Genomic DNA, 56,441 nt, shown 5'->3' on the forward strand with positions numbered 1-56,441 from the left:
AAAAAAGGAACAATTCAAACTGCTCCTGATATTACACAAGTGAGAACAATCCTAAATGTGGCATTAGAATGATTTGGGTTCAAACCTTTACTTTGTTCTTACCAGCTGGGTGACCTTGAGAAGGTTACTCAACTTCTCGGATCCTCTGTTTTCCGGGCTCCTTATACACTAGAATGCGTATGATAGGTCCCACTTTGAATCGTAAGTGTTATCCCCTGAAATGGCCATCATTTTTAAGAAGAGGCAGAGCCAGTGGCCACCAAGGTTAGCGACAAGGCAATCCAAGGGTAATAGCAGTTTAATTCATGGAACATCGAATATACTAGGCGCTGTACTGGTTGTTTACGTGATCTCAGATAATCCCCTTAAGAACCCCTGAAAGGATGTTGGAATTCTCATCTTGCAGGTAAAGAAATTGGGGCTTAGATATGTGAAGTAAATTTCCCAAATAAGTGGCATCACTGAAACTTGAACCCACACCCCAGGGGCCTCTTAGCTCCCCGCCCACTCAGCAGCTCTAGGACTGCCATATGCCCCTCCTCGTCAAGGAAGAAGCTGGGTACCAGTGATTCCACAGGGTCACGTGCAACGCAGAACAGAAGGAGGGTGGTGGGAAGTGCACACATCTTACTGCAAGTCTCCACCCGCCGAAATCCAAGACCACAGGTCAGCAGTGGTTTAGAGGCTGCTTGCCTCTTGCTAGAGCAGCCCTGCTCCCCTCTGTACGTAGCAGCCAAACCTACAAGTATAAGGCTTGAGAAGATCAAAGGATTGTCTCCCAAAACGTTCTTAATAGCTGTACAATTCTCCTTTAATCTGAAGTGTAAATTCTACAAACAGAGCTGTGATCTCCCAAGTGTACCACGGATTCTGAACAGCTGGGCGAAAGCAGCGTTGGTGCGAATCGACTCACCTGAGACATGTCTGTCTTAGCCCAGCCTGAATTGGAAGAATTTTCCTGTGATATTCCTTTGGTTTGTTAATGAACGATTACAGGCAGTTGAGAGTGACCTAGACCCTACAATTAGCGTCATGAAGACAGGAGGGGGAAATGTGCCTACGCACACATCGCATGCCAAATTCTGCACTCGGAAAATTCTCCTGCCTGAAGTCCAGAGCCCTGCGTGTGACCAAGACCAGGTATTAACCAACCAAGGGTTGTCTGCCCAGGAAAAAGGATCTATGCAGCCTCATTTTCTTTCTCTTATCTCTTATTCCTTCCCTCTCTTCCTCCTTCCCTCCCTCCCTCCTTTGCTCGTTGGTTAGATTTTAGTTTTATCAAACTTATACATGTGCATAAGTTAAAGAGTCAATTGATCATACAAATTTCCTTATGAAAACAGTAACCCCCAGCTCACTCCCCTGTCCTCCTTCCCGGAGGCAACCACTTACGACTACTTCAGCTGATTATTTTGGCGTTCACCTCCGTATCTCCAAAAATACACTTGCATTCCTTCTTGATTTCAGTTTAGGCATTGCATACTTAAATCCTAACTTTGGTGAGATCGACAGTTGTTTGCATGTTGCAAGTTTGTAACACCGTTCTCTGAGAAGCCATAGAGTTGGCTAAGACTGCTTGTCTTTCCTGCACGTTTGTTTTCTCTGGAGTTAATACATTTCTCTCTTTAAATTTGCCTGACTTTACATGTACTTATCATAAATCCAACTGCAAAAGCTCAATTAGTGGTATAATCTCCTCTCAAGACATTCAGACACATCAGAGTTTTTGTCAGTTGAAACTTCCTGCGGGAGCCTGTTTCAGACGCTGACCTGCTCTCGCCTGGTTGCCCCTCATGCTCCAGGTACAGCTGCCCCTGGAATCCACCTTCACCGTCCTTCGCAGGCTTCCCTCCGCCTAACTCTTGTCTTCATCGCCTGCTATCTTGTCCCAGCTTTGCTGTCTTCCTTCATACTCTGTTCCTGTGAAGAACGTCCGTCTGCAGCGTCCCGAGAAAGACCGCGCAACAAGTAGATCTCTGGGACGGTGCCTGTCTGAAAATATCTCTGTTCTGCTCCCACAATTTGTTGATAGATCGGCTAGGTCAGGAATTCCCCATGGGAAGCCATTTCCTTCCGAGTTATAAAGATCGTCTCCCTTGGCTTTTGGCGGCTCCTCAGTGTTATGAGAAGACGAAAGCCTCTCGATTCTGGATCCTTTGCCTGCAACCTTTTTTTTTTTTTTTCCTATAAGCTTACAGGACCTTCTTTTTTGTCTTGAATGTTCTAAAATTTCATGGCATGTAAATAGACTTAGTGAGGTCTATTTTCAACCATCATGCTCTATGTTTGGCGAACCATTTTAAACTAGAAACGTATGTCATTTCATGACTGGACATTTTCTTGCATTATTTCATCGATTATTTCTTTCTATCTGTTCTCTCTTTTTAGAGCTACTATTATTTAGATATTGAAACTCTGGGACTGGTTCTTTAATTATTTTCTCCTATTTTACATTTTTTCATGTTTTTGTTCTGCTTTCTGGGAGGCTTTCTTGACTTATATTTCAAACTTTCTGCTCTACTGCACTGTTTTTAATGCTTAATAATGTTTTTGTTGTTGTTGTTCCTCAAATGTTCCTTTCTACAGCATCCAGTCTTACTTTTGTGGTTTCATTCTATTGTCTTATCTCTGTAAGGATATTGCTGATAGTTTTGTTGTTGTTTTTGTTTGATTTGATTTTCAATGTTGTACATCGTTCTATTTCCGCCAAGTTTATTTTTATGGGTAGGTGTTGGTGTCTATCTTCCATGCTAGAGCCTTTCCTCATGGAGTTGGTTGTCTGCTCCTTTTAGGTAGAAGGCACTGAAGAGCCGACACACATGAAGCCCTAAACGTGTGGGTGCAGGTGTCTTCTGTGCAGCTCACTTCCGGGTGGGCTGGCTGACCACTAAGTTGGGGAACCTCCAATGCTATCATCTTTGGGTATTTCCTTTGAGGAGGCAAATAACCGAGGGAAGACTCTCCCAGTCTCCTGCTGGAGGGTGAAATTCCAGCTTTGCGGGACCTGAGTGAGAGCAGAGGGCTGAACAAGGTTCTCAGCATCCATGATGCCCACGTTCACCTGGCCCCCAAGTTCTCTACAGAGTACCTCTGCCTTCAACTGTGCCTGGTTTCCCCAGTCCAGAAACCCTCTTTTTTATCACTGACAGAGAATAAACTTCCAATCTTCTATCACGCAAGGGGGCCAGGGGAGAGGTGGTCAGTAGGAATAGGAGAGGAAATCTGGGGTCTGATTGTTTCTTAAAACAACTTCTAAAAATCCTCCTCTTTTAGTCACCCCACTGCAACCCTACTTCTGGAGGTGTCTAGTGCCACTAAAAAGTACCAGGCCTTTCGAGGACTGTATAGTATAAATCATCTTAATTCTACATTTTTCCCATCATCAGTTTAAGATTAAGCTGGGGTCAGACGTAGGATCTGACAGGTCATTTGTCCCATCTCCATCTTCTTTGTCACCTCCAAAATTTTGTTCCTGTTGCTTCCTCTCTCATTCTCCTTGTCCTTGTGGGTGTATGCCTGTCTTAAACATCCTTTTGCTATGATTTTAGTGGAGATTCCGGAGGCTATAAACATAGACATGTATGTCCCATCTTCCACACTTACTGAAAGGTCAAACAACATTTCCCTGGTAAAGGTTGTCAGAAATCACTGTCTTATGTCAGCCTCTAATATCACATATTTATGTTTAAAGTCATTTTCTCTTGTCCCGTTTTCCGTGAAGATGAAAGGCAGCTAATCAATGTTTTCCTTATGCACATTCGTAAGTACTCGATCAAGCCACCATTAAACATGAATGGGAAGACTCCACTTTTTCATTAAGGATCATCTTAACTTTTAATTTGTGCTTAAGTGCAATTTATGATTCATTGTGATTCCTTAGATATAGTTTAGCTCTACTTATTTCTAGTTAGTCATTTCTTAAAAATAAAGCAAGGTATAAATAAGTAAATAATTTATTCATTTAATCAGTAAGTATTTATTATCTTCCAGTCACCATGTTCAGTACAGAGAGAGCAACAGGGAATTAGAAAAATATGCTTGGTTCACAGAGCATATGTCCTATTCTGCTGGAGCTTAAATTCCAGGGGCCATTTTCTAAACTGATTATTAAAATTTGGCATGACCTGTGTTCTTCTGACTGGCTACTTCTTAAATGGATTTACAGTCACTTTTAATTCTCTTCTTAAGTTTGCTGCTGCAGTGTAATGAGCCCATGACTATTTCAAAAAATTCTCACACAAAGAATAATAATTATTTTGGATGCCATATTTTGGGGGGGATTAGATTTCAATTTCCATCAACTTGCTATGAGAACATTACTGGTATCCTTGGTATATTAGTTATATTTTATATGTAATATGAAAATTCCACTTCACAAATCTTATCTTCTTTACCAAGTTCTAATGGTTACGTAATGGAAGAAAGAAGCATCTTCTTATATTTTCCTTATATTCTTTTATAATATTTAATTAAAGTTTTCAAACTTAAAACATTTTATGTAATGTATTTAGATTTGCCTACCATTAAAAACTATGTTGAAATGTTTATGTACTTATAGAAACCATGTTTGAGACATGGCCATTGTAAGAACACATAATAAGTATCGAGAATATAGTGTATGAAACAGATCAACTGCAACTGCTATGTTTTGCATCAGGCTGGAAACTAGCAAGAAATATGCAAACCATATTGAAATTTAGAAATAAGTGTGTGCCTATGAGGGCTCTGTGGATATATTTAGCTATAAAATTGCCCAAGGATTTCCTAATCACCCCGTGGAAGTGACTACCCGGGCCAATGTGCCCACAGTTGTGCATGACCTAGAATCCTGAGACAAGTGACACTGGGTGCTTCCTCTTTTCCCTGAAAACATGCTTTTTCTAATGAAATAGAAAAGCCTGCGGGAGGGCCATGAAAGGAAGCTGACACAGGGGGCATTGTGACAGTGACACTGCCATCTCCTATCACTCAGGTTACCTGTCCTATTCCAAAAAGCTGAGGGAAGGTGGTTAGACATCAAGAATGAGCAATCCTGAACACGAAGTCCAGTCTACATGACATCAAAGCAACTGGTTGACTTAAGTTTTTTCTTACTAATTTTTCCTGATGTTTGGATGTTTTGTAGATGCTCTGGAAGACTCAGAGAAAGACCGTCTTTGACAGAAAGACCAATGGAGATTCCACCTTCTAGTGGACTCCCATGGGATTGTCTTCTCTGAATGGCTCCCTTCTGACAGTGACCTGCCACATCACCATTTCATGGTTGCCATTCACAAAGAAGGTTCATATATGCATCCTTGTGGTTCATATATGAGGTTCAACATGCCATGCTCCATGTTCACACAGAGGGCCTCAGCTGATTGATCCAGGGGAGGGTGCCTGCCTGGAGCCAGCCAACCAGAATCCTTTTATCAGAGTCTCCCAGACCAAAAGGACTCAGAGAGTACGTTTCCTTCTCTCTGAGCAGCTGAAACTTTCAGGTGAGCTCAAGAAATCCCCGTATCCAACTATGCAAGGGAAGTTCTTCCGCAGCGTGGGAGTAGAGAAGCCAACACAGAGAGACTGGAGGACGGCTCTCCAGCCAGAGAGCCCAGCTGGGGCTGAGCCCGGGTTCCACCAGCTCCTGAGGCCCAGCCACACTGCTTATCCACGTCACATACACACTTTTTATTCCTGAAGCTTGTTTGGGTGTGGCTCTTGTCAGCCGCCACCAAAGGAGTCTTAACCGATCCTCTGGCCCTACCCCGACAAATGCCCTTTGGTTTTCTTCAGAATCAGATGTTGCTGAGTTATAGCAGCTCTTCATTCAGCACATTAAGCCAAAAGCATCTCAAAAATTGTTCTTTTTCCAGAGCTCAAGTCAGGCATTGTTTCAAATTAAAGAAGGGAAGACAAAAGAAAAAGAGAGAGTCTTCTGGAATCAAAGCTGCTTTGAAATACACAGGAAATGTCTCTCTGAGCGGGCAATGATGGGAGTCCAACTGGCATGAGTGGTCAAGCTGCTTCTTCTGCATACAAGAAACTTCCTTTTTGGAGCACGGAGCCAGTTGAGGGCGATTCGTCATGTTTCTTTCTGCGCTGGTTCACTTGCTTACTCAGCTCATGCACTATTTCCACATGCCTCCTACTCAGTGGCAGCTGCTTAGGGACAGGGGATGCATCTCCTTCTCCTCTTCCTCCATCTCGTCCTCCTTGTTCCTTGAATCCGATGACACATAGTGGAAGAGGTGCACGACAGATCCTTGTACACTGATAGATCATCGAGTGTCTTCCTTCACCAAGGGCCGGATTGCCATGCAATAAGCCGGATGTTTCTCTCGTTGCCCACTAATGTGAAAAATGTGCTATATGTTCGTGCCTATATCCCAGGGAACCAGAATTATTATGTCTTGATGGTTTGTATTAGTGGTTTCTCCTGCATCAAATCCCAAATCCTATTAAATTACAACTAAAACAAAACCAACACACAGCTTCAGAGGGCCGGGGTGGCAATTTCACAAGGAATGGAATTGTGGATTTGTACTCACAAACAAGTGCTGTGGGTGTCAACAGGGTTTGGGGTTAATAATAGTGCAATATATGCTTAGTTTTCTACGTGTCAATATTTTCTGCAAACTCGAGTGCCATCCTAAAATTAAATGTGGAAAGAGAAACCTGTGCACATAAGTTAAGCAAAGAAAATTTAGCTGAAAGTAAATAGACATCCCACACAGCCACTCTACTGTAAGAATTCTAGAACCTTTATGATTTTTAAAAATATGTAGTCTAAATCTAAAGCTTTTCTTCTTCCCAGCAACTGAATACCTTATTATCAAGAAGAGGGAAAGGGAAATTGATTTTTAAAATCTATTTAAAAAATTTTTAGTGTACTTTGTTCCAACATCTATGTCAGACCATTTCACAGGGTAGAAAGACTTTCTTTTCTTTCATTAAGCCAAATTCTATTTAGCAGCACTTATTAGTACTATTTTCTCAGTGAACATACACAGATGGAGGGGTCTCCCACTGGCAAGCAAGTAATTTTCCAAGCCAGAGCTATTTAAAATACACACACACACATGCACACACACACACACACACACACACACACACACACACATATAAAATCATTCCTAGGGGGTATTGTCAGCAAGACCGCAACAAATGGAACCATCATATTTAGACCTGAAAGTAGCTTCAAGTAAAATGTCCCCCTTTAATGTCGAGGGTCCCAGTGAGGAGTCCTAGATTTCCTCTTGGGTTACACGGCACTGGAGTCCTGTGAGAGGCAGAATGAGAGAAAAACAGAGTAATCCACGGCCAGCAGGCAAGGCCAAATTCAGGCTACTTTTACAGCTGTAAAATGGAAAACAGCCACGTGACCCTCTGACCCTCTAGTTTGTTAGCGGAGGGTTAGTAGAGCTACTGAGTTCCATAAGGCATGATGTTAGCATAAATGCAATGATGTCTCTTGTCATATTTTCTCCTGACCCCAGGCCCGATGCTGGAGGCGTGAAGTGCCAAGCACACCTCCACGCCATGGGCAGACAGGCCAGGTCAAGGACCACTGGAGCCCAGATGCTCCATGGTGGCAGACCACAGGACCATAGATAACTAGAGCTCCCACAGCAGAGACCTAACTTAGTTCTGATGACTGTGATGATCATGATGACAATGAGGATGGTGATGATGTCGATGCTGGTGGTGGTGGGGGGTGCTATGCTAAGGATGATGCTGAAAGTAGCAACTTTTGTTGAGTACTTGCTGAGTACCAGGCCCCTGTACTGAGTATTTTATGTGTTTTGCCTCATTTAATCTTTATAAAACCCTGTAAAATAGTTATCGTTATTAAGGACATTTTACAGAGTAAGGAACTAAACGCTAGAGAAGGAAATAACTCGCCCAAGGCAGCTAGCTAGTAAGTGGTGAGCTGGGATTACCCTTGGGGCTATAATGCCAGAGCCCGTGGTCCTGACAAGGCTTGGATGGGATCCAGCATGTTCCCTTCCCTCCTGGTTTTGCTCATTGATCTGAGGCCAGGAGCACAGAGAGAGCCACCTACCCACACTCAATTTGCAACAGTGTGGCTGTGCCTATTTCATAATTAAAGTACAGTTGTACTTTAACTGGGCTCTTGCAAATGTCTGTTCCTCCTACCTGATGCAATTTGCTGCTTCTGAAATGGTAACCTTAAAAATTGGATAATGATTTAAACCTTCCAAAAGTTCTTATAAAAAATTGAATGTAGCCTTTAAAATGAACTAGTTTTAAGAGTTAGTAATGAAAGCAGGACATCGGCTGTAATGCTGGCTCTTCGCAACATTCTTACATAATTTGAAACTCCTGGGACTTGGACAAGAGAGTTTATATTCTCAGGGCAAGATCATGCATAATCCTTCTGAAATATAACATGATAATTTCATCTGTAAATCAGAAAACAGAGACAGTGCTTATCCTGGGAACCCACAGAGAACAGATTAATAACAAGGTGTCTATCCCTGGCTTATTTCTATGGAGCTCGGTTTCATCAACTGTAACATTGAAATTACAATATCTCTTCTACCTATGCCACAGAATTATAAGGATCAATTCAGATATGGACGTGAAAGCTCTTTGAGATATGAAAAGAAAAAAGCCTTATCCAAATGGAAGCGATTATATTTTACGGTTATAGCCACAAATAAAACAAAAGAATTTTTCAAACCTCATCCAACTCCTTCTTCTCCTGTCCCCCATTATATCACCTTTTTTCATGCTTATTGGCAGGAGTTTATGACTGAAGATGCCTCTGCCTTTATTACCTCTCACCGCTCACAGTTTATACGAGGCAGCTGGTCAGAGCTCACGTGAGATGGAGGGACCCAGAGCCTTCTCCTACCCGCCCTCGCCCTGGGAGCATATTAGCATTCACTTTGACGCTGAGGAAAGCATGTCTCCCGCCTACGAAGAGGGCAACTTTACATTAATTCTGCCTGTTGAAAGTTTGATATAATACTTCCAGTGACACAACACCCTAAAGCAGGTCCCTTGGACAAATGAAATGCTATGGTCCAGTTATTAGAGAACATCAAAGTTGTTTAGTAGAAACCGAGAAATTGGAGGCAGGGCTGAGATCTGACTTCCAAGGAAATAAAGAACAATAAGGCTCTTGCTCAGGCATCCAAGCTGCTAAGGTGCAGTGTACTATAGAAGCTGTTATTTGCAAGCTGCAGAAAACTCAGCTCAAAGCCGTTTAAATTAAAAGAGAATTTACTGGATCACATGAAATGAAGGGCTAGGGTGGATATAGCTTCAGGCATGACAGACTCCTGTCCTCATAGCTCCAAGGCCATGGAAGCAAAGAGTTTTCATCCCAGGCAGGCTCAGCAAATTCACATGCTCATCCCTGCACTGTCCTTATAGAGGAGAACTTAGTAGGTTGACTAGTTGCACCTTGGCCACATGGTCACTCCTAGAACTGGGGCTGAGCCCCACAGGAACCCCAGGACAAGAGTAGGGAGTGGGTCTCCAGAGTGCAGTCTTCTGTTACTGTTACCAGAAGGGGGACAGATACCAGGTGATGACAAATGGTCAATGTCCACTATGCAAACCTGGAGAAGGCATGAGGACATCATGACCAAGTCACTTGATGACACCCCACCTAGATTTCTGGAAATGAAGCCCAAATACTGAACTTTGTGGTTAAATATCAGGCATCTTCTTGTCCTTCACAAAGAACCCATCTCATTGGCTCTCTCCCCATCCATATCCCCAGCAACTTCCAATCTCATGTCTTAAAAACCAAAGGAAATATCCAATTAAAAGAATTTTTAAAATTTTTAAAAATCTGCAGAGATATGCCCTCCCCCACAGGACAGAATTTTATGTTCTTAAAAGAGGACTCATTTTCCTGGCCCGAAGTGCTTGCATTTGGAGTTGCACCCACCCAAAGTTTGCAGCAGTGCTGAGGACACCATGTCACTGCCTGGCCCGGGTCAAAAGGGCTTCCTCCAGGGAGACCTTCTGAGAACAAAAAAGAGTCTACACCAAAGGCTTGTTTCTCCCTTGAGCTCTGAGAGGCAAAGTTCTTGTGGTTTTTTTCCTGTATCTAGTAATCAGCTGTTCACTGCACCCCGTTCTCCAGTCGAGAAAATGTTGAGGGTAGGGGGAAACGCCGGCTTTTTGTCTGATTTATAAACCTATTTTTTAGCAGATGAGGAGCTAAGATTGCAGCTTCATTGTTTCAATCCTGGACAAGTAGCAACCTAAACTGAAAGTCCAGGTTAGGTCTCCAAAACCAAGGCAGGGGAGGGGAGAGAGAAAACAGAGCCAAGAAGCTAGGAGCTAGCGGGAAATGCATTTAAACTCTGTGTGTCGCAGATGAGGAAATTGAGTGTAAGTAACGCAATGACTTGGTCAAGTTTTTGCTGCTATTTAGATGAATAAACAAGGTTAAAAATGCAATATGTGGCCTATTCTGAAAGGTATAGTAAACACGTATACATAGAAAGCATTCAATACGTGAAAACAGGATTTGGAGTCAAGTGCAGCTGGGTTGAAGTCTCCTCTATGTTCTAGCTGTGTGACCCTGGGTGACTTAGTGGAGCTCTCTGTGCTTCACTGAGATAATACTGCACCTATGTCATACTTTTGTCACAGGAGTAAAAAAGACGTGTTCAATGCTTAACAACATACTTGCTATAGTAAACACTCAAAAATGCATGATTATTCTGAAATTTTATTTTTAGAAAGAAAGAAAGAAGGATGGGTGGAAGGATGGAAGAAAGGGGGAAGAAGAAGGGAGGGAGGAAGGAAGGAAGATACAAAGTAGTCCTTTTTGGAAATCAAGTACATCAGAGAATTTCTTCACATATTTAGAGACAAAAAAGAAGAAAAGATGGAAAAACTGAAGAAGTTGAAAGAATGAGACTAAAATAGACCCGGCAGGCCTAATTAAAGATACTATACTAAAGAGAAAAACAATGCCATTGCAGAAATTAAAAGTGTTTTAGAAGCTGCCGCGGTCAAAATTGACACCGCGGAAACCAATTCAATAACACTCAGGACAGTGAAAAATCACAGAACACGTAGAGGCAAAAGACAGAGAAACAAAAGAATGGCAGAGAAAATGACTGCGCTGGGCCCCCGGTCCAGCCTCCAGGATTCTCTGGGTGGCACACACCTGGGCCTGCCTGCGCCCTGCCCCCTGCCCGCACAGGGCAGCCCCCACGCACCTGGTCCCAGGCCACAGCCTCAGCCCTTTCCTCCAACAGCACGGGCTGAGGTCTGTGTTTGCAGCCACCCAGCATGAAACCTCCCGCCACTTCCAGGGGAAGCCCCACAGGATGAGTGGCAGCTGCCTGGAGGGCCCCGGGCAACACAGCCCAGGATGGGGGAGTGAGTGTCCGGCTCACAGGGTGAACTTCCACGGAAAGGAGCAAGCAGACATACGTGCACAGATTTGGTAGACAGATGATTCGTTCCTCCATCTCCTCCCCAATGCGCTGTTCCGAAGCACCGTGGTTTGTGCAGCCACAGAACACCGGCCGTGTTTCCTGACCTCTGTGTGGCCACCTGAGTAACGCACGACCTGGTATTTGCTGTTGTTGCACTGCCATTTTTCCTTCGTCCTTGTTGTCCTGGGATCGCATTTCAAATAAAGGATTGGTAAGAAGTTTTGCTCATATTCTATTTTCTGGGGAATTCAGCCTTAGTGATCAAAATGTGACGGACGATGGAGATGATACTGGGCTCCGTGAATCAGAGAATAGAACAATGGAATTAAACATAATAAAAACGTGAGAGGAGAGAACTGCAAGAAATGTTCCATGAGCTGAAATATTATTAGAGAATGATAAATACTGAGATTTATCCTGCTAAGATTATTGAACTTTAAAGAAGCAAAATGGAACTTATAAATATTCAGTAAGAAGAAACAGGGGACTTATAAGCCAAAAAAAAAAGGCTAGCTAGAACTTCCCCTCTACCACATAGGACTTGAGGAGGAAATGGAGCAATCAGATGTCTACAAAATTTTGACAGAAAAAAAATGCAAACCTCAAAACTCAGCAAGCTGTTACTTACATGAGAAGTCAGCAGAAGGACATTCTAAATATGCAGAAAGGATTAATGTATGAAATGCACTTGACAACATAATCAACCCAAGTAAGAGATGCTGTCCTGGATCAAAGATTTAAATAAAACCTTAAAACCTTTTCTTGTCTTGTAGTGGGAATATATTTTCTTTCCCATGACCCAATAGCCAGAAACTGTAAAGGAGAAACATGAAAGATATTTGCAAGGCAAACACAAATAACACAAAAATATAATTACAAATATAACAAAAATGCCTAATAGCCTGTTCTGTAAGGAAGTTTTAACATCTATAAGAAAAGATATGCAACTGAAAAATGGGCCACGTACATGAAAAAGCAATTCATAGTTGAATTCCAAACATGAGTGTGTTGGTGTATAAATGTCCTTACTAGCAATGAAAAAGTGCAAATTTAAATAAGAATGTGATGTTGCTTCTTACCTACCATATCGATAAAGGCGAAAAAGGTAGACACGGCCAGTGTTCCGACAGCGATGTGACTGTCTGGAGGGCAAGCGAGCGGTAAGGGGGAGATTTTCAACGCGTGCACCTGTTGACCAGCTTCCCCACTTCCAGCATTTCATCGTTGCGAAACAATCAGACAAATGTGTAGCAGTGTACATTGTAGCAATCTTCCCTTTAACTGTATCGCGGATGACCTAAATGCCCAGTAATGGAGGATGGTTTGGCCAAGTGCGACATATCCATTCAATTGAATATACAGACGTTCAACACAATGGTGTAGTTCACCATTCTTTGACATGGAAAGATAGCTATACCTATTCTGGAACTGAAAAGGCAGATGTCAGAACAAGAATTATGTGCTCACATTTATATAAAAGTGTGCACGTATGTGTGTGTGTGTGTGTGTGTGTGTGTGTGTACTCCCACCACATCACACAGACACCTGAACGCATCGCGAGTGGTTACTTACTGGGAGTGAGATGAGGGTTACATTGTTGCTTCTTTGTCCTTGCTTTGTGTACATTTTCTAACTGTCTGATTTTTAAATTTATGGTAAGATAAATGAATACACATGTCTTTATTTAAGGAAAAAATCACTTTAAAAAGTGTATGCCCACAGGTGTTGATTTTCAGCCAACACTGTAGCGTCCCTGTGAAGTTTGTCCTGATGCGCGCCACCTTTGCCGCATCAGTGTTGTGGAGAGGAACAAAGACCACGCAAGTGAGGGCCAGTCGGAGCCATTCACGCGGAACTTGCTATGGCAAAGGCAGTTAGACACCATCGCTTGCGTGTGCCAGAGACTCAAAGGCCAGCAGGGAAGTAAAAAAGCTTTAGAGTGAACGAAAGGGACGGTTTCAGGTGAGCTCTGCCCGGAGGGTGTCGGTGTGGGGAAGCTGCAGGTGGATTAACGTGAAGAGAGACATCTAGGTGATTGGGTGGAGAGCACATTGGGCCTTCGCTGCTGGTTCTGAGTTGGAACTGTGGGCAACATATTAGGGATGCTGGCAGTCGTTGACCACGTCCTCGCTGTTTGCGCCCATTGTGATGGCTACTGGCTTCCTGGACGGCCACTGCAGAGGTGGATCTGCACTGGCGTGTACGGTCTGCCCGTGCGTATGTTCAGTCTCTCAGTGCCCTGCAATTAATTTATGTCGTTGGCCAAACCATTCTAAAGAATATAGAATTCTTCCCTTGGGACTCAGCCATCCCAGCATCTCTATTAGTTTAGCAATACACTTGGAGTAATATCCAACCTATATTTCCATCATCAGCAAACATTATCTGCCTCCATTCTTACCGATCTAATTTATAAGTGGGAGTTATATACCCGGTTTTCTGTTCGGCATTATACTGGAATGTGAATGTTCATAACACCCGTGCTGTGGCTGGCTGTCATCTACGGAGAACTCACCTGAGATCAAGCACCGGGTTGAGTGTATAACATGCATTATTTTACGTATCTCTCACTATGGCCCTATTGTGGTGTCACTACATGTCCCATTTTGCAGATGAGGAAACTGAGATTTGGAGGGGTCCAGGATCATGTCCACAGTCACAGAACGTGTTAATCAGAATGCCTGTTGAGTTTGAGTATGTCTGACTGCAAAGCTGGTCCTTATAAACCCTAGGAAATGTGACACCCCTCTGAGACGATTTGGCCACACATATGGGCTGGGTCACCAAGGCCCAGAGGAGCCTGGGAGAGAATGGAATGCACCAATTTTGAGCTGCAGATCTTGCTTCTTAAAGACCATAAAAGAATCTTACCCCATAATTCTTTATGTACCTGGAGGGTTTCCATCATGGTGGCAGGAAGCTGGATTCTAGCTAATGTCATCCGTTGGCAGTGACCATAAGTCACTTTGATAATTACTAACCTGCTTGCCCAGGGATGCGTGAAGTCCCATCATGGACAAGAGAACAAGAGTTACAAGCCCCCTGCAGGCTGTCTTCTCCAGCAAAACTTAGCACTTTTACTGTCGTAGTTGGAAATACACCATCTCTCCAGTATTTACAGAACAGCACTTTGCAATATTATGTCAGTGCTTACTGAGTGCATAGGCAGCTCTTTTATACGTTCAGAATTTTCAATTTGAACTGGGTCCAGGCCTTTTCTAATTGCTCCTTTGTTCTCTCCCATGGGAATACATTTCACCATGGGAAACATGTCTTGGAAATTGTTAATACATCTTCGTTTCCCCTCACTGTGTCCTTTTTGCCTTTTCTATCTACTTACTCTTTCCCTGCTCCCTCTTGTACCCCAACTGCAGCCAGTTTTTAACCAGCCTGTGCCACCCAAGATTCCTGAACACTCCAGTGAGAGGAAGGCCTTGGATGCTGAGGTGGGGACACGCTCAGCCTGTGAAGCCCAGACTGCCTGACTCCCCACTCAGCTCTACTGCTCCCAGGCAATGCGGCTTTGGGCTGGTAACGTAACCTCTCTGCACCTGATGACTTGTCTCGGAAGTGGGGCTAATAAGCGTACCTGCCTTACAGGGATTTTCTTGTCTTCTTAAGGGTGTCATGGGAATTGAATGAGCTCACATGTAAGCTCTTCACCCAGTGCCTGGCACATAGTAGGACTCTAACAAATCAATTATTCCTATGTGGTTTCGCCTTAAAATCAATCTACGTCTCAACCTCAAGTTGTTGCCCAGGACACAGGGGTGCAGGGCAGCCCTGTGAGGGGAGGAGTTTGCTTGCCCTGCATAAACTTGTGACACGGCCCCTCACAGCTCTTCTCTGTGGGTGTTGCTCACACCCTGGTCACATTTGCAATGATCCCACTCCTTCTTAGGGCTCCAGTACAGAGTGGGATGGTGGTCTCCCATAGCTGAGGTGTCACCCATAACTTCAGTGGTGGACAGACTCTAACCTCGTGGTCCCAACCCCCAAGGGTCAACGCCCGGGGGGAACCCCCTCCCCTGAAGGCGGGCAAGGCCCCAGAACTGCCTTTAAAAAACAAAAAAAGCCCAACGGGAAGGGAAGGCAACTTCAAGAAGAACGGAACCAAAAACGCAAAAACCAACCTGCCGGAAAAATCCCCCCCCTGCCGGGTTTGAAGAAACCGGGGGCCAAGGTGGGGGCCCAAAAAACAAAAAAACGAAGGCAACCCCAAGAAACCAAGAAGGCCCCCCGAAAACCAACAAAAAAACGAAGCACCCAAGCCCCCAACCAAAAAAAAAGGAAGTCCGGCAAAAACCCAAGCAACCGGAAACAAAATTTCCCCCAAGTGAACCCTGAAGGTGGAACCGGGGGCAACCGGAAGGCCCAAAACAAAAAACAACCGCCTTCGAACCAAGGAAAACCGCCAACTAACAGGCATGCAACTTCAAGAAAATCACCGCATCTGTCTAAGCTTCAGTTTCTTCATCTGCACATGGGGACAACAACCTCCCCGTCCTCCTCAACAGGGCTGTGGGGTGGTAAATGAGACAATATATGGAAAGCCCTCAGCACAAACCTGGAGCCTATTAAGTGGGAGTTAGGTTATCCTTGAGGAAGAGCCTATTTGATACATATATTGACACATACTGAGTCTCACTTAGCAAAGGTCTCTTTAGGTTAGATTTTTTGGCAAGTTTTGTCCATATAGGGCATGAGCTGAATTTAGCACCTGATAGGCAGAGTTCAGCAGGTAGGTGTCAACCAAAGGCTCAGACACACTCCCAGCACCACACGGTGCAAGGCAGAGCTCATGGGTGGAAGGTTCCACAGCCAGATCATGCCTGCAGGAGCTGGTCTTGGTCTCTGTCATCCCACAGAGAGGTGTCCCTGCACGGCATGGCTGGACCTATGGATCCATCGTGGCTTGTGCTCCAGGAGGGGAATCCTGCCTGCCATCTCCCTTTGGGTAGGGCAGACATGAGGATGGCCTTGCAAGATGGGCACAAGCAGACTGAGCTGGGGTGTCGGCTGCTCAGGGAAGCTGCATACCTGGCTTGGGGGAAGATGGTGTTGGGAGAAGTTGAAATTGAGCACAGCCCTCATGAAAAGAAGGAACCATGGTCCACAGAGCTCATCTCAGGCAGCCCAGGAAGAGCTGTTGGGGTAAACCAGAAGACAATTTTTACCCCATTGAAGAGAAGAAAAGCAACAATCTTCCAACAACAGAGAGGCCTACCTCTTCCTTTACCATGTGAGTGTATCTGATATCAATGGAGAGAAATGAGTCCAAAGGGGACAGGTGGAGGAGAGGTTTCCGGGTGCTTCCTTCCTGCTCTTCTTTTCCAATGGGCCAAAAGTGAGATGAGAATATTGAGTGTAGGAATGGGACTTTGATCTCAAACTGCCATATCCTCAGTCTTACTACATGAGGGAAATGAAATCCAATTGTTTTTAGATTTCCCTTTCCTGTGACTGCTCAGAGATGAATAAGATTGAGTGTTTGGAGTAGAAATTTTATAGTAGATGTCCCTGTTTGTTTTTTGAAGTTTCAGCATTAGAAGTAAATAGCCAACATAAAAAAAAGATGAGCACCCCAAAATTCAATTGTGAGAGTTGAAATCTCAATTCTTGCGTTTCTTTGTTTGGGATGCTTCTGTGAAAATCTCAGCAGATATTTGTGAGAACAAAATGTCCCTCATTTTTATGTGAAAAAGAATCCAGTGGGATAGCATTCCACCTTTGAGGCAGTTGTAGACGGGAGGCCAGGAATCCACTCTGTCATTCCAAGTTCCTTCAGCACCTCGGAGAGCAACACCTCTCCCTTCCCGGGCTCCTTGCCCCATCTACACTGCAGGTCACAGCTTAGTCACCTCTCAGGGCAGAGCGTGAAGCAGGCAAGGACGGAAGGGAATCCCTGATGCTGGATGCCATTGTTAGGATGAATTACTGCTACTTTCATTGAAACCTACTGTGTGTGTACTGCATATGTTTATTTCTCATTCTGATGAATTCATGAAGGCTAAAAGCACATTTGATAATGTCATTTCTCTGCTCAAAACCCTCCAGTGGTTTCCTGCGCACCCAGGAAAAGCAAAAGCCCTGCAAGACTGCAGAAGCCCCTTTCCTGTCTGACCGCTTCTGTCTCCACCCTCTCCCTGCTCACTCCACTCCAGGAATTTTGAATTCTTACTAATCCCTCACAACAATGCCTTCCCTGACTGCTGCATCGGAAACGGCAGCCCCATCCCCACCCCACAACACTCCATCTGCCCCTTCCTTGCCATTTCTCCTCATCACCTTCTAAAATATTACGTACATATATAGAATTACATATATATTTTTTTTTTCTTGTTTTCTCCAACTCCACCACCCCATCCCACTCCAACAGTCTTGGTCTATTGTCTTCACTGTTGCAGTCCCAGTGGCTAGAACACTGTCCCAGGAACACAGTAGGTGCTCAACAAATATGTGTCAAGCAAATACATTAATAAATAAATAAACAAATGAGCAATCCTGTAAGGTAAGCAATATTAGTCTCATTTCATGGGTGATGAAACTTGGGCTCAAGAAGATTCTAGGAGCTTGAGCAAGGTGGCATACCTGAGTGGACAGGGGCCTGGGGGTCTTTGGTACCTGCCTCCCCAGGCCCCCATGTGCTCTCCTGCTCCACACCAGTGTTCTCTCCCCAGGTACCCATGGCCCTTGTGAGTTATTTTCCTTCCCTCCAGGAAAATCCCTCCAGATAGAACATGAAACTCTATCGCATTCAGGTAGAGTTGACCGAAATTAACCAAAGTCACTTGTCCCTCGGGATGCATGCATTCCAAGGGCTTCCAGAGTGTTGCCTGACACATTCAGCTGTGATGGTGAAATTCAGGCCTCCATCAGTACCCACCAGTGATGGGGGTGAAAGGTCACCAGAGCCTTCTCATCACCACCCCTGTCACCCCACGCAGCCTGTAGAAAGCAAAGCCCGTAATTGCATGGGGTTTGCTCTGTTGGGGCTCAGTGTGCCCCAAGGTCAGCTGGCCACCCTTGGTCACCTCTTCCATGACACTCTCTAATGGCAACATAGAAGTATTTTTTGTCTTAAACACTTTATTCCTGAAATCTTAACAAGAGCTACAATTTTTTCTCAGAAAGCAAATTTTCCTGCCTGCCAGGTTTTCATCTGTGACAATTTCTAAGGTGCAAATACTTTTTCATGGGCCTTTTCCCCCCTGAGGTTAAAATGATATTTTAGATCCAGAGGTGGAAAATGAATTTTCCCAATTATGTTTTTGGGCTTTTGCTCTTCCAACCAGTCCATATAAATGAAAATAATAGAAAATTAGGAAGATTTCCCTGAAATAACAGTCTTTTCCCTTGTGTACACAAGATATTCCACGGATACCACACTTACCATGAGCTTATTAATACAGCAAGTTGTTTCTACTCTCAAGGAGTAAATATCGCCTATCAGCCTATCTAGTCAGCTCCCACACCAGTAATGTTAGGCAAGTAAGAAATACCAATTTCCTTGACAAGGCTCTGTCAGATTTTCCACATTTTATTGAAAGCACTTTGCACGTTACCACCAAGGCTCACGGTGCCGCGGAGCCGGGGAGCAGCTGCCGAGGGGTGGTCTGTTTGCTGCACGTTCAAATGCTCTGAGACAAGTCCAGTTTTGGGGACGAGGGTTAGGACAGCAGAGCTGCCACTGGCCGGTTGCTTAGATTTTTAAAGCTGCCCCCTAGGAACAAAGGCAGAGACCACAGTGACGGAAAACAAAAGCACATAAGGCTTGTTAGTCCTTAAACAGCCTGAGGACTTCGTCACTTCCTCTGTGTCCACCCACTTAGAGTGCAGTGGGAAACTTCATCATTTTTTTGGTGAAAAAAAAGATACAACCACTTTGGAGGTTTTTGTTTATTTATTATTTCAGATATTTCTTAAACATCTCAATAATCTCAGCCAACTCTGTGGCCCCCAAGCAGGAGGGCAGCCTGCTGCCATCGACAGGCAAGGACAACGGTTCCAAGATCCACGCCAGGTCCCAGAACGCCTCTGGGCTGATGTCCCATTTCAACACCTGAACAAAGGTCTCCCACCCGCCCAGCCCCACATGCCCTGGGAACAGAGTTGGTGGCCACAGTGCTGAGGTGCTGTCCATGGGCGGGTGTGACCTCTCACGCAGCTGCAGGGGGAGGAGGTGGGGAGGAGGTGCCATGGGCACAGCGGGTGTGACTGTCACCAAGGAAGGACCACGCCTTCACAAAAGTCAAAAACAGACCGCAGAAGACCTTCAGAGGCCTCAGTTTTTTTCTGGTGGATACTTAGCAGCTTCAGCAACACACCGCACTTGAAGACTGCTTTTTGTAGAAATAGATTTGGTTGCGCAGACCTAGCTAGTCACTGCGTGACCTGCTCACTGTGGGTCCTGTTTTCTGAAGACTCTGTGACTCTATCTGAAGCCAGCAACTATGGACAGGTCATCCTGCAGCTTCCACAGCTCCCAGCCTAGGAGCTGTGTGTGGCTCACAGCGAACACCCTGAGCATGTTGTAGAATCCAACATGCACGAACACATTTATTAGTGTTACGATTTTGAAAAAACATACCAACCAATGTTGCACTATCCTTTTTTAAAAAGCAATGTCAGGAATTTTGATGGAAGATGTGATGGGTGATGGGTCTTTCTGGGGGAAAGGAGAGGACATTGATCAGCACAATTTTGGGGAACAGGTTCCCAAACAGCTCCCCACACTACACAGGGCAACAGGCAGTCTCTCTGCTGTCATCGTTGTTACTGGCGGCGATTCTGTTTTTAAAGATTGTAAAAGGCAACAAATTTCCAAGACAAAACAGCAATCCATATGTAAGTATATTTGGAATTGGGAAAGGGAGACAAGAATTACATCTCAAGGGCTCTGGTGACGTTTGTTCCTGGTACCAGTTAATCAATTGATTCATACAGCTGTACCACTAATCTTAACTTCGGTTAATTTCACAAGACTCTAGTAGAAATGGAAATAGCACACCCCCCAAAAATAGGTCCTGCTAAGTCACTTGCGAAAACCATACTAAAAGGGAAATATTCTGCAGTATTTGGTATTATGAGATTACAGGAAGGGAAAAAAATCACAGTACTGTCATGACTATAAACACGCTCACACATTCTGGCCAATTTAAGATGAAAGCAAATGTGTCCATTCCGTTTTGGGAAAGTTACTCACTGACCACATAAATAGTTTTTTCTCTCACAAGTGGAAGTTTGAGACACGTTTACATTTTTTAAAAAACTCTGTACCAGCGAGGAGGGGAAAGATATTTGAGAACTGAGAGCACACCGACACTCAATGAGAAAGATACGACTGACTTTGAGCACATCAGTCACACTCTGCATCGCCTGAGATTAATTCCCAGAGTCCTTTTCACACTTATTCATGATTTTGCTCTTCGAAAGGAAGTTTTTTTCACCCCTGTGCCAACTCCATTGCGAAAGGACCTTTTCGTAAACATCTTCTCCAAAATTGGCTTTAGGAAAGCTAGTCCCTCTCTCCTGTCCAGCCTTGTTGGGCAGCTGTTCAGCAGGATGAGGAAGAAATCAGATTTTCCAGACACCTGGCAATTCAGACGGGGGAAGAGAAAGAGAATTCAGCATTAGGGTTAAAAGTTTATTTCAATGGTGACAATTTTCAAAATGTTATGACAATAAACCTGATATAATCAATCTTCTTAAGGGAGTAAATTTTGCTAAAACACAATATATATTCTATTTAGATACACAATAATACTTGGAGTGATCTGCCCACTTGTCTAATTTTTGTACTTACGTAATTGCTGCTACTCAGTATTTATACCACGCACCATACGTGGTTATCTTATTGCTATTATTTTGTAAAGAATATTTCAAGTGGCACTAATTAGTCCTGGGAATAGTTTTTTAAATTCACTTAGAAAACAACCCATGATGATCAGACTCCAGGCTTCAGTCAGAACCGCTTGCCTTTTGGGGCCCGTCCTGGTCCATCTGCCAAGGTCCTCCGTAGGGATGTCTTGTTCCTCGAACACCACTGCCTTCATCTTTTGACTTTGTTCAGTTTCTCATCAAGGACTCAAGGTCTGGACAGCATAGGATAGTGTAGGGGGCGCTTAGTGGTAGAAGAAACAGGTCTAGAGTGTTAGAGCTCAAACTCACCTTCAAGAACCTACAGTTCAACCCCATATTTTGCAGCTGGAGAAACCAAGAGCAAAAGGGTATGCCCCAGGTAACAGGGCTGGCAAGTCCAAAAGACACCCAGGACTAGGGTAGGAATTGTCAACACTTGTCACGTTTTCTCTCCTGCATGGTTTCAGAAGAATTACAACACACTGACGAAGGGCTAATACAAATTTCACCAATAATAAAAGCAAAGATTTATCGATGATCTTTGTGCTACACGCTTTAGGTGCATCCCCTTATTTTATTCCTGAAAAAAGCTCTAGGAAGTGTGTAGTATTATTTCCTTGGTATTAAATGAGGAAATTAAATGGCTTGTCAGTAAAGCCATTCAAGCCGTAGCATCTGACTCCAAGCCCAGGCTTCTTGACTGTTCAGAACTATACAAGAGGAAGAAGGAGGTGGGCGCTTTCGTTATAAACAGACGTACTACAGAGTAAAAATTTACATTTTTCTGTCTTGGTGCAGGAGAATAAGTTTGGTCTCGGGTTACTGTACTTGGAAGTTGAAATGGGGCCAGAGTGCACAAAATCTTCCTTCTCCCCCACGACTGGGTGGTTTACAGGAGAGGCTGCAGTCGAGCTCCCCAGGCAAATTCCCCTGAACTCCGGGAAATGTAAGTGGGCTGTCTCCACCCCCCCCTTTTCATCTGGGAATAGTCAAAGAGAGTTTCAGAAATATTGGTCATGAGCAAACCAATCAAAACTTTTAGTTGAACATTTCCCTGTGTTAACAGAGGAAATCTGAACGCTACACGGAGAATGTCTTCTATTTTAAATCCCTAGAGGGAGGGGCCCGTGAGTCACTGCAGGAAGGGAAGCAATCCAGTTCTTTCCAGAAATATTCATGATGCCACCTATATACTGCAAAGAAATGCATCAGTTCTGGTTATCAGATTCCTAAAACACCCCTAAACATCCCTAAAAAGATACTGATGCCCTTTGCAGATCACTGACGGCATCCCTTGCCAGGGCAGACTCGGTATCAGAATAGTACTGTGTGTCTGCCTGGCTGATGGACTTCATGAGGTTCACGACAAATATTATAAGCGCCTGTGCGTCATTTGTCTGCATAATCATTCACCCTAAGCAATCACGTTGGCACGAATACTGTTCACACCGTTAACAACACGACCGGGTAATCACGGGAACAACGTTGCCACGTGTGAAAATAGAAATACGGAAAACATGGTGAAAGGAGAAACATTTCATTTATGGGCAAGGTGGTTTCATAAGTATTTTAGAATAAAGTACATTCTCAATTTAAAAAGAAAAAGCTGCACACAGTGTCTCTTATTCGACAGCAGTGTCATGAGTAAACCTTTGGGGAAAGAACAGAAAGTAATTAGGAAGGCTCTTGAGAACACACCAATTTGTGGATTGTGACTCATCAACTTGGCCAATGTGGTGTCTCATAGAATCAACGACTCAATTGGAGCTGAATGCTCATAGGAGTAAAAGAGGAAAGAAAGGAAGCTATGTTAAGTAAACAAGAGATAGAAAGATGACAGATGAGAAGATTAGTGAGAAGACCAATAATATAAATAACTAGATCATTATGTTTGGACATACGCTTATCATTTAGGATTTATGTGACATCTCTTTATCCTAAAAGGAGTTTCATAAATTACATTGATTTTAGTAATTACAATGTGACAGGTTAAATTTTAGTGAAAAAAAGTTGAAGTTAAAAACGTCATCAGTGACAAATATTTTAAAACTTTAAAATAGTGACATAAAAACAACTGAAATATCATATAGAAATAGCATTAGATATTCCAAAGAAAGACATTTATTTTCTGAATGTCTGAAACAGTTCAATGAACATGGAAGCTTCATCAATACTGTTGAATAAATATATGAATTAATATTTCATGTGATATTTTATTGAGACCTAACATTGTGTCTATATTCTGCATTTGAAAAAAAGTCCCTATTACTGTAAATTTAGGAAATTCAGCATTTTTGAAAAATAATCATTGTATTTTTAATATAGTTTCAATGGTTAAACGTTCATTTTGATTACAAGTGAATGCATATAGAACAAATAATTTGTCATGGGCAAAATACTTAACATTTCACACTGAAGTGAATATTTCCCTATGCAGGAGACAACCCCTAAATTATTCAGAACAAAGTTTGATATAGTCCACTATTACTTATTTTTACATAAATGCTTCCTTTTACTAATTTCTTCAATCTGCTTACACTTTTGTAGTGAAAACTCTAATAATAAAGGAAATTACTTTTCTGTCACATATTCTTTGAGATTATTTTGAGTCTACATACCCTACAATTCTGGTCATCTATTCAAGCATCAAAAGTAGAGGCCAAACACTCACCTTAGAAGACGGGATAGGATAACACCAGAGCACAGCCATGGTGGACAGCGACAGAACCAAGATAAGGTTGATTTTTAACGAGCTGCAGAATGGAAAAAATAACACAAAGATTTAGTCTCATTTAGGCAAGTATAAGTAAAAAAGCATATAAAAACTCAACATTTCTTTGCGAAAAAATTCAGCCTTTTACCTAATCATTTTGGACGTCCCCAAATCTGCACAGATAGGTGGTTTTATTGCCAAATTCCTCACACTTACTGTCAGAATCCTCCTTAGGTGGCCCTTTTATACCAGAAAAGTTCTGGAGTAAAAATGTCATCATGTCCCATCTTATGTGACTAATTGGTCTGGCTGTGGCCTTTTGTTCTTGCTAAGTATGAAAAGGACAATAGCATATAGGCATTGTCATGGAGATACCAGGTATTGACTTCATTTAAAGTTTGCCATTAAGAGTGTCCTTCAAAAGCATTGTCTTCTGGGATGCATCATTGTGACATAGACGCCAGAGGTCTCAAAAGGAAACAAAAGTTTTCTTTTAGCTTAGCGTTTAAACCCTTAAGAAAAATGACATTATTTCCTGGAATGCCCCAGACATCTTGTTTCAGAGACTAACACAAAAGAAATCCCTACCAGAATAAAAAGCATCTACTTGACAATGTATGCAGATTATTTAAATTTGCTACATAAGATTTCCTTAATTTAGGACTTCAGCAGTTAAAGCAGGGAAATAAATGTCACCACTCCCTTTCCACTAGTCATCCCAATAAAGGAAGGACACTGTGTCTACCTCCTTTCCATGTGCACTGCCAACGCCCCAGGTCCAGTGTTCTGGGTGGGCCTGCCTTGACCTCCTTTTCCCCCCAAGGGTGTGGGATTTCTCTGGGAAGGCTTTGCTGTCCTTGCACCTCAATGCACATCTGCATAATAAATTGATCCGGGAGCACTAAGTGTGAACAGATGTTGCTGAGGCTTACAGTGGAGGAAAATATCAAGGGAGGTGCTTCATGCTGGGATAACCAGTGCTTCTGAGATGGTGCCAACATGTTTTAATACAAAGCAACCTAGGATAATCCTTGCCTCCTCAAGGTCAACACCTTTTGGAGGACAGAACTGCCCTGTGTCTGGGGCATTTGCTGCCTACTTGTCAGCACTGCATTCCTTTCTTTTGGGAACTGCCATTCATATGATTTCCATGCAGTAGTCAATCATATAGTCACAGTTTTTCTATCACAAAGAAAAGCAGGTGACCCAGACCCTCAAGAGAACCCAGATCATAGGGATAGTGCCAGGTTAGGGGCTGGGGCAAGTGCTCCAAACACCTTTGGTCAGAGTTCTTTGGGGACATCATGTGGACATGAGGAGACAAAGGACCTTAAGAACACTAGGGACTGAACACACGTGTACTTTTCGTTTCTCCCCTAAATCCAGCTAAAATAAAACCAAAAAAGATGAAAAAGGAGATGACAGCAACAACATTTTGTTAAGTGATGAACAATTGACTAAGTAGACCTGAGAAAGGTACTTATTAAAAGACCCTCAACAGACTCAAGTTTTCATGAAACTAGTTAATTTTTTACTGCATGTGGTGAAGGTGACACCAAAGAGAAGGATTCAGTGGAGGTTTGTTTAAGAATCAGCTCAATCAACACCATATCCCTTTTCCAGTTCCCGTTTCCAGACGCCATCCACTCCCTGGACTTGGCAGAAGACGACAGGTTTATCCTAAGGAGAGGGTGAAACACAGGTCTCCCGATGAGAGACTCTGGCATGGAGGAGTGAGAGATGCCCTTCTAAAAGCAAACGCTGAACAAGTATTCAACTCTGTGCCAAGACCTATGATCTCTTCCTGGACACCACTCTCAGCACCCTGCCAAATGGTCTTTGCCCTCAGGACAAGGGAATGGAAGATCCTTCTCTGAGGAACCCAAGAGGAGGAAAAGCCTAGAGATACAGACACCAGGTTTTCCTAATAAAAACATTTCAGCTAACTGCAATCCACCAAAGTCCACAGTTGACAATTCCCGATAACACACAAACTCCTTCCACAGACTTTCTGGTGCCCCACTCTTAAATATAAACAGAAAATCCACAGACACAGCTGAAATGAATGAAGGACACTTAAAAAGTCATAACCCAATAAGAACAAAGAAGGTGTGAGAGAAGCCTACGGCAACAATAATTAATCAGGAAAAATAGAGACCAAAACAAACAGAATAAAAAATAACTTGAAGGAAATAAGAGAAAATGCAGCAGAGGAAAACTTAAAAAAAAAAAAACCCTAATATTCTCAAAGATAAAAGAGAAGATATTGTATCTATAAAACAAGAAAAGAAAGCTATAAAAAGGGAAACATTTGAGGATTAGAAAAAAGCTCATGAAAATTGAAACTATAAAAAAACTCAGTAGAAGGATTAAAAGATAAGGTTAAATAAATCTCCCAGACACTAGAGAAAAAAAGACAGAAGAGAAAGATTAAGATAACAAAAGAATAAGAATAGTCTTGTAGATTCAACAGAGAAACAATAGAAATTCTAGAAAAGAGAGTAGAAAAACAAAGGGGAAAAGAATCATCAATAAAGATTTAAGAACATTTTCCACAACAGAATGTTGTGACTTTCCAGATGGAAAGGACTCGCCATGTGTCCAGCTCAATGGATAAAATTCAACCCATACCAAGGTCCCCATCATGAAATTTAGCAAATTGGATCTTACCAGCTTCTAGATGCCCTGCAAAGTCTCAGAAGTCAGAAATATTTTGCACTTCTCAAAAATAACACTGGGAGCGTAGAAGACAATGGAACAATGCCTTCAAAATCCTGGAGAAAAAATTTCTTTCAATCTAGAATTTATTGCCAACAATTCAGAAATAACCAGAATTTATTCCTCCCCATTAAGATTATAATTGCCATTTTCAAATATGTGAAATGGCAAAATTGTACTGCTCACCAACGCTTTCTCAGGAAGCTACTACAGGATGTGCTCCACCAAAACAAGTATATAAACCTATAGAGTGAAAAACGTGAGATACACATAACAGGCGATGAATGTAGGAGACAAATGAAGAAAAATTTCAGGATGACAATAAAGAGAGATCTGCAATGAGATCTGTACCAGCCCTAGAGGGTGAGAAATCGGACTGATATAGGTTGAAGACTCTGACAGAGACTTCTGCAAAAGGGTAAAAGTCACAGAATGTCCAGATGTCGTGAGAAGAGAATTAGGCAATTTGAGGAACTGCGGATTGAATGACATTTCTGCAGAGAAAAGAAAGAGGGACACATATTCACTCTGATGAAAACAATGCTATATAGGAAAGAAATGTAATCACAGTAACTACTTGACTCAGCTGGGAGTGGCATTTACACAGTTATAATAACGTAATTATTGAATAATGATCTAGCCAGAAGAGTAATTGAACCACAGCGGGAGCTGGATGCAGGAAAGGGGATATTTCTGTGGTGAGCGAGTTGCCTGACTTCCATAAAGGGAATTCAAGATATAATGATGAAACATGAAAAATAAAAATGCACCATGTTATTTACAGATAAATAGAAAGACTGTCAGCTGAAAAGGTTGAAAATGATGATTCTGGGGGAGAAAATTGAAAAAGGAGCAGAGACTGCTGTTTTCACAAAAGTGTCTCTTAAAATAATTTGATTCCTTAAGTAAGGTGCACTATTAACTATGATAAAAGCAAAGCTGTAAAAAATTATACCATGTGGACTAGGTGTGCCTAGAGACGCGGGGGTGGGGGGAGCATCTACTGCGTAGAGAAAGCCGCCCACGCCAGAAATCAGAGCCTGGAGATGGAGAGTGAGAGAGAGGAAAGGAGGGAGGGAGGGAGGGTGCGCTAGATGCTTAAAACTGTAGGTGGCTGCTGGCCGTACGCCTCTGTAGAGGGCAGAAACAGGACTAGAGAGGCAGGAGCCTCCAGAAAATTCTGCCCAACACAGGCCCCCCAGGGTTTTGCCTGGAACTGGACTGGCTCTTGGTGATGTTTCTGTAGCGTGATGTCTAACGTATATTACAGTACAATTAAAACACGCAAAGACCCGTTGTCAACAACACCTACAGTGAAGGTCAGCACCTGTCTCCGTCTTGGAATTTGTCAGACATCTCCTTGAAAGCTGAGCCTGTTATTTGTCACGATGGAGCTGTCTCCGAGTCACCCAAGCCCTTTTCACATATTTCCTCCCGACGTCGCGGTGAAAGCAAGATGGAAGGAGCAAATTCTTTGTGACCTTTGCTTCTCATTGGTCAACCCTGAAGTGTTCCGAGACTTTCTGAATCACCCCTCAGAAGTTCAAGTACGTCAAGTCAGACATATTTTGGACTGAAAAGATCAAAAAAAGGCCTTTTCCAATTGCCATAGCTTCCTGTTATAACACCAAGAAACTTCCTACAAGGGCCAACTTTATCGCTACTGGGTTTAGTAACTTGCTAAAACTAGGACTTGGAAAGGTGTTAAAATGATTTTAGGGGAACAAACAACAAGCTGGAAAAGGCCAGCAGGTCAATGCAATTTAGGGTTTTAGTATCTTAAAAAAAAAATTCTGCAATTGATTTCCTTATCCCTAATTATAAGACACATTAAGCCCCGCATCTTTCTACATGTATGGAAAAATCGATTTAATTTTACTGCTTCTTAATTCACGCAACCGTTATATCCTCTGAAAGTATAATTAAAATGCAGAACGTGTCTAAGTGCATTTTCTGGTTTTATTCTAGAGAAGAAGAAATAAAGGCTTGTGCGGAGCTTAGGTTAATTTATTGAAATAAATCATCGCTCCAACTCATGGTTCCTCCCAAGATCCTTTGTGACAGTTTCCATATATGCATTCTGAATGGGCTCAGTGCTTAAGATCAACGTTCTACGAAAACGAAAGGCCAAAAAAAAAAAAAAAAATCCAGAAGGTGATGGTACTCATCGTCGGGGAACATAAACAGTGCCAGCAAGTCTCCTTGTTTGTCCCAGAGCACATGTCTCAACACCAGCACTGTTGACATTTTGGGCTGATGAGCATTGGTGGCTGGGAGCTGCCCCGTGTATTGTAGGATGTTTAGCAGCAGCCCTGGTTTCTACTCAGTAGATAGCAGTGCTACCGACACCCCAGCTGTGACGACCAAAAATGTCTCTAGACACTGCCAGATGTCCCCTCTGGGAAGGGGGTGCAAAACACCGCTAGTTGAGAACCGCTATTCCAGAGATGAGCTCTACGCGGTCTCCTGGCCGAGGTGGACAGGCGGGGCAGGCACACAATCGTAGTGTCACAGTGAATTGGCAGCATATTTTTCTTTATTGATGGTGCATAAAATAACAGTGCATCTTATAATTGATAGAGTCTCGAATCCAATGAAATATGCTTCTTATTTTGGGCACCATGAAAGGCAGCAGTACTGGGGACAAAGGTTTATATGCTACATGTTGGTTTAAACAATTAGTAATAAAATATGCTATTAGGTTTTCTTTTCACTGACATATGTTCTTAGTTACAAACTTCTACATATGGTCCTATTTTTCTTGCACTTTGGTTTTATTTTAATGATACTCTGAATTTGTTTTTAAGAAGGCAGATGTTATATTAGGCATAGTTTCATTGTATCATCAATGGCACTCTGTTTAGTAAATTCCATTAATCAGTGATGTGGTATTTATAGTTTATTGTTTAGGTGCCTGGTGTATAGCAGATGGCTCTTTCTGAACAAGCGAGTGGCCTTTCTAAAGGAATCACCGTGAAAAGGAGAAATCCTGTTATAAAGCACCTTGTCCTGCCAGAGACAGGGCGGCCTCCCGACGGAAGCGTTTTCAAGAATGCTCTTTGCAGCAGCCAACATGACAGCGGTTTCCAGGATGATTTCCGACTGCGGTGATGCAGAGAGCAGGTGAGAGGGAAGGGAGCAACCCTCACCTGGCCCCACCAGCTCACATCCCTGAGAGCTTAGCCTGGGCTCCCTCACGGACAGGCTCGGGACTGCTACATTTGCTGAGTGAAGGCTCCTCCCTGGACGCAGCCCCCCAGGACCCAGAGATGCCCATAAATCCTATCTCTTAGGATGCACCTGCTGAACATGTTCTCACTTTCCACCTCTCTCCTAATCTTTTTCCCCAAGGTTTTAGACCTCTCGTCCATGTATTCTACTATCTAGTTTTTATGAGCACCACAGTTATTTTCCAACTATGTACCCATTTAAACTTTACAGTCTTTTATTAGGGTTGTATTCATGGACAAATAAATACCAGGCACTTGAAACTTTATCTACTGGAAGCTTCTGCTTTGGCCTACAAAATCATCCTGATCTCCCGGCTAAAATAATTTCATGTCATTACCTCTGAAAGATAGAGCTTTCTGAATCTCAGACTCCTAAGCAGGGTGAGATAAATTTGTATGTAACTCAAACTCTTGTTATTTTCGGCACTTTTTAAAATCCATTTTTCAATTATTTTATTTAGAATTCTGAAGTTATCCGTAAATGTTAAGTATATTTAATTTCCCTGTAAAAATAGACGTTAAAGCCCAGTTATAAATACGAAATCTAGACTACGTGTAGTTTGGGTTTGGAGTGAACTGCTGTTGTGTGATTGCCTGGCATGCTTGACTGATGATAAATCAGTTGCCTGTAAAAATTTCAAGGGCATCCAACTAATATTTTAACCATACAATTAGTAACAGACACTACAATTCACTCCTGAACAAATGGAAGGTTGCTGAGCCCAATAAAAGCATCTCATTTGCTCTAAATATATGTGTCATTTCTTCTTATCTTGTCAGATGTTTAACAGAGAAAAATTTGAAATATGGGTCAGATGCCGGCCAGAGGGAAAATTAAATACCTGAGAAGTGTGGGCATGTGGGGGCAGAGAAGAGAGAGGAAGGCTCGGCTATGCGGTTGCTTCATCAGAAAATCTTACCAAGCTGGGAGACGAGCACTGGATCACTGCCCCAGGGAAGGGGAGGCTCAGGGGTGGGAGGGGGCTCCTGTCTTTACTCCCTGCCCCTTCCTCTGTCAACTGAGGCTTTGTCCCTGGGATCTACAGATTCTACACTGTGGTGGGAGGGATCTGCTGATCCCTGTCACCTGTTTTCTTCTCTATGCTGCAAGAAAAGCACAACGGTACACAGAGGATTTGCCGGTGGGGCTCCAATCGGAAAAACAGCGACAGGAGCGTGTGTTTGATCTTGCATTTGGATAGCACATTCGTTTTTTGTAAAAGCACTTTCAGACATCTGGTCCTTAAAATACCTTTGTATAATTGGGAATGTTTCTTTTTATTTTACAAATGGAGCAGCGGAGACACAGAGGCAGATGAGCGGGTGACTATTGCTGCTCTGTGTTCCCCATTTTCTTCCTTTTCAGGATCATATCAGGATTCTCTGGAGAGAGGGGACATCTGGAATGTTTTAAACCTGCCATTTACAGGTAATTGGTTGCCACTAAGGGTCTCCTTCTGTTTCAACAGCTGCCTTTGGGTCACCAGTGAGTTGGGTAAGGGCCCCGTCTCTGGGGTTTCTCCTGCCGCCTCTCCCAGAGGCACCTGGGTAAGGAGGAGCCGCCCTGGGCTGCTGGCAGGGATTCCTGTGTGGAGGCTGGCCCTGCCTGGAACGGGGGTGTCCCGTAGTCGTCCCAGACTGGTGTGTCCTCCTCTCCTGGCACCCCCGTCCTGACAATTCCATCTGCCCCCAGCTTGCTCAGCCTGCAGCCTCGGGAAGGGGCCCGTCCTTCCCTGCTCTGGCCACCCAACGCTAGGATGATGGCTTTCAATGCCCAAGTGCCTTCCACGTCTTCCCCTGGGAGCAACAGGAACTTCTGGGTCCCTCCCTCTCTGCCTGACGGCTGGTGGAGACCTGGGAGAGCTGTCTTAGTCCCTCTTTCTGGCTGAGAAAACACTGAGCTGCAGTTTCTATTCTGTGGCCACACGTCCCGGTCTGGCGTAAGGATGCAGTCCGTCCAGAGAGTGAGGAGAGAGGCTGAGCCCCTCTGCTCTCGCGCCCTTTCTGTGTATCTGAGAATTCCTACCGTCCCGTCCGCCGGGTTTTCACTGTGGACAGAGTCAGGGGAGGGGAGAGAGGACGATGACCTCCTCTGACCTCTTCCTTCTCTCAGGAACTGGAAAGGCTTTCTGTGGCCTTCACTTGCTGAATTGCATGGAATCCCTTAAACGGTCGCTCTGCCTTCTTGGCGCGGCACTCACGCTCCGCTCAGCGGTGGGGTGGCAAGAGGAGCGTGCCTGACGGTGACAGAGGTTGCCTTATTTAACGGTCTCAGGATACACAGCAGCTGTGCTCAGGTGCCTGGGAAACGTCTTCTAACCGGTGACCTTTCAGAGTCTCCTGTGCCCGTGGAAGGAGCGGTGAGCCCTGCAAAGAGTATCGAGATCAGATCGAACTGGCAAAGTCCTTTAAAACTCGCTTCCCCTGCTGTGACGTGTAGTTTAGGTGGAAAAAGTATCGGAGCTCTTTGTCGTTGACCATGATAAGTGCCGGATTACAGCCTTGATCGAACTGGCCGGAGAGGCCGGAAAGCTGTGAGAAGCCCCCAGGAGGAAGAGAAGGTGGGATTTAGGTTCCTGACAGTGGACCCGAGAGTCTCCCGCCGACCCCACGTCCCGCCCCACATGCTCCACGCACCTCTCCACAGCGCCGGCCGCGTTCTGTTCATCTCCCCGCGGGACTCAGGGCAGGTCCCGCTTCGGGCCTCTGTTTACTTTGAAGATTCCTGGGGAGGGGAGAATGCCCGCTCTTCCCTCCGGAGCAGACCCCCAGGCCCAGTGCCAGGCTCTGCCGCAATAGGACATTTCCTCTCCCAGCAGCTGCCACTGCAGCCTCCTGGACTCAGGGAGTGCACCGGGGCGGGGCCCCCACCGGACAGCCCTGCCACCCGCAGCCTCTCCCCAGCAGCCAGAGCTCTGCCAGCCTGCCTCAGGCTGCCGGCTCAAGAACTCGGCAACAGGAACAGCCATGGTGGGTCTGCAGCGAGAGAGGCGGGAGTCTGGCCCGGGGAGGAGTCCCACCCGGATCCCACGCACCTGCTGCCCGCTGCTGCCAGGAGGCCACGGAGGAGCCGGAGTCTGCCCCAGAAAACCCTGACCATCCCTTCCGGGACTTGCCTCGTAAATTTTAAGAAGTTTTTTCTGGTTTCTTGGCACTACTTCCTCCTTCCTTGACAGTGCATGATTCTTAGGGGATTTATCAGCCCTGAAATTTGTTTAGTGGTTGCATATTTTTTCTTCTTGTAAATACAGATTTCTGGGTGAAGCCTCAAGAATGGACAAGGTGGAGAAGGGGTGTACTATAATATGGTTTTGGGATTCTTACCATGAGGTGGAGGCAGTTCTAGAGGAAAGGGAGCAAAGAGGCAGCGGGCCTCCGGCCAGCTTCAGTGAAGCGGAATCACCCACATCTGCCCTTCTCTGTCCCCCAGGCTGTCCCCACTGGGCAGCCACAAACTGGGAGGACCCCCAGCAGCTGACTTCAACCTCGTATCTGGATAGCACCAATAACCTGGTTTTGAAAGATTTGTGAGGACTTTTGAATTTTATTCCTTTAAGAATTATTTTACTTATTTTCCACGAACGCCTGTTCAAGATTGGCCAATGCAGTCTAAAGAATCAACACATCTACAGGTCAGATTGTTTGTTTCCTTTACATTCACATATGATGCTCTGGGAGGAAGGCGGGGGCTCACAGGCAGAAAATAGGACATTCTTACGGTTTCGCACGTGGTGCAGGAGGCCTCAACTGTGCCTCCCTGACTTGGCAGCACTTAGAGAACCTGTGGGGCGGTTTGGGGCTGCCAGCGTGGCTGCCAGCTGCCAGGCTGCTCGGAGAGATTCTGCAGGAAGTTGCTACTTAAGAAAGATGTCAGCATTACAGAAAAGACACCTGTCAAAGATGAAACCTTATCTCACTTCAAAATAAAGAGCTCCTTTGGCTCCTCAGCTGAGCATATATGATAAACATGGAATTTCTCTGAGCAGCCGCAAGAATCAACTGCCAGTAGAGTGGCAGGAGCTGAAGAACAGTCTTTGACTTTGAACTCGAATGGCAATAGCACCTACTATGTGTTGGGTCCGTGCCAGGCATGCGGCAAGCAACCCAGGGTGGCAGGCATTGTCACCATGCTCTACTGGACAATTGTTAGTCAGGGACTGTCCCAGCATGAGGGTAAGACCCAACTCTCTTATCTTCACCTGGGACAACTCCAGGACGTCGCTAAGATGGTCAGCCAGAAGCAAGGCCACACCACAGCTTTCATGAGTCAAAGGCAGTTTTATCTCCATGGGCCCCTTCCTTCAGAAAAATTATAATAATCCCTTTTTTAAAAAGAATATAAAAACGTGCATCTTATGACTATGTTGGTATAAAGACAAATATAATCCAGGCTGGATTATGTTCTTCTGATTTAAAAAAATTTAAAATATTTTCATAGGTCCTAAAAACATTGTGGGCCCCAGGCACTGGCCCTCCTGGGCCTCCTGGGTGGGCTGGTCCCGGGAGGAAGCTGACTCTGGGAACTTTGCTGGAGCTCACACACTTGCTGGACTTTTCCTCCTTATGCTGCTTCCTTACGAGCTGCTGGTCTCTCCTGGGATCTCTTCCAGCCCCCCCAACCCCTGCTGGCCTAGACACCCCCATTGTGTTTGCAGAAGCAATACCCCACCCACATTTCCCCACCTTGCTTGTGTGGGTCTGTCCCCAGCCATCTAAGAACAACATGAGACCAAGGACCACACCCTGTCCAAGTACCTGTCCCAAGTGCCTAGCACTGTGTCTGATCCACAATAAAGTACCCATAGTAAACACTGAACAGATGCTTCTTAAATTCATTTATTCATTCATCCTTCAAATTAAAGTCAACATTTTTTTTAACCAAAGAAGTAAATCTTAATTCCAAGTTTGGGAAAATAAGGACCACTCTTCCTTTGAATTTCCTCATGGCTCTCAACCATTTAGCCACGGAAGGTGTCGGCCTTCAGAAAGAGGAAAAAGTCATTCAGAACCAGGGCTGTGAATTCAGTGGGGGGTCAAACCAAGCAATACAGGACCGTTAGGGTAAAAAATGAGGCATGGCTGGGAAGCCACGGGAATGATTTTCAAATAATTTAGCTCTGAACACCAGATCAAACAATGGCTAGAGTGAGCAGAGAAGCACTGGAAAACAAGTAGACTCAAAAAGTGATGATTTTGAAAGAGGACAGGCCCCTTCAAAAATGCATCAGCTGAGGGTTATATTAAAAATCACGTTCTCACCCCATTGCCACTGGATCTTGTTAGATCTCTAAGCTGCGGCACATACTGATGATCTGACAGTGCTTTAAAAATTTATTTAATAATATACTTTAAATAGTTAACTAAATCAACAAAGTTGCAGTTTATCCACACACACCTGCAATCTCTAACGAGGCCCTAGGACCCCCCCAACTCCTTATTTCCATAGCAAGGGGACATCTGATCACGTCCGCGTACATGCACGCTTCACAATGCCTTATTGTCGCAGCATCGGTAACTCGGAGGGGGAAACCCTTCTGTCGATGTGGGATATCGGCCATTTCTGGTCCAGCAGCATTAAATCTTTATTCTGATTTGGCAAATCCATACAACCAAGAATTTCCAGTCTTTCCTCTGTTGTAGCTATTTGACATTCTCAAGTCTTCTTTTCACATCAGAGTGCTAATTCGCAATTTCAGATAACGGCTGTATTATTTTCTTCTTTTAGTAACACTTCACAGCCGCCAGTCAGGGCCACACTTTCAAAGGCTCCTCACAAGGTTTCGGTGCAGTGGGGGCTCCTCCCCCACCGGGTCCCTCTCTAACCCGCTGGGCTGGCTGTGAACACCCCGCTCCGCGCCGGAGCCCCACGACAGCTTCCTCTCAGCAAACACTGACAGCTTGAAACAGAAAGCGGCTTTCCAAAATATGCCAAAAAAGATTAAAAGATACCGTCTTGTACACTTTAGTTGGCTTTCCACTGCTAATGTCAACCCCCTCGCAAGCATTTTGTCTGACGCAGGTGAACAAGGAGGAAACGTTAGGGCTGCTTCCTCATCTCAGAGGGACCCTTTGCTAGGTCGGGAAACCAGACCCTCCCGAGAGCTTCCTTCTGTTCTGCACGAGGAAAAGGTGCTCTGCTCTACCCAGAGCAAACCCTGGCCTGGCCAGCTCTGCTGCTCGCTTGGCGGGACAGCGTTTCTCACGCCGATATCCTGGCTTTGTGAATTCAGCTTCCTTTCTCTGAGGAATGGCCAGCCAGTCCTTACAGGCCTGTGCATTGTGCTGCAGAACTGGAAAGAGGTGGGTCAGGTACACAAAGAAGTTGTGGGACAGGCACGCAGGGAGGGGGATGCTGGGACCCAGAGAGAGTGAGAAAAGCAGACAGCAGAGGAGAGAGGCTTGGAAGAAATGTCACCCTGCACGACACATGCTATTCACACGAGTAGGAAACACAAGGAGGGAAATCGGGTTAGTCTGAAATTACTTTCTGTGGCTGAGCTGCGAGGTGACCTGCTGAGGTTGCACCGTATGGGCTTCAGCTGCGACCGTGTTCCATTGCAAACCTCGGTCATCCTCGCCTCTTTCACTCTTAACCCCCAAGCTGCGTCTGTCCCCAGGTCCTGCTGAATCATCGTACCTGTCTTGGCCTCTTTGTCTTCTTTGACACTGTCCCACCTCCAGTGCCCTTCCTCTTGCAGCTGGACACAAGCAGCCTCCTCCTTGTGGCCGCTGCCGCCACAGCCCACCTGCCGCCGTCACCTGCTCTGCACCCGCCAGCGGGACCTTTCAAAATACCTGACCTGCTCTGAGCACTTCGATGTTTTCAGGCTGTGCTGGCTCCTCTTTGCCTCGGAGTCATGTGAGACACCTTCACCGGGGCCGAGTCCCTCTGGCCCTAGATGTGCCCACTGCCCCGCCGCCCCTTCCCCAGCTGTGATGATGCCAGTCCTTTCCATTCTATGTGAGGAACAAGCTGTTCTCTACTGGAAACTAGAGATTTCTCTTGGTTTCCAAGACACCTTGTTGCCCAAATTTCCCTCTTTCTATTTCCCAGTCCCCTTTGCTGGCTCCGCATGCCTGCGTGTCCTCAAAGTGTAAGTTCCTCGGGGCTGAGTGGTGGCCTCTCCTCACTCCACCTGCACGTTCTCCCAAGGGAATTGTGCCCATGCCCACAGCTTGATCTGTGACGTCTATACTGATAAGCTCAAAAGTGCATCTGGGCTGGGCATGGTGGCTCACGCCTGTAATCCCAGCACTCTGGAAGCCCGAAATGGGAGGATTGCTTGAGGCCAAGAGTTCAAGACCAGTCTAGGCAAGAGCGAGACCCATCTCTACAAAAAACAGAAAAATTAGCCAGGCATGGTAGCATGTGCCTGTAATCCCAGATATTTGGGAGGCTGAGACCAGAGGATCGCTTGAGCCCAGCAGTTTGAGGTTACAGTGAGCTCTGATGACGCTACTGCAATCTACCTGGGGTGTCACCAGCTAGACTCTGTCTGCAAAACAAAAGAAAGGTGCATATAAAGCCCAAGCTTCCCTCTGAGTTCCAGACTCATATTTCAAACTATTTGGAATGTGCACGAGAACACCTCTGAGAGGTCCTCATTTAACATGCTGGAAATTGAACTTTGGCTTCTCCCCGCTCCCCTACCTCTCCCTCTCGGTGTAAATAAACCCAGTCGTTCATGCTGAAGACTTGAGAGTGGATCCCCTCAATCCAACGCTTCAACTAGTCCTGGCCGTTTAACTCCAAAACACAGCTCACATCTGTCTCGGCCGGTAGCTGGAGGCCAAGCCTTCTCGCCTCTCACCTGGGTCACTAACACGCTCCTGAATGAAATACCCGCTTGTCCACGGCTTCTCTCAACCCATCGCCCCGCACACAGCTGCCGGAGTCCTCCTTGAAATCCGATCTGGTCCTTCCCTCTCACTGGAGCTTTGATAAAATCCCAGCTCATCACCGGGCGTGCAGCCCCCGCCTTCTCTGCATCCTCCTCGCCTGCCGGCCTGAGCCTGTAAAAAGCGGTGCCCTCCGCCAAGAGCAATTCTCTCCCTCCATAGACCTGGCTCCTTGGTGCCCTCCAGAGAAGCATAAATACCACTTCCTTGGAAAAGCCTTCCCTGAAGACCCCATCTAAAGTACTTTTCAGAGCTTTTTCATTTCTTCATAGCCCTTACAGCAGTTTGTAATTAGTATTTTATACACTGTTTCATTGACCTGATTTTCATCTGACTGCCACTCCTACATAATTCTAACAGCCGTGATGACAAAAATCATATTCTCCTTTTATGCCCTGCTACCCCAGAGCCAATCAGAATAACACTCAGAAAATATATCTAGACACCATTTGCACTGACAAAAATGTGTGTATGAATCAGGGTAGGCCAGGCTGGAGTAACAAAGAGACCCAGATACATACCACGCATCCCACGGGGCAGATCCTAACTGTGCATCGTCCACAGGGCGCCCTGGTCAACGGGTGGCTGTAGTCAATGGGTGGCCATCGCATACGGTGATGAAGGGCGAAAGCCGCGTCCATCTCAGGACTACAGAGTTATCTAGGGCTTTGCCATCGTCCGTATTCAGCTGGCAGAACAGGAAAAGAACACAGAAGAAATCATTCATTTCTTGAAAGTCTTGGTCCCGAAATGGCAACCACTGAGCCATTCTCCTGGGGAAGGAGAGGGAACGGGTTTTGATGAAGAATGGGCATCTCTGCAAGCCCCCTGGGCCCAGCCACTGCCCACCCGCAGGACCCAGAGCGCCTTACCTGAGGGCCTTCGTTTGCAGTCACATGAGACGGTCCACCGAGGCAGTGTCGGTGCTCTAAGAAACTATGGCCGATGTTCACTGCACTACAGAGCCGTCCAGATGGGTCTGGGGCAATGTTTCTTTAAAGTAGGCCTTTCAAATCTGTTGTCGTGAAAGTCCTCTCTCTGGATGTCCCATCTGAAAACATTTGTGATTGAAATTGTTAACAAGGAGCATTCATTTTAAAGTTCTTCTCTGCTCCTAAATACTTAAACTTTCACTTGATATTACCTCCCCCTATTTTATACCCATATAACCATTCCCAGTTGGAATTTTAAATAAAGGTAATCAAAACCGTCTCTTGCAGCTGAGCAGTAAGCGGAGAACTTGTCCATCTGTTGGCAAAGAAGGTAGGTACTGTTTACCTCTCCATTGTATCTGCCTCCTGTAATTTGGGTTGCAGACAGCACCATCTGTTTCTAAAACCCACTTATCTGCAGTTGAGCAAGAGGGTAATAACCTTCCTGGCCCAAACTCAAGCCGCCCCTCATTCTGACCAGCCACAATCCTCGCCAGCCAGAAAGGTTGAGGACAGAAGGCTCAGCTCCACCAGGATAGCCCTGGCCTCCTCCCAGCAAAGGGGATGCAACCTGTGCCCAACAAAACCCATAAATCCAGGGAGAAAAGAGGCTGAGAAAGGACCCTGAACCTGATGAATATGAAGACATTTCTGTTGCCTGGGAAACGACTCCCTTTGCATCCCGGGATCAGCACAGACATATTCTACAAATTTTCCTCTCGATGATACTCTCATCTTGCTGATGTGCAGCATATTGAAAAAATCCTGACATTTGATAAAACTTGGATGGTGATCCAATAAATCACATTAACCCTTTTTAGCATGAACTGTCACTTCCTGACATCCAAAGCAATGCTAAAAGCTCTAAGCATGGGGACAACTCATGTCAACAGTTAATACAATATCTTGGTTACAGGCCTTCCTGCTTCACTGTCTAATCTGAATGGGGGTGCTGGCGGGGAATAGGGTTTAAACCATCTGGTGTACACTTAGCAAACCAGAAAGAGCTCTGGGAGCTGGTTAGCAGTCACACCCAAGAGAGGTTTTGGAAAAATTAAACTCTGTCTATTCATTTAGCTGTCATCTGTGAATGACAGTGAGATAGGAGAGGGTCATTTGGGAGAATTCCTCCACTGACATTTGCAGGATAGTTGATTCATTCTTAACCACAACATGGTTAAGAATTTGGGATTCTTGTTCCTGCTAATCCATAGTCACAATTGCCACCTTATCAGCAACCTATTGCATAGGCTCAATTAAAAAATATCTAATAAAAAATTCTATTAGTGTGTACATGAATCTTCAGTGGTTGTTTCCCCAAATTGCTAACTACCAATATCTCTACATGACTTAGAGATATTATGCTGGAAAATTAACCTGTGCAAAACTGCTTGAAAGACAGAATTTGATCTCCACTCTTTGTGCGTGTCTTAAACCCTAATGGAGAGGCTTGTAACTTGCGGAGGGCAGAGTAAGAGGAACATGATGGAATTGGGGAAAATCAGCAGGAAATCGTCACCAGTGATCAAAGCGGGCTCATTTGTGCCTGGGCTTCTCTGCTGAAGGAAGGATAGGAACTAGACAAGGCTGCTCTCCAGGGGGGTTAATAACATAAAGTAAGAAACTCTGGTTCTATCTAAGTCAGTATTTTAATACTTTGAGAGTGATAAAACAACATAAGTCTATAAAAACCCTACTATGTGCCATGTGCTGGGGACTCAAAGAAGTCTGTGTCCTGGTTTCTATATTCAAAAGATTTACAATATAGTTGCCAGAGAAACACGCAAAAGAAAATGGGTGGTTCGCAGCAGAATAAACAACTGACAGGGTGGTGTAGGAATGGAAAGTTCATTCTTCCGCTCCTTGTGCCCACAACAGGCATCACTAATTGATTGTGGCACTCCTGTGGAACTAAGGTATAGCCTCAGAATGTTCCCCAGGATGGTCCTCCAGGCAGACATAGGCTTCGTTACAGTTGTCATGTACAAGGACACTGTGTACCATCCCCAGTGTGGACTGTCTGCGCTGGGAAAAAGAAAGAGACCCCTCCACAGATCCATGTCTGCTGTGATTCCAACGGCCAGTCAGCCCACCTCTTCTGAGCTAAGCCACAAGCAGCAGAGAATGGTTAAAACCCTTGTAACTAAATTCCTGAGCATGGAAGCGTCGTCACGGGCAAGCTCAGATTCCCTGATGTTACACTGGTAAAGGCTGGAGTGTGGCTCCATCCCAGTGAGAGGTGAAGCCACATGGACCAGGTCACTTAAGAGGAGGCAGGATGAGGTAGGTCTTCCCTGGATCCCCATTAATAATTCCAAAGATGGGCAGAGAATATACTCTTGCCAGTAAGGAGCACTGTCTTTGCCATGGCAAACATCCCAGCCCTGCCGTTTGGCTGAGATAAAGCATGCTCCCTGGGACAGAAACTAGACCTGCAGGGGAGGGATAAGCTGGGGGTGTTTTGCCCTCAGAAAACAGATAACATAGCAGGAAGTGAGATACTCACAACTTGCAGACACTAGAGGCAGAAACCACCAGAGTGCAAAGGTAATAGGTCCTTGAGCCTGGCAGATGGTTGTGTCAGAGCAGAAGTTGTCTTTGAGAAAGGGAACGATTCATTCATGCGTTCAATCAACGCCTTCTGTGTGCCTACCCCAGCAGACTGTGACAGCAAAACACACGTGGGTTCCATCCCTCTGGTGTGTACGGGAAAGAGAGCGTTCTGCACCCAGCCCCACCAAGAGTGACGTGCCCAGCGTAAGAGTTTGACGTGTCACTGTGCCAGTTTCCTGTTGCTGCCTTAGTCCTTAAGCTGGTGGTAATTGCTCAGTATTTGTCATCTTATTCTCTATATTTTCTGTTCATTTAAAATAATTCATAATTCATAATAAAATAATTCAATTCCTGCCATAACAAATTCCCACAAACTTAATGGCTTTAAAAAAACCCTCAAATTTATTATCCTACAGTTCTGGAGGCAGAAGCCCAAAATGAGTCTTACGGGGCTAAAATCAAGGTGCTGTCAAGGCTGCTTCCTTTGGAGGCTCCAGTAGAGAATCTGTGTCCCTCCCTTGTGTAGCTCGAGGGGCTGCCTGAATGCCTCAGCCCTGGCCCCCTCCTCTGTCTTCAAGGCCACCCCTCACCATTGTTTCCGTTCTCATTTCCCCTTTTCCTGACTCTGCCCCTGTCTCCCTCTTATAAGGCCCCACCGATTGCATTGGGCCACCCAAGTAATCCAGGATGATCTCCCCATCTCAACATCCTTGACTTAATCACGGCCGCAAAGTCCCTTCTGCCTGATAGGGTAAATTCACTGGTTCCAGGGATTAGGATGCGGTCATCTTTGGGGCAGGGAGGAGCATTATTTAGCCTACAATAATTACCATCTGTTTTTCCTTTGAATTCCTTTACTCCTTCCCTCCCCTGCACCACTCAGGCAGCACGAAGGGCTTTCTCTGTGAATCCTGCCCTCCGCCCCCCAGCCCCTCCAGAAGTGGCCGTAAGAGGATGAGAGGAGGCCGGGGCAGAGGATGCTCCAGAAAGCCACAGCACTCGGTGGCAGAGCCAGGCTCTCGAGAGAGGAAAGGCTGATTTGAATTCCAAAAACCTTCGCTGGAAAATCAAAAGCTGAAGGCTGAAGAATGAGGGCATAAAGTTAATCCATATAGAAAAGATTAGAAAGAGAATTGGTTTGTTTCTGTCTAAACGGGGATAAAGCTTTGCCCAGCTGGTTACAAGAGAAAGACCAGAGGGGAGTGGCAGGAATTGAGAACTTGTAGGTCCCTGAGAAGTCTGCAGCCCTGACCCACTGCCGAGGTCAGAACTCCAGAAGGGCAGGCAATGGGGACCACAGGTCACACTTGGGCTGCCCCTGGGCTCCTCCCACCCACGGGCAGCTGGATGTGGCGTCTCTCCAGGCTCCCATCCTCGGGGCTCTGGAGTACTGCACACCCCACAGTGGGACAGAAAAGCACCTGGGATGTTCTTGTTTCCCTCGAAGTGGAAGTGGAAGGGCCTCAAAAGGAAGCAGAGGACCCAGAGTTTAGGGAAAAGAGAGAAGTCGGCCTACAGGAGCTGCCGTTGACGCACAAGGATGGGGATCAGGTGGATGAACTGCGTGCAGGGAAGGCCGGCAAGGGTGAAGGCAGCAGCCACATGGCCCAGCCCCAGTGCCAGGTGACACGGAGCTCCTCCCCACCCTGCCCCTCCCCAGCCAGGAGTCCAGACTGCAACCCCAAAGGGCAGGAGATGAAGAAGGAGGAAGAGGACCCTGAGTTGTTTGCGCTTAAGCCTCGTTTGGGCACCTAAAACAGGAAGCACCTGAGTTACCTTTCCTGGGACTAAGGGAAAATGGCGCAGGTGATTTCGGTTATAGAGAACACCTAAATTATAGACAGGAAGACAGAATTATTTTCAAAGGATGTTCAGGGAAGGTCCTGGTCTAGGCAGAGTTAGCAAGGGTCACCCACAGGAAGTGAGATTTGTGCATCTCATGAATGGCAGCAGTGACCCCGCTGTAATCTTGTTATCCTCTTGTAAACATCACAGGTTTTTCAAACAATATAGAGTAAAGAAAGATCAGGTTTGATATTTAAAACCTTGTTACAGAGTCTCATTTCCTGAAACATTTTCTCTAAAATAAAGTTTTCCTCCCACTGTCCCTTGCAATCTTGGCTCCTTAGAAGATGACTTGAGCGTACGAACACAAACCAACCCTCGTGCAGCTGGAGCGTCTGTGAAAGGAGCGCTGATGAGAAAAACTTCTCCCATAATTTTCAGGAGACCAGAGGTAGAGGGCACCCACAGAGTCAGCACGAACTTCTGCCTCCAGACTGGATGACAGGAAGTGGGAGCTTCGGAAGTCACTGTGGCTTAGAGCAGTGACTCCACATTGCTCGGGCATAGAGATGCATGTATGCATCAGACAGTATGCGTTTGCAAGACATTCTAAAATATTTTATGTGTTTATTTTCTCCTGATAATCCTAAAAAGAAAAAAAAAATGCAAGAATACTCCCAGTGTTCTTTGATCACAAATTCCCCAGCAGGCTTTTCGGAGGAAAAGGTCACGCCTTAGTCACTGATGTTTTCCAGCAAAGACCTGCAAGGTGCCTGCCCTGTGTGGGTGCTCAGGTGCTCAACAAAGCCCTGCGGAATGTGAAGCCTCTTAGGAGAAAATGAGATATAAAAGAATGACTCAACGTGAACTCAAACAGCCCACTCAATTTCGTCTACTGTGTCTGGTTTTCAAAGGAGAAATCTAGACCCATGCTCATTTTTTATCTTGATAAACAAGCCCTCCGTGAGTGGCTAAACAAGCTCTGTTGGCATTCAGATAATCATTTAAAGCTGTGGTGTTTATGAAAAAAAGACTCAGGTTTCTGGACTTTGCTCCTGGAGATCTTGATTCATCAGACCTAGAATTTTGCAGAAATCTCCACTTTTTTTTTTTTATTTTTTTTTATTTCAGCATGTTATGGGGGTACAGATGATTAGTTTACGTATGGTGCCCTTACCCCCTCTCCCCCCCAAGTCCGAGCTTCAAGTGTGTCCATTCCCCCGGAGGTGCGCATCGCACTCGTTGTTTGTGCATATGCCCGTTCCCTCCTCCCCCCTCCCCCCCTTGCCCAACATCCAATACATGTTATTCTTAAACGTGCACTTAAATGTTGATCAGCTAATACCAGTTTGGTGGTGAGTACATGTGGTGCTTGTTTTTCCATTCTTGGGATCCCTCACTTAGTAGAATGCATTCCAGCTGTATCCAGGAGTATACAAGAGGTGCTATATCACCATTGTTTCTTAAAGCTGAATAGTACTCCATGGTATACATATACCACATTTTATTAATCCACTCATGTATTGATGGACACTTGGGTTGTTTCCACATCTTTGCAATTGTGAATTGTGGTGCTATGAACATTCGAGTGCAGGTGTCTTTTTTATAAAGCCACTTTTGCTCTTTTGGGTAGATACCCAGTAATGGGATTGCTGGGTCAAATGGTAGTTCTACTTGTATCTCTTTAAGGTATCTCCATATTGCTTTCCACAGAGATTGCACTAGTTTGCAGTCCCACCAGCAGTGTATGAGTGTTCCTACCTCTCCACATCCAGAAATCTCCACTTTTAAATACCTTTTGGGATGATGCTGAGGAGAGCCATGTTTGGGAGCTACAAATTTGTAATTATTCAAAGCCAGCAGCAGGGCCGGCATGCTTTTAAAGAGGACTAAATCACTGCAAGGTAAAATGTCGGATCACCTCAGATCTGAGCCAAGCGGTCAAAACATCTTGATCTCGGTGCACATTACGGTCACTTGCAGGAACTTTTAAAAACACAATACCTTGCCTTCTTTCCAAATCACTTAAGTCAGAATCCCTGTGGTGAGGCCAAGGCACTGTCAATTTTTTAGAGCTTTCTCAGAAGATTCTAGAGCAGCCAAGGTTGAGAATGATTGAGTTAAATAAAATCCTGTCCAATTGCACATTGACTTGGTTGCCTTTTGCTGACTTTTGAGGTCATCCCAGGAATAAAAAAGGCTCACTTTCTTGTCAATGATTTTAGTAAAGCTCTATATCTTACAAATTACACAGGGTGTAACACTCTGCATTAGGTAGGGCTGATCTTACCAACTCCATTTTACAGATAAAGAACCTGGCGTTCAGAAAAGTACGACACCAGGTAGCACCGCTGCCACCAGCAGACCCAGCTCGCAGGTTTAAGTGCAGCCCCAAGCCCAGCGGTCTTGCTGTGGCACCACGCAGCCTGCAAACTCTTACGGGCTTACTGCTGAGCTGGATCTCACCCAAGTTCGAGGTTATTTGATAACTGCTTTTTAAGTGAGCCTCCAAGCTTGACTTTGAGTGGCGGGCAGGCATCCGGGGAGTGGGTGAGGATCCAAACAATCACAGACTCTCACAAAAGACAGACAGCCAAGGATGGACTGGGTTTCTGTGATGCTCATCATTTGCATCTTATTAAAAGATGATATGAAAAGGAAAAAAAACCTTCAAAGACAAGCAGTTAAGTGAATCAAAAATTTGCAAGGAAAGGGATAAATGACTCAGGGAAAGAGAGAGCGAAAACAAGATAACATAATATATATATTTAGGATCAGGCTTTCTAATTTACTGCAATCTGTGATTCTCTGAATCTGACTACATTGGGTATAATTATTTCTGTCTAAATAATTTTGCAGACTTGCAGCATAATAACTCAGGATTACAAATAAGAATCAACTCTGCTGTGCTCACAACACAGCAATAATTATGTTCTTGAGTTGGTACAGCTCCTTACAGCTTGGTGCAAAGTAATTATGTTTTTTTCTCGGTGCAAAGCATATTAACCTGTGGAAATTACAAACCATGAAGTGTAAGAAAAGTCTGTGTTTCTAATGGGAAAATGCCAAATTTGGCCTACTGAAAATTCCAATCTAAGTGAATTAGCTGGCACTGTGAGGCCTCCCTGGTGGAAATTTCTGGTCACTGGTAAGGTCATCAGCTTCCCACACAGATAGAGAGAACTTTCAGTGAATGAGATGTTAAAATAGCTGCCTACTGCCCAATAAAGATGGAAATGTGCATTTTATTGTGGAAAGAGCACTGGAGTTCCTGAAATCTAACCGCGTTGATACCTGTGGTTCCAGTTGCTTATTTCCATGGCTCCAGATTCCATGCCTTGAATGCATCACAATTTGTTTATCAAGGAGTGGTTGCCTCTGGGGACCAGTGACGAGGGCTGACATGGAGTGGAGTGGAAAGTGGCTGAAGGGAGGACCCAGCAGGTTTCTACTGTATTTGTAATGCGTTACGTCTTAATGGTGGTGATTGCTCAGTATTTGTCATCTTATTCTCTATATTTTTTGTTCATTTAAAATAATTCATAATTTCTCTTTTTTTCTTTTCAAAGGAAGAATGCAATTCAGAGAAGATGGCAGGTGGGCATAGTGTTTGAACTTTCCAGAATCTCCACATAAAAGCAGAGCAACTGCACAGCACATCAAAACTCACAGGCAAAATTTATACCAAAACTCGACAACAAGGTGTTCCTGTGGTCCCCAGACGCAAGCAGGTGGAGAGAAATCTCCAACAGCCACTAGACTTTTGGTGTCAGTATAGAAGAAAGGGCCGAGAAGAGGAGAACTCCAACGTGGTCAGCAGGCATTCACCAGGAAGCACAGCGCTCCAGTCTGAGAACAGTAGCCGAGACGTGGGGAGGTTTGGCCTGTTTCAGTAATGAGTGACAGTGAGGGACAGGGAAAGAGGTTTGAAGAGTCTGAGGCTGTCCCGCCCTGATGAGCACTTCCAGTTGGTCCTTGGGACCCTCTGGGACAGAGTATATTCTCAACTGGAGAATGCACTGTGACAAGTGCAATCAAATGTGGGCCCAGGGATAATAGAAATAGAAAGTGAGATAAAGTCCTTGGGATGGAAGAAGCAGAGCCAGAAAATATCAGAAAGCAAGCAGCCATATTTGAACACCAGGTGAAAACAACAGAAGTTCTATGAAGTTAGAAAAACTACATTTGGACAAGCCTCCTTCCAAAAGCCCAGAGAAACTACTTTTATATAAAAATTGACAACAGGATATTATCAAGATAAAATCTCATACAAAGTTGCAGTGAGGAAAAATAGATTATGGAGCAGAATAACATCCCCACAGACAATGAAAGCACTATAAAAATCCATGCTCTGAAAAAAGAAAACTATTTCAAAATGTGCTAAAAGACATGAAGAAAACAACATAAGATGCAAAAGAACAATATAAGTCAGAAGTAGAAAAACTCAGAGTGTGATAACAGAACTCAAGAAACAATTAGAAATAAAAATGTTTAAATGTAATTGGAAATGACGATTAAACTAGAAGGAATGCAAGAGTAAATAAACAAACAAATAATGTATTAATAAAAATAGTAGGTGAAAAAGTATAGTCTTAAAAATTGAAAAGAAATGAAGAAAAAGACTTTTTTAAAGATCCAAGATAATGCAACAAGTATTAAAGATAGACAAAGAAGATCCAACATACAGATAATTGTATTCCCTAGAGAGGAAAACTAAAGGAAAGACATAGAATAAATAATACAAATTCTAATGCAAGGAAACCTTCTTGATATAAAGAAAAATACTTGAAACTCCTTATTGAAACAGTACACCATTTACCTGAGAATACTGACACAGAACAACCAATAAGAAGATATAGTCTAGTGAAATTATTGGACTTATGGAAAAATCCTTTGTATATCTAGGCAAAAAGGAAAAATATGATTTAAAAGGAAAATAAAATCAGACTGGTATCAGATGATTTTTCCAGCACTATTTTATGCCAGAAGAAAAGGAAGTAACATATTTAAGATATTTAAGAAATGAAAATGTGAGCCAGGATTTTATATCCAGCAAAGCTGATCTTTAAGTATAAAGAGCACAAATGGTTACTGAGATGAAAAGAATGCAAGAAATCTTGTTCAAGATTTTGTGAGAGCTTCCTGAGGAATCTAGCCAAGAACAAGCTTCCATCAAAATGATCAGAGAGTCACTAGCACAGGACTAGCAGTGAGAATTAGATGTACATTTCCCGGAAAAATGAAGACTCAATAAGAGCTGAAAGGGAAATATCATAGTATGTAATGCCATAGCTAGAATATAAGCATAATGAAAAATTTAAATGTTTTCAATAATTAATTGGTGGTGGCAGTATTACAATTGTTATCATCCAACTCTAGCACGTGTAAATAGGAGGAAATAAATGACTCATTAGAGAGTATTCTAACTTTAACATCCCCTGTGTCCTTTAGAACAAATACTCTTAGTGTAAAAGAAAGGAGATTCAAATGTAGTATGGTAGAATTCAAGTTAAAACCTGTAACCTTGAGTAAAATTTTGGAATATCAGTATGAGTTCACAAGTTATTTTAATTTTATTTAGGGAGGAGAAATATATATATATATATATATATATATATATATATATATACATATATATATATATACACATATATATATCCCACCTCTGTCTACTGTAGCTATGAACATCCAGTAGCAATAATAATTTCAAGAACCCAGATTGTGACACTGTCTCTACAAGAACGCAGACTGTGGTCTTGAAATATCACTTCCCAATAAAAGAAATCAGGCCTCAGAAAAGTAACTGAGTCAGGTCTGGAGCAGGAGACGTATAAGATGACTCTGGAACATCATGGAATACCAGATAGCAGGAAGCTAATTAGACTACTTCCACTGGTAAAAATAAGGAACAATTAAAGCAAGCTGCAAGAAGGAGAATTGCAGTGGACTGAACTCCAACAAATATGTTTAAATCTAAGAATTTGCAATGACCTTTTAAACAATTAATGTGTCACCTTTGGAGAATGATAGAAACCAATTCATTATGTTGAAAGCCAAGAAAACCGGAGAAGAATCAAGCTTTTGCTCTCCCTTTTCTGTGAGAACTGTGCCACTGGATAACCACATAGTAGGTGAAGGAAGCGTCGCCTTATACGATTATTATTCGAGCGAACACATGCACATGAAACAATGGAATCAGAGCGTCGCCATCCTGCGACCCCCAGCAAGTTAATGGATCCAGGCACCAAGTGTCATGACTGCAGACGTTTTAAAAGAGCATGAATCAGACCCTCTTTTCTTCCGATAAAAGAACACAACCTGTAGACTTGCCAAAGTGGTTCGTCCTGGGTCTGATCCAGTTTGGGATGCAGCTGCCAAGTTCCAGGAGATACCAAGGACCAGGAGCGCGTTGAACCACAGCGCGATCATGCCATTCGCAAAGCCCCATCGATGGGAAAGCACGGGTCAAATGGCCTGGGTCCTTCTCCACACAAATCGCAGGAAAAGGAAAGAAATATGTAGATTACGCAAAACTTAGAAGGACCTATCAAGTTTCAAAATATGGGCAAGATCAAATTATAGTGTCTAAAGATAACTTGGGTGACAAAAAAAAGACTCCCAAGGATGCGATTTCCATACCTGTCAGAATGGTGGCTTTGAGAGCAGGGGAAGGTCTGTGGTTGGGGTGGGCCGACTGGCAAAGTCCTGTTTCTTGACTGCGATCATGGCTGCAAGATTAGTTGCCTTACAGTAATTTACCAAGCTCGTCAATAAATAGATGAACGAATGGTAAAAAGAAAGCAAGCAAACGAGACTGGGGATGAGAACACCTAGGATCAGAGTCAGACCTCCCCCCTCAGGAGCTATTTCACGTGGGGAAGTCACTTCGCTTTGCTGAGACTCCGTTTTTCTCCTCGTCAAGATGGAGTCCAACTTGCAGCCTAGTGGTAAAAAAAAAAAAATGCTTCCTATCTCCATTTTTTTTGTCAAGATGGAATAAAATATGATAGCGTAAGTAAATTTCACTGAGCCTCGCTGAGCAGCACTAAATAAGACCCTGGGAAATGATCTTGGAATATGAATATGGATCCTCAACATCCAGAGTCGGCTTCGCCGTGGAAACGGAACTGGGTCTGCCAGCCAGACCCCTGGTGATGAGGGGAATTACCTTCAAAATAGAAATGAAAGCGCGGCCCCAGGTGACCGTGACAGCCGAGGGAGAAGTCGGGCACGGGCTCCTGGGGAAAGGTTAGCTCCTCCAGAGAGAGAAGGCCATCAGCAGTCCACACCCTGCAGGGTGGGTTTGCCTAACAGCAGGTGGGAAGGTTAACTGCATCCCAGGGACTGCGCCTGTCCACGCAGCATTTAAAATTTGCTTGTTCAGAAAGCAAGACCCGGGCTCTAGACAGGCTCCTTGCTACTAAGGAGTCACTGCTTCTAGGCCCTCTCAGTAGGCAATAGTATTTAAAAACAAATCATGAGTTAATATAGATATTGCAATTCAAACTGAACATTATAGGGTTTTAAAAAAATATTTTAGACTTTATAGTTCTAACTCTTTTCTTATACAATGAGTATCTTAGTTCCTAATAACATTAATATATCTATTAGTACTATTAGCTTTATTCTATAATGTACATTAAACTGTTTCAAAATTACAATGCCAGTATCATTCCTATCCATGAAATCACTAAGTGAAGTTTAAATTTCTTTGCTGATCTTTCGTTGAGGTGCTAGGCCTCACTGTGTACAGACGGTCTGAGACTGTGCTCAAACTGAGCACTGGGTTCAGATGCCGCTAGGGACAACGCCCTTCTGCGTTTGTTTGTTTTTTTAACCAACTTGATAGGTTGTTGGTTTCGTTGATTCCATTTGATTTTTCTTTTTGGATTTTTTTTTTTTGCACTTTTGGACTTAATTTTACTTTTTGCATATATAAAATGTTTTCAGGATTCAAAAGCCAAAACTATATAAAAAGGTATTCTTCAAAAAGTCACATTGCCAGCTCCGTCGGCCCCATTGTATGCCACCTCCCTCTGCTCCTGCCTCTGGGGGCAACTACTTCCATTCTTCTCCAGCTCTTGTTGCAGGGTCTCTTTGTATTTTTTAAAAAATAGGCAAACACACAATTTTTTTATTTCCCCTTCCTGCTAACCCCCAAAGTAGCATTTTGTACATACTGTTCTGCACCTGCTTTTTTTCATGTAACAGCACGGGCTTGAGATCCCCTCGCATCAGTGCAGACAGACCTTCCTCCTGCTTTCTCAAGGCCGCGTGGTCCCCTCTGCATTGCGTGGGGGTCACCACAATTTATTCAACTGGGCTCTTGCTAATGGCATCTGGATTGATTCCAATTATCTGCTCTTGCAAAAGATGGCACAGTTAATAAACTTGACCATATGTGCTTTTCTATTTGCGGAAGTTTATCTTCAAGGTAGCTTTTTAGAAAGGAGGTAGTTTGGTCAAGGGCAAAGACAGTAATTTTGTCAACTGATGCACACTCCTCTGCACAGAGTTCGCATAATTGTGTGGCCTACCAGGAATATGTAAACGCACCTATTTGTCCACGGGCTTTCCAACAGAGCATGTTGTTCAATGTCTGTGTTTTTCTCAAAAATAATTGGTAATAAACAATATTTCGATGTAATTTTCATTTGCCTTTCTCTTATTATGAGTGAGATGGAGCCTATTTTCATATATCAGTGGCCATTTACTGTTCTTTTACTCTAAACCTTGTGTTTTTTATCTGTTTTTGAAATCGGGTTTACAGCTCTTTTATTCTCATTATTTTAAATAACTTTTTATATGTTAGGATATTAACCATTTGTCTTGGATTTAAGAGGTGAATATTTTCTCCCAGAAAATACAAAAATAGAATGCAAAAGTCATACTAATTTTGATCTTAAAACATGAAACTTAAAGAGCTTTCTTTCTTAAGGTGAGTGCTAAGGGACACAGCTTTAGCAAGTACTGGAGAGGTAGGACAGATCTTGCCTTCACAGTTTGGATCTCATCGTAGTAAATAACAATAATAACGATAGTTACCTTTTATTGAGCACATACTATGAGCCTGGTGCTGTGATAAGCACTTGATGTTTAATCCTCCCACCAACACTACAAAGTAGGCACTATTATTCCATTTTTACCAATGAGGAAACTGAGGCACCCAGAGAAGTTAGGGAACATGCCCCAAACCATTGCATGAGCAGAGGGCTAGAGAAAGGATTTGAACTCCAGTTAATTTAACCCCCAAATCTCAGCCCTTAACCTCTAGGTTATTTGCCTCCTACTTGTAAAGGGAAGAAGCAGATGAGAAGGACAATTTTCCAGAGTCTGTCTGTGTTCATGTAGCAGTAGCCTGTCCAGGCGTCCTGGTGGAGGGACCCCACTTCTGGGGAGCCAGAAACAGGTCTGTGGACAGTCAGAGAAGAGCAAACCCTCCCGAGAAGTGAGACAAGGCCATGGTTCCAAGGCGATCCCACACTAAGGAGCGCAGGGAGCCGTGGGGGCCGTGGCGTCCTGCTGGGGCTGCGGGTCCCCTGAGCAAGGTGCTCCCAGCAGAGGTGTGCTCGGAGCTGGGGCTGGGAGGGGTCACGGGGCGGGGAAGTGGTGATGAGAACGTCGGTGCTTTTCGTTTTCATCCGCACATCCTGTGCTGGGCCTCTTAGGGCTGCAGAGCCGGGCTGTGCACAGCCAGCCCGGGTCTGAATCCTGCGTCCACCTCTCTGTAGCTCTTGACCTGAGCTTGTGACTAAATCCTCCATATCTCAGTCTCTCTATTCATACCCAGGGGTAATAAACACTATTGCTTATGCTTTAACCCACGTAAATTGCCAGGCACTACTACCCGAATCTTAGCAATCGCTCAATAAAGGTTTCCCGTCACAGGACCGGAAATAGTGATTCCAGATGAGAAAAACGGATGTTGAGCGTGGGACATCATTTGAAGCCAGAAAGTATGGAAATACTCAAAGACTAAAGGAATCTTGTTAAAATCACTACAGCCCTACTGGTTAAGCGAAGGGCAAATTGAACTTAAAAAAAAAAAAAACTCATTCATAAAATAGATAAAAATCCGTGGTGGGGGTGTCAGGGGAAAGAATAATATTCCAGGGATGGATGTAACTTTATACCAGCTCTGTACTCTGAAAATTGGTAATTGAAGGGGGAAAAGCTTAAACTGTCCATTTTTTTTTTTTTTTTGAGAAACTGTGCCATCGCTAGTTTATAGTGGCAAGCTCTCCTTTTGGAAGAATGCTGGCCGATAAATGTAGAAATAATGATTAAATTAGGGAATCCCCATTCTGCATTCCTCGAGGAAATGACTGAAACAGGCAAGGAGAACCGAATGATGCCAAAACCACCCTGAAATGTTGGGGAACAACATACTTACATGTGCCAGAGTGTCCCCTCAATTGCTCGCTATTCACGGGGGAGCAGCCTTTACGTGGCGAGATCCCACTGTCACCCCTTAACCAAGTGAGTGTACCTTCAGCATCACTAACAGGGACACAGGCCACCATCTCAGGTCTCCTGGTGTGATGCAGTGTGACCTACACAACATCACCTATGAAGCATTCTTGCCAAAAATGCTTAACCAGAGTCTAACCAAGCCTATCTGCCGGTTTAGAGTAAATTTAGGGGCTAAGGGAACGTATCAGAGAACGTCACGGGAAACAATCGTACAAATCCAGGACGCAGCAGGATTTAGCAGAAGGCTATATTTACTACTCGATATTCATGTTTCTGAATCTGTCCTGAGGCAGAGGTTCTGTGCCCTGTGCTGGAAGTCTCGGGAGGGTGAGATGTGACTCCCCCCTCAAAGAGCCTGTGTTCTGGTGCGGGGCACTGGCACGAGGTTCATAGCATGCTGGGCTTTGGAGACATAAAAGGGTCAAAATCCTGGTCCAGCCATTTACTTTGTAGTGTTGAGAAAGTGACTGGACAGTTCAAAGACCAATGTCCTCATTTGCAAAATGGATATAAGAAAAGTGCCAGATGTCTTCCTTGCAAGTTGCTGTGAGGATTCCATAAGACGGCATGTGTGCGGCATTTAGCACACCATCAGGCTCAAGACAAATGTTCGAGGGATTTATCTTCCTTATTTTGCTTCCCATTCCTCTTATTATAAAAGTGTAAAGGCCACGGAGTGCATGGAGAGTGGTCAGTATCCCCAGGTGATTGCAGCTGAGGTGACAAATGAGTGTCATCACACCTGCCTACTCCAACTGACTGACAGGAGATTCCAGGAGTACTATTTAAGGAAAAAATGATTTTTTAATATTGTGTTGAGATAGACACTTGATCTCTCAGAAAGGGAATTGCTTAAAACCTGAGTCTAATGAACCAGAAATGTTGTTTCCTGGACTTTCTTGAGACCATCTGATTTTCAAAGTAGATTTGAGACAGAAATACATGGAAACCTCTAGAAACTTCGAGCATCTAGGAAAGGACGCTACTTCTTTTTTCTTCCGATTGTAATTCTCCCATCATACGTGCTTCATTGGACAGAGATAATGGCAGGGAAATGGAATCGGTTACAAGTTTCTCATGTCGAGACGTCCTGTGTCTGGGGTAAGCCATGACTTCTCATGGTGAGTTAGTTTAGGAACCACAGGGTAGCAGCAAAATCCCGTCCCAACCCCCATCTTCCATGAGCGTGTTCCTCGGTACACGTGGGCAGGTGGTGGGAGCAGGTAGGGAGGGGAGGTTAGCCTTCCAAGATTTGCCTGTGGTTCTCTCTCTGACATTACCTTTAAATGAAACCCATGAGAAAGGGCTCAGAGAAGGTACCTCTAAGTATCAGATACCTCCTCCCAAGTATCCCCAGGCCACACTTAAGCAAACACAGACTGACACGTGACCAAAGTTTAACTATTTATCTCTTAACTCAGCAGTCTCCAACCTTTTTGGCACCAGGGACTGATTTCATGGAAGATAATTTTTCCACAGATTGGGGGAGGCAGAGCTCTGGCAGTGATGCAAACGATGGGAAATGGCTCTAAATACGGATGAAGCCTGGCTCACTCATCTGCCACTCACCTCCTGCTGTGTGGCCCAGTTCCTAAGTTTCATGGAAGACAATTTTTCCATGGAAGGACGGGATGGTGTAGGAGCTCTGCAGCCTGGTTCCTAACAGGCCACCGGTCTATGGCCTGGGGGTTGGAGACCACAGTCTTAACTGATCAGTTGTGTCAGTTATGGCAGAACATTACAAAGTCAGAGGATCCAAAGTTATGCATTTTAAACACATGTTTAAAAATTCAAACACTATAAAAAGTGCTCAATAAGACATGTCTTCTTCTAGCACAGACTCCCAGTCCCAGAGGAAGCCACCGTTAGTTGTTTCTTTTGTATACTTCCAGATATTGTCTATGTATATACCAGAATATATACATACATGCTTATCTCTTTTTTACACAAATGGTAGCATACCACACATCTCAGAATTCTTGACCTATTTTTGAAACATACAACATCCCAAGCTTGAATCAGGAAGAAATAGAAATCCTGAACAGACCAATATTGAGTGGCAAGATTGAATCAGTAGTAAAAATTCTCCCCCCAAAAAAAACCCAAGATCAGAGGGACTCCCAGCTGAATTCTACCAGACCTACAAAGAACTGATGGTTCTTTGCCAAATGCCCTACTGAAACTGTTCCCAAAGATCAAGAAGGAGGGAATCCTCCCTAACTCATTCTATGAAGCCAATGTCACCTTGATACCAAAACCAGGAAAGGACACAACAAAAAAAGAAAACTACAGAACAATATTCCTCATGAATATTGATGCAAAAATCCTCAATAAAATTTTAGCCAATCAAATCCAACAGCGTATCAAAAAAAATAATTCCCCATGACCAGGTGGGCTTTATACCAGAGATGCAAGGCTGGTTCAACATACGCAAATCTATAAATGCAATTCACCTCATAAATAAAAACAAGAATAAAGATCATATGATTATCTTAATTGATGCAGAAAAAACATTTGACAAAGTCCAGCACACCTTTATGATAAAAATTCTTAGCAAAAGAGGCATAGACGGGCCATACCTTAAAATTATCAAAGCCACATAGGATAAACCCAGAGCCAATATCATTCTGAATGGGGAAAAATTGAAGCCAATCCCACTTAGATCTGGAACCAGACAAGGATGCCCACTATCCGCACTTCTATTCAACATAGTGCTGGAAGTCCTTGCTAGAGCTATTAGACAATAGGGGGGAATTAAGGGCGTCCAAATGGGGGCAGAAGAGACCAAACTCTCACTCTTTGCTAATGATATGATATTATATCTAGAAAACCCCAAGGATTCAACCAAGAGACTCCTGGAATT

The 56,441-nt window shown here is 44.2% G+C and overlaps 1 protein-coding gene across 1 annotated transcript; it reads right to left on the minus strand.

The window, feature by feature from the left end:
* Window positions 1–20,795: 20,795 nt before the first annotated feature.
* Window positions 20,796–24,158, minus strand: NPS (neuropeptide S). Its single transcript, XM_012655352.1, has 3 exons — window positions 24,137–24,158; window positions 23,947–24,028; window positions 20,796–21,007 (listed from the first exon to the last, which is right to left on the minus strand). Exons 1-3 carry the CDS (start codon window positions 24,142–24,144, stop codon window positions 20,828–20,830), a joined length of 270 nt encoding a protein of 89 aa, XP_012510806.1. The 5' UTR covers window positions 24,145–24,158; the 3' UTR covers window positions 20,796–20,827.
* Between the last annotated feature and the right edge of the window lie 32,283 nt (window positions 24,159–56,441).

This window comes from Propithecus coquereli, unplaced genomic scaffold, assembly GCF_000956105.1.
Source record: "Propithecus coquereli isolate 6110/MARCELLA unplaced genomic scaffold, Pcoq_1.0 Scaffold473, whole genome shotgun sequence".
In the NCBI taxonomy this organism is placed as follows: domain Eukaryota; kingdom Metazoa; phylum Chordata; class Mammalia; order Primates; family Indriidae; genus Propithecus; species Propithecus coquereli.

Bases quoted from the DNA above. Each gene is read 5' to 3' on its own strand.
- NPS (XM_012655352.1), bottom strand. The intron at 21,008-23,946 runs GTGAGTGTTTGG...CTGAATTGCCAG, and splicing joins ATCCTATCCCGTCTTCTAAG to GTGTCTGGAAAATCTGATTT.